Here is a 71,249-nt window from a genome sequence, read left to right as displayed (position 1 = left end):
TAATACAATTATTCATTCAGGCAGATTTACAGTCTCTCTCCAGTATTTCTGAGGCACGTTCCATTTCCCACAGTAGCCAGTGGCATCAGTGTAATTGGCATTGATTTCCTGTTTACGAATCAGTGGTGCCACCTCCAGTCATGATCCTGACTAGTTGAAGTCACCTCGCTTTAAATGACCACTCTTCACCACAGGGTCAAAACTGATTGCTTCATTACATTTTCACATTACAGATACCAGTAATCACATGTTTTACTGTACACTTGACTGTTATTCAAATCCTCCCCTGTTATGTACCTTGCTTGGGATAAATGTGTCTGCTGAATGAATACATGATTAATATAGTTACATTATCAGATCAACCTGTTTTAGTCTGTCCTGGTGAGCAGGATGACTGGATACCAGTCTGTGTCTCTTGCTGACTGGATACCAGTCTGTGTCTCTTGCTGACTGGATACCAGTCTGTGTCTCTTGCTGACTGGATACCATTCTATGTGTCTCTTGCTGACTGGATACCAGTCTGTGTCTCTTGCTGACTGGATACCAGTCTGTGTCTCTTGCTGACTGGATACCATTCTATGTGTCTCTTGCTGACTGGATACCAGTCTATGTGTCTCTTGCTGACTGGATACCAGTCTATGTGTCTCTTGCTGACTGGATACCAGTCTGTGTGTCTCTTGCTGACTGGATACCAGTCTATGTGTCTTTTGCTGACTGGATACCAGTCTGTGTTTCTTGCTGACTGGTTAACTGACTGTCCCTCATCCCCCTGTTGCTCCATCTGGTGTGAGGTCATCATTGAAAATACAGGTAATGAACAAAGTTTACACTAAAGAATGTTTAAATACAGATATCACTCCTATGATTTGAACTTGTTTAGTGTCCCTTGAATGACTTTGAAGTTCTGCTGTGACTATATGGGAAGGTTCATATAAAAACAATGTAATTTGCGTGTGGAGAACAACACGGGAGACCCGCGCAAGATGTTTGGTGCGGAAACGGTTACCTTTTCTCCCCATGCAGCACGTAGGAACTCCTGAAGAATCCCAGGAGCTCATTTTCAATCTGTGCCTCAAAAGTGATGTTGACTTTGTATGTTCTCATTGGCTTCAGTTCCCGGTGCAGTGCTACAACGTAAAGTTGGTTAGACGGATAATGAAACTGACGGTGAATCCTCATGACGCCCGGTTTTTTATTATCCGAGTACACAGTCACGCGCTCTATTTCGAGTCTGTCCGTATGTAACACGATGAACTTGGTGGAATTCACACACTCAAATTCGATGTTTACCTCACCGGAAAACGTAAAGTTGTCCATGTACACTGACAGCCTCAGGTCGTAGTGGCGGGGTCGCAAAGCCGTCGGCAACCGTAAATGTCGCCACGGTTGGGCTTCCTCGTCTTTGTGAGAGGGATTCCCATCCCGGGACTGGTTAAACTTGGCATTGGAGCCGTTGCCTGCACGCGAGCTGCTCTCTCCGGCGCACTCTTCAAACCGGACGCTCAACAGAACGGCCACTGCCGTTACAATGATGAGCGTGAGGATGGAGATTGCGAAGCCGAGCACCAGCCGTTTATGTACTGTGATGTGTCGTTCGGTGGTCCTGGGCCGGACCACGACGCTGTCGGCCCACTGGTCCGAGAGGCCTCTCCCGTTCCGCATGCTGTTCTCTTCTATTCCCATTGGGCTGAACGATAAGCTTTTACCGCGTTTATTCTCCAAAGACATCTGATGGATAGGGAGTTTGGTTAGGGCGCAACAGGGAGACGAAATGTACACAGCTGAGTTTCATCAGATCCGAATGTAGAAGCTGAAACAGTCGTAAATGTGCACCGGAGACGCAGCCGTCTGATGCCCCGAACAGTCCGGTAACAATTGCGTCACGAAATACTGAAAGTGGCAGAATCAACTTTCTCAAAGATTAGTCTAAAACGTGATATCAAAGACAATTGTTAACGGATAACCTTCTTATCAAACCTATTAGCAGCTCTCTTCATTGTTTTAATTCTTCAGGGCTCCGTCTCCGAAAGCACAAAGTGCTGTTTAGAGCCCGAGCCATCCCCGGTGCTGATGCTGATGCTGCCGCCCTCGGTCCTCTTCCTCCAAGCGGTGCGCGCATATTGAGAAACGCTCTCACTGCCAAAGCGACGGGTGTGCCGCGCAGCGCAGGATAAACGTGCTCTTTCAAACAGCGTCGTTAAGATCCCAGCCCACTCTTGAACAGAAACTCTCAACGGATCTCATCCTGCAAAGAAAGAAACAGAGATAAAGAGAGAGAGAGAGAGAGAGAGAGAGAGAGAGAGAGAGAGAGAGAGAGAGCGCGAGAGAGAGAGAGAGAGAGCGCGAGAGAGAGAGAGAGAGAGAGAGAGAGAGAGAGAGAGAGAGAGAGAGAGAGAGAGAGAGAGAGAGAGAGAGAGAGAGAGAGAGAGGGAGAGAGAGGGAGAGAGAGAAATTGGATCATTCGCGACAGCGAGCCAATGAGTTTCTTAGCCTTTTCGAGCTGCCTCAGAATAAATTGATGGAAATCGTTCAGAGATGCGCAGTAGAACAGCGGGGGTTCTTGTTCATTTTAGAACACAGGCAGGCTGACGTCCTTCTCACCGGTAAAGTACTGTTTGTAGGGAAACACAACCGCACGATATCTAGTCAACATTGATGCGTAAGACGGGAACAGTAGGCTATAGGACACCAGCTTTGTAATACGCATTTTGTTATATGTTGATGTGTGGTAGAATTTGTCAGGCTGCCTGCAACCAATGATTTCCCTAATAGGGCACGACGCTTCTATACTCCCACACGCGACCTCCTTTCCACTGACTTCACGTTGCCTACCCTACGGAACCTCCATAAGCATAATTCTATAAGGGAGACTTTAAGGTAGTGCACGTGACTGGTTGTTAAGGGACTGCTTAGTGATTGACCCGCAAGACAATCCTATCTTCCATATTTAAAATAGAGTATTTCTTTGATTTGAGAGTTTTAAGTCAGTTCAAATCGCACAAGCACTGTCGGGACAGTGTGTTGCAGTCAGTGCAAAACATATTGTCTATTAACGGCACCGCGGGTAATTGCGCTGGAAAGATATCAATAGGGTTTTGATGCACAACAGTGCGCAACATCCACAGTCGTTTATCCTCGCCACCTTGTGGACAGTGGAGGAGGCTCTGCGGCGTCACAATCACAGAAAGCCTCAAGAGTTAGGATGCCTGATGCAGTATCTGTTTTAAACCAACTAGGCAGAAACAGTATTATAATACTGCAGGCAGTGGAGTCCATCTGGCGTGGGGGGCCGCAAAGAGATGCATTAACAGCAGGCTATTAACTGCGATCTGCAGGCTACTCCAGCTGGCCAAAAAAACTGCAAGGGTTTCAAGTTTATTTGCCATTTGTAACAAGTAGGCCTACAGGTACATTGGAATAATTTGGTCCTGATCCTTCGGTATTGGGGTGTACAGTATTTGAAAGCCAGTGTACAAATATATTATAAAACCTAGTTCTGGTCGAAGCCTCTCACATTAATAATACACATTAATAATATCACTTTTATTACCACTCTAATTCTGATCTCTTTAAAAAAAAAAAAAGAGTATCTTCATGTCAACCATTACAAACGAGGCCCGTGCATGCAGCAGTTGTGTGGCAGGTGTGGAACCAGGCCTGCTCACGTGCTGGAGGACTGGCCAGGCTGGCCACGCCAGAATAGGGGAGCGATGACCGGGTAGCATATGCTAGCACTGCTGGTGAGCGGTGATTAACACTGGCACTCATGGTGTTGTACCATGGAGAGCTCGCCTCAGGCCAACACAGCAGCCCTAACCCTAAGTTACCCTTACACTTCTCAGAGAAAGAGAGGAAGGAAGGAAGCAGAGAAGAAAGGCATAAATAGATAGAGACGTAGTGAAGGAGAAAATGCTAACAAGAGAGAAGGAAGAGAAAGGGAGCCAGGGGAGGAAAGAGAGGAGGGGGAGGAGGCAGGCGGAGAAAAAGTGTAAAGGAGAAAGGGGGTCTAGGGAGGATAGAACACCAACCGTAATTAAGATGTTGAATAGAACAGTGGTCCTATGCTGCTAATCAATACAAGTGCTTAAGAAGCACATATGGAGTGTATGTGTGTGCTTGTGTTTTTTTTTATGTTTGCGCACATTTGTGTGTGAGTGTGTTTCTTTGTGTGTGTGTTTGTCGGTGTTCAACAGTGTGCTGTCGTTGTGGCAGGGGTAGAAGGGAGGCTGTAATTCTGTAGCAGGGATCTAGCTTCCCTTTCATCCAAACAGCATCACAATGGTCCTGGTTGTGTGTGTGCGTGTCACAGAGTTCTTCTTGGTTCTATTGTGTTTACTGTTCCTGAATATTTGCATGTTGGGCCTCTGAACGTGCACGTCACAGACCGTACTATTCCAAAGAGAAGTGGACATGTCCCCTGTCCAATAATGAATGATGGATGCTACTGTAAGTACATGGCTTTCAAGGAATATTAAATATTTATAGCATAGTTGTGTGTGTTAGTGTGTTTGGCGATAGTAAGTGAAAGAGAGATGGACTGGGGTAGATTCGGGGAGAAGCTTTTAGCATGACCTTATTTTTTCTTCGTGGACAGGCTAACTGACCACTTTCTATTTCTGTACACAATGATGCAAACAGGTCGCCTATGCTCCTTTGAGTGTGTGAGTGGGTGGGTGTGTTGGGGTTTGTGTTCTGAAACAATTTATGAATCAGGTTATCACCATCTGCTGGTCTATGTGTACAATCCTCAGAACTCAGGTGGAAGCTGTGTTTGTGTGTTTATAAGACACTTTCTCCCTGCCTTTTGTGATCAGTGCTCCAGAGTTCAGAATTCCCTCCCTGGCTTACACACCCTCTCCTCCCCATTCCTTTACACCTCTTCCCCCTCTCTTCTCTTCAACCTCCCCCTTCCTCTCCTCACCACAGTCAGCCACAGTCTGCCAGCCAGGGACTCTAATTGCCCAAGCAGTGTCAGATTGGCAGGGTGTGGGTAGAGAAATGTGTGTGTAAAGGTGTCAGAGTGTGTTAAAACATGGTGGAGCTTTTCCACTGGTCAGTGGAGCAAAAGGAGGATTGCAGTCGCGTGATGTGTAGACATATTGTGCCTGTTGAAATGTTCTTAACACACACACACACACACACACACACACCCACACACCGCTGTGGTACTGAACCTTTAGCTCACATCTCTCAGGAAAAGTACCCTCTAACCACAGATTCCAAACCCACATCGTTTCATCTAAGCCTCAGCTTAACCATTTACAGGAGAAAACACTCTATCAGAGACTGAGGGATAAACATTTCCCTCCTCCGCTCCAGCCCTTAGTTATGTATCTGCTTCTCAGATCCAGCCAGGGATCAGCAGACTGCCTGTGGGGCACTCCCACCACAGAGAAGAGCTTCCGGGGGAAAGGGGAAACGACCACAGGCTACACCCCACGGCCTACCCCACGACCACCACTTCCTATCCAGGCACACGTCGCGTACCACAAAGAGAGCAGTGAGAGAAACTATTGGTTGGTTTAATGACACGGTTGACTCGTCTGTCTGAATACTGAGGGTCATCAGTATGTTCCTGTGACCACGTGTCAGAATAGAAATGCAGTCAGCTGTTGACATGACATATCTATTAGACCTTATACCCTCACACAGCTCCACACACACACACAGTCCCCATGAAGTATAAATGGTTCTGCATCTCAACCCTTCCTTTTTGCCTAGAAATAATATCAAATAAAATGTATGTAGACACACATCCTGATGACCCTCAACATTGAAGTCTTTTCTCTCCATCTTCCTTTCTGTTCATCACTCTGTTCCACCTGACCCCATACTCCTCCTCCAGGGTGTGAGCTAATGATTGAGAGATGTGGAAATGAGTCAGAGCAGAGCATGGCTGTGGAGTCTCCGCTTGAGGCTCTGAAGGACATATTTCCTTCTTCCTCGCCACCCATCCTGACCCCCTGCACATAAACCAATAGCTCGCTGGTAGAGCAGCCCAGGGGATGGTGTGCCTGTCTGTGAGTGTGTGTGTGTGTGTCTCTGTGTGTGTGTCTGTGTGTGTGTTTGTGAACAGGACCCCCCCCCCCCCTCCTCCACACAATGATGGGAATTGAGTAAAGACAGCAGAACATCAATGTACGTTGTGGGCCAGCAAGCTGCTGGTCAGAGCATAGGCTGCGTGTGCGTGTGTGTGCGTGCGTGTGTGTGCGTGTGTGTGTGAAAGAGAGAGTTTCTGGGGAATGAGCCTGTGTCAACGGACCACCTCAGTCTACAAGGAGTAACGTTGTGATGAGAGAACAGCACCAGCTGTGGACCACCAGATGAAAGTCTGGTTCTGGGTCGTCCTGTGGCCAAGACACACTCCCTCCTGGGTCGCCTGTGTGTCTGTGTGTGTGCGTATGTTTGTCCTTAATCGGAAAAACAATTTCATCAGAGAACAGGACTTTACAGCAAATCTTTTATATGATTGTGTGTGTGTGTGTGGGCCCAGAGGAATTGGGGACAAGCAGTCACATGGACCAACAACAGACGGTTGCTACAGACCATTGGCTTTACCCCACCCAGGGAGGCAGCCGTAGCCAACTGTGTGTGTGTTTGTGTGTGCGTGTGTGTGTGTGTGTGTGTGTGTTGGTGTGTGTTTGTGTAAGGGGGGTGACACCTCGGTCATTACAAAGAGATATAGTTCTTCTTCTGCCAAGACTAATATGTCTTCTAGCCCAGGGGTTCGCAAACCTTTTGGGGCCAGTTACCCCTTACAGAGGAAACCATTTTCCAAGGACCCCCCCCATAATCGTAAAATCCTTTCAACATACCCTTTGTGCTCTTAAACACTATTCTTGTATTATTGGTGCAAACAGTCCCCAGCTGTAGATTATTATATATTTGTTCACTTTTTAATGATACAGCACAATTGAACATTTTTATGATTTATGGCTAATTATTTTGTGGACCCCCTGGCTATAGTTTGGGGACCCCTGGGGGTCTGGGGAACCCACTTTGAGAAGCACTGCTCTAGCCTACCCCCCCTTCTCTTTCTCCTTCTCTTCTACCACCTCATGAAAACCTGATGAGGAGGGATATTGTTTCTGATTCGGTGGTGCTGACCCAGGACAGACCCACTGAGACGCATGACAGAAGGACAACCAGGCTCCACACTCAACTCCAATCCAGTCAGAAGTCTAAAATCTGTGAATCTGCTCTCCAGAATTCATCCAGGCACTCCTCTCTCCAGTGTCCTGAGTAGCCAGAGACCAAGACGGAGACCCAGTCTTGTGTGCCTCTCCTGGCTCTCTTGCCACCCACCTAGCCTAGTGCCCCACAGCTGGGAAGTACTTTATGCTGTTCAAGTTCATTATGATGACTTACAGGACTTACATTATTATGTGGGTGTAATTACACACAGATGGGGAAAGTATTTAACCAATGCACCATAAAAATGGTGCTGGCGTGACAAATATGTCCTGTCTACCCGAATCACCTGGCTAACATAAGCTGTGTCCAACTGTTTAGAGCCATTATGCTAATGAGCTAGCCTCGACACGCTAATGAGGATGTGACCTCACCGTACCCTTGACTCTCCTTCTTATGGAAGCTGGTCTATCGTTATTGTTATTGTTGCTTGTGTTGCTATTATAAACCCCCCCGGGACTGGTCCAATCAGAGAGCTTTCACATCTTATCAGCATCAGCGAGACTTGCAGGTTAGTCGCATTAGCATGTGAATGCCAAGGAGGATATGAGCTCGCTCAAACAGGATGTGACACAGGGGGAAACTACTTCACGTTTGATTTGGAGTCCCCACCTTGACGTGTGGCCTGTTGGGCTGTGGACTATTTATATCACGCTGATATTGATGAATGAGAGGAAAATGTTGTAGACAAATAACAGACAGAGGACAGGAGGCAGGAGGGAAGAAAGGGAATCAGTGGGTGTGGGAGAGATGGAGAAGAAGGAGGAGGAAGAGAGTTGAAAAAGAAATAGAGAGAGAGACAGAGTAAGAGAGAGAGAGAGAGAGAGAGAGAGAGAGGGGGGGGGGGGGGGGGGGGGAGTCACAGGGGAAGCAATGTACAGTGAGTGTGGGAAAAAAATTGAAGGAAAATAGAGAGAGAAAAGGTGAACTCATTTAGGTTTCATTTCTTTTGTGTGTCTTTTTATGTGGTTACATTGATCCATTTTTGCCAGTAACATTCAATCCTGTCTGTGGAACGAAGCCCCTTCTGACTGGGTTTCACACTCACAAACCACTCTGACATCTCCAGAGGACATGCTCAAGTCTGATTGTATCCTTTACACACACACACACACACAAACACACACACACACACACACAGCCATATCATTCCATCATACTGTGAGAGGCTGTGTGTGACCATAACTATCTATGTCTCTCTAAACATTGTCTGGGTGAATGGCAGACAATAAATACACACCTGCTTTGGCCAGATTTCAGAATGTACACACACACACATATACACAAACACATGCACACAATATCACTACTAACGCACACACTCAGGCACAAAGTTTGACAGTCAATCTCAAGGGAGGTGTTTATATTCGATTAATAAAACACCCTCATGTCTTATTCAGAGCAACTGTGAGGTCTCCCCTGATGTCTTAATGGAGGAAAGGGGGAGGGGGGCAGACAAAGATGGAGGGAGGAAGGGGGAGGGAGGAACATCACAGAGTGGTAGTAGAGAACTAGGATGACACATTAAGGGATGATTTTCCCTGGAGCAGGTGCCACATAGCAGCAGCTCTATCACAACCAGAGAGAGAAGGAGAAGACAATAGAAAGCAAGAGAGCAAGAAAGAGAGGGAGCGAAACAGTGACAGAGGGAGAGAGAGAGAGAGAGAGAGAGAGAGAGAGAGAGAGAGAGAGAGAGAGAGAGAGAGAGAGAGAGAGGCAGGGTAAGAAGAGAGAGATACATCACGGCCATCATGCATCAGAGATGAGAGCTGGATAACAGGACAACAGGAAGTGGTTCAGGAAGTCTATAAATAAACCTATCAGTGGTGGTTGAGGGGACACCTTGTTCCGTTTCTCTGCTTTGAAGACCTCCCAAGCTTCAATCGAGAAAGAGAGAGAGAGAGAGAGAGAGAGAGAGAGAGAGAGAGAGAGAGAGAGAGAGAGAGAGAGAGAGAGAGGACACATGATAAAGTGAGTGTCAAAGACTGAGAGAGGGAGGTGAGAGGTTCTGACAACTATCTAAAAGCAGTGGCCTTCATCCAGCGTCTCCTGACTCAGGGTTCTTGTTCTGTGTCACCATGAGACACCTTCCTCTGCTCTGCTGTAGAATGAGGGCAGATAAGAGGGATCCCAGGTCAGATCTTAGTTCTCTATGTATCCTGTCTGTCATAGCAGAAGAGAAAGGAGGATGTGGAGCGCTCCTCAGAGGAAGTACGCTCCAGCTTGTTTGTGTGTGTGCGTGTGTGTGTGTGTGTGCATACAGGAGGGAGAGAAAGGAGAGAAATGCAACTATAAAGTGTCTCCCTGGCTGACGTAGTAGCATCGTGACTGACACACACTGTTAAACATGCTGTTTGTTCAGTTCACTCAGCCATTTTCATGGGAATCAGGGCTGCTCAGTGTGCGTTTGTGTGTGTGTGTGTGTGTGTGTGTGTGTGTGTGTGTGTGTGTGTGTGTGTGTGTGTGTGTGTGTGTGTGTGTGTGTGTGTGTGTGTGCGTGCGTGTGTGTGTCCCCGTGCGTGTCAGTGTTTGGTGTGTGTCTGTACCTGAGTGTTAAACAGAGGAGAAATTATGGTGTGTGTCAGATGCACCACAGTGAGAAGGTGACTGGCTCTCTCTAGGTTTGTGGATATCAATATTCACGCCACTTGACTAGCTGATTGTCTGTCAGCCCGCCCCATTAGGACTGAGTAGGAGGGCTTGTTAGGCTGATTTGTTGTGGAGTGACTGAGGATGGGTGTCTAAGAAGATTTTTTCTATATTTTCATTGGAGCTTTTGCCACATCACTTGTGTTTCAAAGACTTGGTTCCAAAGACAAGCCTGAAATTGAAACAATGCTGGCTGAAACCTTTTCAACCAACATGGAGCGAGTTATGTTTCGGTCTGCCAACTAATTTTAAACTGATTGGAGTATTTCAACCACAAATAAATGGCTCCATGACCCGAAAAATTGGTTCCCAACTGGAACCAAAAAATAGCAGGTTTTCCTTGACCTGAAGTGTGAACCGTGACAACATCAGTTGGACATTATCTACAGGTTGGAAAGTAAGAAATAATCGGAAAACATTTGGGATGAACCAGTGTGAGGTTCAGGCAGGATGAACCAGTGAGGTTCAGGCAGGATGAACCAGTGAGGTTCAGGCAGAATGAACCAGTGTGGTTCAGGCAGAATGAACCAGTGAGGTTCAGGCAGAATGAACCAGTGAGGTTCAGGCAGGATGAACCAGTGAGGTTCAGGCAGAATGAATCAGTGTGGTTCAGGCAGAATAAATCAGTGTGGTTCAGGCAGAATGAACCAGTGAGGTTCAGGCAGGATGAACCAGTGAGGTTCAGGCAGAATGAACCAGTGAGGTTCAGGCAGAATGAACCAGTGAGGTTCAGGCAGAATGAACCAGTGAGGTACAGGCAGGATGAACCAGTGTGAGGTTCGGGCAGAATGAAGCAGTGAGGTTCGGGCAGGATGAACTAGTGTGAGGTTCGGGCAGGACGAACCAGTGAGAGGTTCAGGCAGCTGTGAGAGGTTGTGACCCTAAATCTCAGTGGGGATGATGCTGTGCCGTGCTGTACTGCTGTGTGCCTGTGCGCCTGTCTAAACACAGCCTGTAGACACACTCAGAACGGCAGGGCCCGTTAAAGATGATGAATTATACAGGCTTGTGTTAAAGACACATACACACACGCATGTTGGTTTGGAGAGAGTGTCAAGTGAAGGTCATGGTCTATCTGGATGATATGCACGGATAAATCAGCCATCAGGCTTAAATAACATTCAAAAAGATTTGTCTTTATAAATGTAAATTTTTGGGGGGTGGAAATACAACACACGGAAGTGTGCCACTACATGCGCATGTACACTCACACTCATCGATCCACTCATACACACACAGAAGCATGCAAACACGTGCACACACACACAAACACAGTTAAGAGTTGACAGCCAGCCAGGTGTGAAGGTGCCCTGGTCCATGCTGAGGCCGGCTGGGTGTCAGAGACTCAGAGCCGGACCTCATGCAGGTCATCTTCTCCAGGCTGGAGAGCAAGACAGGAGGGCCTACTTAACCAGAAATGATGGATGACAGACCTTCTTCCATTCCCTCCTTCCCTCTGACCCTACATCCCTCCATGGCTTCATTCATCCATCTTTATCCATGTGTTCATTATTGCATTATCCTATTCATTCTCTCTGCTTCTACAAACCCATGGCTCTCCATCCTCTGGAGGGGTGTTTGTTGTGGTTCTGTGGGATACTGCATCATGTATGCTGCCCCCAGTGGTGCTGTGGTGGTACAGGAGCTGGAGAAAGAAATACAGGCTATTGATTATCCTGCATGAGATTCGGGAGAGTCAGGACTGGTGAAAAATGTGAAAATGAAAAGTGAGGAGATGAGGGTAGGGGTGCGGCCAGGAGATGAGGAGAGGTGTTTTGAGGCAGTATTGGATTTCTCCAGTCTTTCTATTCAGATGGGATCACTCTTGTAAACAGCCAGACCATAATGAAAAAGCTAGCACACTCTGCAGCTGTGCAGGCACGGGGCACAGTCGCTAGGCGCCCAGATACAGGCATTAGGACGTATTGGTTTCTCTCGGCTATTCCTCATTTCAATTGAACTCTCATCCATTTTTATGGAGGGATCTCAAATCCAAGGGAGTGGACAGCGGGAAAAGTCAATTTGTTCATGCAGAATTCAATTTGTCTTGATAACTGAGAACGGCTGGGTAACATGAGGTAACGTTATTAGCGTAGCAGTGTGCTTTACAGTTGTGAATCAGCAAGGTTTACTCGAGTTTAGCCACTTTGAAGATCGGTTGAGTATGTGGTAAGAGCTACAAAAGGAAAAAGCAGATAGGGAAAGATGAAAGATGATATTTTAGTATTTTGAGGTGCGACAAGCGTAAATGTCCTGTTAATGCTAATGCAAACAACCTGAGGTTTCACACAATATATATAGACAGACATGTAATTTCCACTACTGCACAGAAATCACCATCATCACTCTTTTCACTGGAGATGGAGACCTTTTACCAAACAGTCCCTAGCTACTGCTTGGAATGTATCCCTGGTTTGTCCCACACCTCAAGCATCTACTGTTGGACCAACGTACCTCCTGACATGCAGATTGTAAGTGTCAGGGCAGATTACCTTACAGTCACAAACCACCAAGCTACTTGTCCGATATATATATAATGGAACAGAGTCCCTGTGTATGCGCCAGCAGGGTTGACTAGGAGTGGCAGTGTGTGTGCCGTGGGGGTAAACAGAGAGAGGTGGGTGGCAGAGGAGAGGGTCTGAGGTTGCTTTATGCTAATGAGACTCTCTCCTTCCAAGTCTCAGCTCAGCAGACTGACAGTGGGAATGATGAATGGTCTCATGCAGCAGAAAACAAACTGGGAAAGTCACAGCATTAGCATCAGAGACCCTTAAGAGAGATGCGGGCAGGGGGAGAGTTGGAAAGCAGAGGGAAGGGGCGAGAGAGGGGGAAAGAGGGAGGGGAGAGAGAGAGATGAATGAAGATGGATGAAGGAGAGAGGCGGGGACGAGGAGAGATAGCGGGTAATAGTGAGCTAATCCACATTTATTTGTTTAATTCCTGACGTATACAAATGTGTCTCTGGTAAAACAGAATGAGATCTTTCCTGAGCGTACCAAATGGAGAATGACTCAAGAGTTGTGCAAGAGAGTGAGTGTGACTCAGTGTGTAGGTGTGCAAAGACTGTGTGTTTGTGTGGGTATGTTTGTGTGTGTTGTGTGCATGTGCAACCATTGATCAAGCAGTGACAGAGACTTATTACCCAGTGTGTGATGGTGACCTTTCCTGACCCCCCCCGCGCGTTCCAACGTCAACGCTGGACGTTAATGACCTGCCAGTCGGCCAGCGACGCCAATTTGACATTTCCAGCACGGTGGTCGCATTTCTACTCCGCGACACAAACGGACGCTGCACGCAGTGAGGAATGGCCAAGCCTGAACAAACCAGCTCTAACGACCTGAGGTCCAGAGAGGACTGTTGGAATGACGTGTGTTCTGTGGAAACTTCTGGGTTTGTGAAGACTGGAAGTCTACAATACTGACTTGTTTGAAATTGGAGACTGTCGGGATAGCTTTGTGTTGGAGGGATTTGAGTTGAATGTAAGGCTGACTGTATTAGGCAACCATTGCATATATGCTGTAACATCTGCTAGGACTATCAGAACTATTACATGAGAGCAGACAAGACTAGACGCTGGGATGGGACATGGAATAGTCTAGAAGCATCATAACATATTTATTATAATAAACTACAAGTAATCTGCTCTGTGAGTAGGCAACCAGTAATTAGGATCACAGATCCACCAGTCCTCTCTCGGCCCTTTAGACTGACGGTCCTAAAGGATCAATTATAGATCCCAAAGGGATCTCTGTGATCTCCTAGTCCCCTTCATCAGTTACCCGTCGAGCTAGCTGACCCTCAGCCCAGCTCCTAACAGACCTGACATATACAGCAGCAGCATTTTTTATGAGGTTAGGATGAACACACATGCACACTCAATCATCAAGCAGATTGTAGATTGAATAAGTGCACATGGTGCACTCAGAAAATATCCTTTTGTATGTTAAGTCTTACCACTGTGATGTTAGAAATGCCAAAGTAAGTGTCAAATCTCTGTTTGGAGAGGGGATGGTTCTGCAGTTGTCGACAATGGTTAAATGCATATTAAATTCCAGAAATTGGGTTTGAGGTTGCGAGACCTGATTTGGTCTCGACTCCCCTTTTGGTATGTTAAGAGGACAAGGATACCTGATTACAGAAAGCTGGTTCTCTTTATCTGTGAAAGTGTAGAGTCTGACAGATCAACGAGGGTGTTGAAAATATCCACTCCAGAACAATACACAATGAATCACACACTTTTTATCACACACTGTCGGAGAGCGAGCTTTAGAAATGTGAATTGTCTGTTCAGAAATGCAGTAAGACGCTTGAAAGTAATGCAAAAATTAAAAAAAGTTATTTAAAGCACCTGGAACATGTATAGCCTTGGGCAGTGCACACACACACACACACGCACACACGCACACACAGACACACCTTCACAGACCTACACTCATCATGTGGTGAATGGGGAGCCCAGCCAAGGCTGTGTGTGTGTGTGGGGGAGGGGGGGACCATGAAAGAGCCTTCCATGTGGATATCAAATCACAAGCAAACAGAGTGAATGGTCCTTCATCACACTGGTCTATTCAACAGCCGGGAAAATACCACTTTCATTCGCTTTCATTGTGTTCTCATTGCCATCCTCCGTTTCTCTCTTTGTCTCACACACATTCACTTGCTCAAACACACACACACACACACACACACACACACACACACACACACTGATTTTAGACATGAAATGCTTCTCTCTCTCAGAGAACTAACCGACTGGGAGGAGGCTCATCAGAGTTGACAGAGTTGCCCCTCCTCTCTTCTAACTAGTGGTCATCTATCCATCACTAGCTCCTCCCACAACAGCTCTTTGTCTCTGTCCCTCCCTCTTCTTAGTCTCTCCTTCCTTCACTGGTAAATGTCTTGGTTCATGAACAGAGATGGTCCAGACCCAGTCCAATCTTGGTTAAACTCTCCATCTAATCGCACAGTGGTGGTTAAGACTGGCGTCTGCCCTAACAAGATGATCCTACCAGTTCTCACGAGTCTGCTCTAACGACATTGTCCTACCAAGAGTGTTCCAATGAGTCTGTTCAATAAGTCTGTTTCAACGAGTCTATCTATGAGTATATCCTGAAATGATTGTTCTAATGAGTATCCTAACCAGTCAAACCTAGTGAGTGTGTTCTAATGAATCTGTATCTTGTGATCTTTCGAGTCTCCTCTAACAAGACTGTTCTAACGAATCTGTCCTAGCGAGACAGTTTTAATGAGACTAACGTGTCTGTCCTGACACATTCCAACCCTCAGAGCTCACAGAGCTGTGTTCAGTCCTCCAGAACAAAGCCCACCACAGATTATCCTAGGACGTGTATACATAAACTCATGCATCACGCCGACTCCTGTGTCCACCTCATCAATGCGACCGTTGCTCTCCTCCTTGAGCAGCAAGAAGAATGGGGCAGCCATATGAACTGTTCTGCATGTTTTTTTGTATTTTTTCATGTCTTTCAAGAAAAGGTTTGTTGAAAAACGGATTACTTGTAAAATATTTATTTGAGTAAACATGGACAATGGTTCCCAAAGACTCAAACACCACACAAAGGTTAATCGAACATCATTGCATTAGACAAAAGACAAAAACATGCAGAATATAATCTGTATTGTTTTGTCCTTTGTATGTTAATAGTAGTAAAAATGCTCACCTCTGACCGCATTCCCCCCATAGGATCTGCTATCAAGCCCAGATTGGAAAGGTTTCACTCCTCTCACCCTCCATCAAATCCACATTCATTAGGCAGGAGCTGAGAAGTGAATCTGGTGTGTATTTGAGTGAATACAAATTGCTATTCTATTTTCTGTTCCTTCTTCGTCCGCTAAATCATTAATGTCTCATGTATCTCCTAAAAATCACAGGACTAAGGGTCAATCGATCCCCTGTCTCCTTTCGTCACAGTGTGTGTGTGTCTGTCTGTGTGTGTGTGTGTGTGCCTAGACTGCACCTGTGTCTGTGTGAGGACTTAACGGGGGTATGGGGTTAACATAGTTTTAATCAGTTTCATTCAAGGCTAAATGTTGGAGAAGGTAACTCAGAACATTAGTCATTCAGCACCATGGAGCTCCGAGGAGCTCCCTGGCAGCTCTGTGACAGTCTCTTGGCTGCCCACTGTGACCCGGCCAGTCATGAAGGGGCCCCTGCTGGCTCTGAACTATGGAGCTGATTGGCTCAAGTCTCTGTTAAAGGCTTCACCACTACTACCATGAGAGAAGTAGGGACAGAGAGAGAGAGAGAGAGAGAGAGAGAGAGAGAGAGAGAGAGAGAGAGAGAGAGAGAGAGAGAGAGAGAGAGAGAGAATAGAGAATGATGCATGACACACGGATGGAGAGAGCGATGGAGAGAGCGATGGAGAGTGATGGACAGTGATGGAGAAAGCGATGGAGAGAGCGATGGAGAAAGCGATGGAGAGAGCGATGGAGAAAGCGATGGAGAGAGCGATGGAGAGAGAGCTGGGTAAAGAAAGGACCTGAGGGACGGTGATCCAGGTTAGAGCAGAGAAGCGGATACACCTCCACCTGACTCTCCATGCACACCTGAGCCTTGCTCCCCAGGCCACAGACACACACACACAAAGGACCTCGCAAAGCAGTCATGCACAAAGTACATGGCTGATTATCAAGGCATGACCCTGAGCGCCATGAGTGCAGTGGTGTGTGTGTTAGTATTCTGCCTCAATCCTGCCGAAATACCTGGTCTCCTATGCCAGCAGTTTGAGGCTGACAAATTTCCAACGTATGATGCTATTCATTAAAAGATGTTGCAGACAAAACGTATGTAGGCCATGGCTGCGTGTGTGCATGTATGTGTGTGAGAGAGAGGTTGCATTCCCATGCAATTATGCTGAACCAATACCCGCCAGTCCTGGCCTAATATGTGGAGTCTGCCATCTGGGCTACACACACACACATACTCAAGCACACACACACATGCTCTCACACACAGCACCAATTGTTTTTAAAGCCTCATGACAAACGACTCTGATCCAACATGAAGTATTTCACATCTCTTAATTCATTGGTGAAATCTCTTTTTGTTTTTTTGGTTTTCTTTGGTTTTTCTCTCTCCCCCTTTCTCTCTCTCTTTCTTTCTCTTCTCTGTCAGACAAAATGGATTACAGATATACTCAATAAAGCCTATCTAATCAGTCATTCATTATAAAAATGATAAAAGATTACTTTCATGCTTCCAATAAGGATTAAAATGTCTGGTTGACAATGTTTTCAATGAACAACTGGGACGTTATAGGATGCTCAGTGTGAAGAAAAGAAGAAGTCAGATGGTATGACAAGATGGTTTGAAAGACTCAACCACAACCACACACACACACCATCAGAAAGTCTTTTGAGGGGCTGACAGTAAGGCTGGTCCGTGGTCCTGTCTCCCTCCCTCTGCCTCCCCCTGTCTCCCTCCTGCGTCTCTCTGCCTCCCCCTGTCTCCCTCCCTCTCCCTCCCTCTTCCTCCCCCTGCCTCCCCCTGTCTCCCTCCCTCTGCCTCCCCCTGTCTCCCTCCCTCCCTCTCCCTCCCTCCCTCTGCCTCCCCCTGCCTCCCCCTGTCTCCCTCCCTCTGCCTCCCCCTGTCTCCCTCCCTCTGCCTCCCTCCCACTGCCTCCCTCCGCCTCCCGCACCATCATCCCTCCCTCCCTTCCTCGTCATCACAGGACACATGACAGATCCTCCAATGACGCCCTGCTTCGGCAGCCTTTGAAGCGTCACCACGCTGAGAGAGCGGCCCCCTCTGACATTCTCCTCCCCGCAGACGCCGCCCACCTCCCCCCAGGGCCACGCCCCCACGCCGCCCGCAGCCCTGCTGTTCTGGCAGAGAGAGAGAGATATTGACAAAGTTGAGCAGACACAGAGAGCTACTCAGGGTTTCTGCAGTCAGTCAGTCACCGTGGTAGGTCGAGGAGAGACGGAGGATGTTCCCAGGGGACTGATGATCCGAACAGGTTGCCTCGGTTTTGTCGTCTCACGATCTCTGTGTGAGTTTGTGTGTGTGTTGAGGTGACAAAGCTCTCCAAGCAGACATCAGATGTGACCCTGGTAAATTCAGACAGCTTGTCATCAACCACACACAATACTGCTAGTTCAGCTTGCTATTCTGTGCATTGAGTGTTAAATAGAATGGTGTGTGTACGTGTGGTGTCAGCGTTCTCAAAGTTTTGGTTCAACTTTTATTTTCTTTCTTTTGGAAGTGTGATTGCTATTGATACTGTGACAGGTAAGACACATTATTAGAAAACATATAACTCCTCTACGTAGCTTCAGCATCAACCTTCCTTCACTGCATGGCCAGCCAACAATCCTCTCTGGCCCTGTATAACAGAGGGGCAACAAGGTGCCCGCTCATCGATGGAGGAGAGCCCGATTATCCGACCAGCCCTCAGCCTTCAGACAGGAAAGCAGTGTTCTTCCAGTCGATAGCCTGGTCTCCAAGTAGACAGGGCTAACAGCATTAACATTTAACCACCAGGAAGTCCAATTACCAGAGGGCAAAGGTCATTGGCTGTGCATGCTGGGAATGAAGAAGGCAGTTAAATAAGCTCTAATGAAGAGGGGGTCGTTCATTTGTTCATTAATTTATACTTCAATTGAAGAGGGGACGGTCATTTTGCTGTCACGGTGAATCTAACACTCCACCTCAGCCTCTCCCACCTCCTCCACTTCCCTCCCTCCACTCCTTGTTCTTACTGCACCTCTTTTGAAGACATGCTTTTCTCTGATCATAGTTCACATTTCATCTTCCCCCATCACCAGACCCTGCTCCTTGTACTTCAACCCCCAAGCACCCTTACCCACCCTGCATCTTCTCCTCCCTGCTTCACCTGCTCCCCCCTCCCCCTCCTCTATTCATTTTCCCTGCTTCCTTCCCAGCCTGTATACTGTTCCAGCTCCTGGCACCTAACACAGTTTCTACATTACACCTCTGTATAATTGATAGTGTGAGAGTTAGCAAGGATCTTCATCCTGGCAAACTCTGGGTAGTTCAGTTGTTCACCAGCTCTGGACAGCGTCACGGCCAAATGCTACGTGACAGGGACTAAGACACTCAACAGTAGCTGAAAGTTTTACTTTTGCTTTTTTGAGAAAGTGGACAATATTGTCTTAGGCCACAGTGAAGGGCTGGGACTGGGGACGAATGTAAAGTATACAACAAGACATCCTCTGAGTGAGCAGATTATGAACCGTTCTATCTGCTCGATGGCTCCACCCGTGGGCGGTTAAGCTCCACCCACCGGCTGTGAAGCTCCACCCACATTGCCCTGTCTCCCCATGCTCCCTCCTTCTCTCTGTTACCCCGGCCATCAGGGGAGTAGAGAGGGACCCACATGAAAGATTTCAAATAGGGGTGACCCCACACCCCCATCCCCTACCCTCCACCCGCCCTCACACACACACACACCTCAGTTGCAGCTTCACACACTTCTCACACACTTCTCCAGAGGGCCCCTAGATGAAGGAGGAGGGGAGGGGGGGAGGCTAAAGGGAGAGGGGAGAGGCGAGAGGGGGGAGGGGAGAAGCGAGAGGGAGAGGGGGGAGGGAAGGGGAGAGGCAGGGGGATGAAGGACATGCAGAGGAATGGCTGTAGGGCCAACCAAATTAAACATTTTAAAAAGGAAACTAATACAATTGAGCATAGAGATAAGCTATAGGTCCAGAGACATGCCAGCACATCTGCTACACAAAGCCTAAACGCTGTCTACTGACCTTATACACACACAGTTAGACAGTTAAACATAGCTAGTGTTAGACAAACACACACAAACAGGCTGAGGTGTCTGGATGTGATCCCCTCTGACAGTTTGCTGCTGCTGTGAATGTGTTTCTGCTGTTGCCATGGCCTCTGCACCCTGGCCCTTTTAGCAAAGCGCAAGTTCAAAAGCTTATAAATGTGTCAACCGCTCCCGGCATGCATACACACATCTAAACACAAACATGTATGCACACACACACCAAGCACTAACACAAACCACACACTCAAATTCACACAAACCTCTCCAATGTTAGGCAACATCTCTTGAGCATTTGGCCCAATGTATGTTGACGGCCAAAGCCTCTCTGTCACTGTCAGGCTTTGAGTCAGTCCATGCACACATGCTTCACTCACCAACATCCACAGGAGAGAGAAAAAAGGTTAGAGCACATTTAGAGACAGTGTGACGTACTACATTTAACAGACACTCTTATCCAGAGCGACTTACAGTAAGTACATGGACCGTTCCCAGAGGGCAGTTGGGTGAAGTGCCTTGCCCAAGGACACAACGTCATTTGGAACGGCCGGGATTCGAACCGGCAACCCTCAGATGAATAGCCCGGTTCCCTAACTGCTCAGCCATCAGACGTAAGGGCCGTGAGTAGTGTGTGTGTGTGTGAGCGGTGCTGCTCCGCCTCCCAGCAAGATGGAGGGCTTTGTCCCCAGATACAGAGGCTGGGGTTCTGCCAACACCGTCAGCCCAGCTGACTCATTCATGTAGACACTGTCTGCACATGGACGTCTGTCTATACCCAGAGGGTACCACATCACACCGGAACTCACTAGAACACCAACACTGAGAAAGGGGATGTTTGGGGGTAACTTTCTACGGTAGTTTAATGTTGACATGTCCTCCAAGCAGACATAATCTGTCTGTCTGCCAATCCTGTGTGTTTCTGCCATGAAACTTAATGTGTGTTTCATCCGCTCCTCATTCCACTGACATGGAAACAACCCTGACTCAGCCCCTAAAAACACATGTACAGAACTACAGATACACAAAGAGTGACCCTGAGCGAGAGAGAGAGAGAGAGAGAGAGAGAGAGAGAGAGAGAGAGAGAGAGAGAAGGGGGGGGGGGAGAAGTGTCGCCAAATCAAATGTTAGATGTGAATGTGTGTGTGTGTGTGTACCTCAGTGTGTTTGTGTGTGTGTACATGTGCCTCTGTGTTTGGCTGTGTATGTGTGTTCACATGGGAAGTTTTGTGTCTGGTGACACAGCAGTCCCTCTGGCTTTAGACTAAAGGCTTTGTTGACAGCCCTAATCCCAGTCCAAATTCTAACCCTAATCCCAGTCCAAATCCTAACCCTAATCCCAGTCCAAATCCTAACCCTAATCCCAGTTCAAATTCCCCTTCCAGATGGAGCCTTGATCTTACCCCAGGCCAGGAGAGCCAGTTAGCCCTGCACAGTGAGAGCAGCATCAAGGCACTGACTGGAAAACATCAATGTGTTTCTTCAACTAAAGCTTAAGTGTATCCATTTTATGAACTGTTGGCTTATTATGAATTTTATGAATAAAAAAGGCCAGTGCATGTGGTGAGTCTATTGCTAAGGAACTGTGTGGCAATCATAATATGACTAGCTTTCTCATTCGCAAACACATACACACAGTATGTCAGCTCCCTGATGAGGTTTGTGAAGGTTAACAAGGAGAGGGGGGGAGGGGAGTGAGGTTGAAAAGCACTGTACAACTTGAAAAGTTACATTTACTCAAATGGTTTGATGAAGTGAAATGCCAAGAGCCATTTGAGTTGAAGAACGGGATCAATTGAGTAAAGTACTGTACACCTTAATACACAAGTGTACAACTTACTCAATTGATCCAGTTCTTCAACCCAAATGGCTCCAAGCGATTCATTTCATCAAACCATTTGAGTAAAGGTAACTTGTCAGGCTTTACAGTGTGAAGTAAGAGAAAAATGGAGGTCAAATGAGGGTTGGAGCGGGGGAAGGAGAGACTGACCTGTGTGTGAGAGGTTTTTAGAGAAGTGATTTACCTTACTGAGTGTCTGGTTAAGACGGGCTATTTTGTTGATGCAACCTGCACTGTAATACCTGAAAGGTTAAGTTAACTCAACTTATTTGATTAAATGAATGACCATTCGAGTTGAAGACTCGAATGGCTCACTGACCGGCTCACTGACCGGCTTACTGACCGGCTCAATAAGATTCAGGCTGAGTGAAGGAGTTACTGACTTGACTTGAATAGTTGACAGGCTGACCGACTGGTGGACTGGCTGACAGACAGTGACTAACTGACTGACTGATAGTGTCCCCAGGACTGGGTTTTCAACTCCAATAAGGCACACACGTGTCCAGGGCTGATTTCCCTGCAGCCAAAGAGGGAAGAAGGGAGAGGGAGAACATGATCATTCCATGAAAACATAGTTATCTGTGGAGCCTTAAGGCCCTTGTTACCTAGGAGTGTTCTGTTTGTCTCCTTAGAGAGAAGAAGGGAGAAGACAGTAATGGAGGGAGTAGAAGAGGACTTCAACTTGATAATTTGTTTCCTTTCTTTTCGCTGCCAAAACATTTACCTCACACCCTTCCTCCCCTACGGCTCTCTACCTAGATCACTCTGTTCTTCCATTTCTCCTACAGCATTAACAGACTGTTATGATACAAAAAGTGTTTTGGGTCCTCTCAGATTCCATTGATTACCAAGTACAGAGAGAGATGACTGCTTCTGTATATTCAACTCTCCCTTCTTATCTCACCGAGTTAAGAGATGTGAAAGTCATCGGTGGTTTCTAAATATCCTAAAGGATGAAGAATCTCTGTAATGGAATTTAAGAGTTAAGTGATGGTGCAAATACTATCACTAAAAATACCTGATTTCATTGGGATTTTCCATTCAATTCAATTTTTTGATGTCTCAAATTGCAGTGTTTTCAAGGTAATACAAGACTTCATAAACCAACATTGATTGTTTTTATCAACAGCCAATGAAAAGGCAGAGACAAATAGACTCACAGTCAGGAATATGAAGACATCTAACGAGTCCATTTGGAGCTAAATAAATCATCACACACAAACACACATGCCCAGAGAACCTTTCAAGCAGAAGTCATTTAACCAGACCAATGACAAACTGTCTTGTTCAGCCATAATTTGTTCTCTCTAGTTGATTTGTTTTAAATGTGATGAGATGATAAATTTCACAGAATTAGATTCTCCAGTTCTGTTGAGGGCTCAAGAATTACCTAAGCAACCAGTCAACTCCTCATACACATACAAACACATATCATTCTGCAACCCCTGTTGAATAATGCATGAACATATCAGTAGTGGGTAATGTCTTGTGTAGGATCCAATGCACGCATAGCAGCCCTGAGGATATTCTCTCCCAAATTCTCTCCCACAAATTTGAATCTCTGCTCTCCACATAATCAAAGCATTGAGACGTGGCAATGTCATACTGTAAGAAATGGTAAATCCGATGCCTAAGACAGTGTGTGAAACAAATGGGCTTGCTTGTTTATGGTGAATTAATTTGTTCTTCTCCAAGGGGTTTTCAACATAACTCGTGTTATTTCGATTCCTGGTCTCTCCAAAGCTCTCTGCAGTCCTAGTCCTCAACCCGTTCAGGGTGAGAACGGAAGCACACACACGCCAGAATGCATTCACAGCAACCCCCACACACTGGGAGAGCGCTGCACACCCATCTGCCAATCTGATTGGCTCCAGTGAGACTGTACTGAGAGCTTTCTCTGCAGGGAGAACCTCTTCACACCTCTATCTTCACACACGCCCCAGTCTAACCTCTACTCACAGTCTTTACCATAGGGATGCCAAACTATGGAGCAGACATTGTCTACCCCTTACACAAGAACAAGAAGAAAGAAGCAGTGTAGCAGTTTATATTTGTCTTTTTGTTGTGCATTTGTGCATGATTCAGTGAGTGTGTGTATGTGTGAGAAGAGGTAAGTGTTTAAGGCAGGGTAGCGCTCAGATACGAACAATGCATCTGAAGGTAGGACACACATAACCTCTGGGAAAAGAAAACGTTGAGGTAAGATAAAGAGATGAGAATGGAGAGACCAAGGTAGAAAAGACCCAGATGATTCCAGGGTTTGGCAGCGGACATAAGTGCCTCCATTCCCATGGGTGCTCTCGTTCCTGACATTTCTGACTGAATGGTGTTCTCTGGAAAATAATGAGAGAAGCGGGAAAGAGAGGGAAGGAAGGAGGGAGAGGAGGGGGGAAGAGAGGGAAGGAAGGAAGGAAGGAGAGGAGGGGGGAAGAGAGGGAAGGAAGGAAGGAAAGGAGAGAAGAAGAGAGGGAAGGAAGGAAATGATAAAGAGAGGGAAGGAGAGGGGATAAAAGGAGGAGAAGAGAGGATACGACATGTATACAGGTGCTAGGAAGGATATCAGTAGGTGGTCTAATCTAAAGCAGCTGATCAGTTCATTAGAGCACATACCAACGGAAAGATTTCGCCACAGGACTGGCATGATTGACTTGCATGCATTGCCATTTATCTAGATGCACACACACACTTGCACACACCTACCAGATCTACCTGGGCAATTACAGATGCCAGGTAAGGAGATGTCAGCTCTTGCTGAGAACTGGACACACACATAATGAGGCCTGACTCAGTAAAGCATCTGTTTGTGTATCAGTGTGTGTGTGGGCTAGTGTGTGGGTAGCTGAGGCTGTATAAAGGCCTGTATATTTGTGACAGTTCCTCGCTGACTACAGCTGCCTGCCGATTGGAACAGTGACAGTATAACGAGACAAACAAAGCGCAAATTGATCTCAGTTTGGTGGAGCACTGAAATACGTAGAAGACCACTACACAGAATACAGACTTATACAGACAAACCTATGGAGAAGCCAGAAGATATGTCTCCCCTCATCTGTGGTCAGAAAGAAAGTCTTGATAAGAGGCCAAGATGTCCTTGTCTAACAGCCTGTATCTGACTCTGCCATCAGATCCCTTGTTTCTAGCTCTCAGTAGCACCCAGTCCAGACCATTCATTCTTACAGCACCTCTATCTACTGCCAGCTGAGCTGATACCTGCAGCTAGATCAGGATTCACAGTTAACTGTGTGTGTGTGTGTGTGTGTGTGTGTGTGTGTGTAAGGAGGCCAGCAAGAGGGATGTGTTTCGGGATGCCTTAGGCCTCCAGCAGAGTGTGATTCTCTTCAGTCAGTCTCTAGCAGCTCTGATGTGTCTGTGTGTGTGTGTGTGTGTGTGTGTGTGTGTGTGTGTGTGTGTGTGTATGGCTGTGTGCGTGTGTATGTCTGTGTGCGTGTGTGTGCACGTCATGATTGCGCCATGTTACATCACTGCTGTGTGTTTTTGATGGACACAGACTAACCTTGCTGAGGATTCTCTCAAAGACTTGGGTTTCCTGAAAAGACAGGACTTCACCAGTCAAGGCTGGCCTCCGCTGGTATTAAACATGGACAGACAGCACTATGATACCACCAATCCTCACACTTAAGAGGACTCACAGATAGAACATTCTTTATATGTAATTAGCTTTGCAGTCAGTTCTATCCGCTCTCTTTTAATGTGATGTCTTCATACCATACTCAGAACATGTTGAATGCTATAAAGAATTTCATATGTTTGAGGAATTATGATTTTTTTTACACCCCTAATCATCTAAAAACTCCCGCAGGCAAAATAAATAAAAGCACGAAGGAGCCTAATAAATAATTAATACATGTCAAAAGTGTCACCAGATGGTTCTATATGGCAGAAGGGGTGTGTGTGTGTGTGTGCGTGTATCTGTGCGCATGCAAGTGAGCCCGTCTAAATCCACGCCTGCCTTCGTCTATGTAAGGCCCTCAAAAGTCAGATGAAACGGTGCTAAAATTAACCTAGGCATTGACACTGAGAAGAGCGATAACAAGATACTATTCTTCCTCGTTTCCCTTCCATCCGCTAAGACTGACAGAACCATTACAATACTTCAGCCTTCGCCTGCTGAGGTTATAGTATCTTACCACAAAAAAAAAGTCGACAAGGAATATTAATCAATTTACCTTGCACAGAAAAATAGGAAGCCATACAATACGGTGCTCTAGTAGGCCTATATGGGGATGTGTCAGAGAAAAAAAAGGATGGTGCAAAGGCCTTTTTAAATTTATGAAGATTTAAACTCCTCTCACTAGTCATTGTAAAACACTGTCAACAACAGAACCCATTACAATCTCTAGAGCCAGCCGCATGTGAAAGCCATTATATTCGAGGTAAGATCACACGAGCATGTGACACATTTGAATGGCAACCAATCACTCGTCTTCAATTCCCTGCCACTCGCCACAAAACACCCGGCAACTGTGACACACTCCTCAGTGGCGGTAAATACGTTTGCCAAGCGCATATTTTTGCATCAGTGTACACGCATACTTAAGTTAGCCTCCCCTCACTCACAGCAACATAACTAGGTCTACAGTATATTCCCCAATTTCATATCAATCACATCATAGATTCGTAGATGTCTGGAAAAATGCCTTCGCTCCGCTGGGCCTCAATGTGCTGTCAAACTGAAAACACCAGACTGTATGAAGCTCCGGTTTAAATACTGTATGCTTACTACTTTTGAAATTAATGAAATTAAGGAAGGCTATAATTAAAACTGTAAGCTACAAATTATAAGGTTTCTAAGAACGTTGTTCCCTTCTCGAGGTCATGCTGCCGCTGCCCAGCGGAAGATAAGCCCCACTGACGTTTTGGATTAGACGGGTTTAGCGTTTTAGTTTTAACATCCGAGAAGAATAGTCGATTTTTGTAATTGCTTTAAATATCCTTCGTCATCTCATTCAACGTTGTGAACCATTCTTTTTTTTTTTTTTTACATTTTACTTAAAACATAATCAATTCCGAATGTTACCAAACAGCCCGTTGATTTCAGATTGGCGAATACACATATTTGTTGATGCAAAAAAACGAATTTATGACCGAACTGCCTATTTTGTGCTACCAAATGAAAAAGATTTCCCCAGCTGGGACCTGCTGAATAGATAGAGCACTAGCTGCCACACTGGAAAACAGTGCATATTGCGTAATACTTTTTATATATTATAAAAATATATTAGATATTACCATTGACAATTCTATATTTTTGTTTGCCCCAGTGCTTGCCACTGATTTAAAATATAAAGGCTTATTGTATGAAGTAGGCCTACGCAGCTTGACTGGCAGGTGTCATGGTCTTTCATATCTTCTAAATACCTCTGACATTAGTACAGACAGGATACACACCAAGTGTTTCCCTCTACAGACCTGTAGGGTTTACAGAAACTGAGTCTGACGGAGGTAGATGTAATTGCGCTGAGCTTCACTGTGTTGTTAGCTGTTGATCTCGGCATCTCTTTTGACAGATTGGTGTCAGTTCTGTTCTTCTAAAACAAGGCTGTCTGCCTGCTGCCTGCTGCCTCTTGTGTTTATGCGAAGGAGGAAAACATACCTGTTCAATGAACCAAGATAGAACACTGGCCATTAAACTAATAGAGATTGTACCATTCCAGGCTATCATGGGGTGGGTAATATTCAGCCTAGGTATCATCCATCACATGGAATCTGGGAAGGGAAATCACATTACCATGTCTGGTCTCGACAGGAACCTGGCCATAGGGTATGTTTGGTTTTGGCCCCAGTCAAAGATCAGACTCTCTTCCATCATCTGTTGCTGCTGAGCCAGAAACACACAGGGTGAGCTGAAGGACATGTCTGGGGAGGTTGGAAGAGACGCACAGAGGTGGGTGAGGACTCAGAGGGAGGGAGGGAGGGAGGGAGGGGGCCAGAGGGAGTATGGGCTGGAGGGCTGGGACTGTAGCCACCTCTCTCCTCCACCTGGAGTTGAGGGATACACACGAAGCATATGAGCCATTACTGCATGGACAACAACAGCTACAGGCTGCCGTTGTGTATGCTACAATACCTCTCCTGCCTAATGCAGCTTAATAGAACCCCCCCGGCTAGCTGTTCCACTCAGGACACTACACACACCACTACACACACCTGCCTGCCTGGCTGGCTGGCTGAGACACAGCTCAAGGGCTTCACTGAATGTGTTGGTGTGGGTGTATGGGTGTGTGTTAGTCAGTGCAATGCTTTTTGTAAACGGAAAATTGATTCAGTCTAGATGTACCCAGGCTAAATGGGTTGGCCAAACACAATGACATGGTAGGTATTGTATTCCTTATTTAATACATTTGTATTTTAGAAAAACACTATGGTATGAACAGCTGTTCTTTTGAGGGGAACAATTTAGGAATCTCAAAATAAAACATTTACAATATATCCACGTACCGTACAATATATCTACCTATTATTTGCAAAGACTAGAAATATAAATATATTTGTGAATATAAAAGCATTTTTCCATACAAAGAGATGAAACAGCATTATTTTTCAGACTTAAGTCACACACGCATATACACACATGCACACAAATGTATTCTAGGTGACGACATTCTTAAGGATGTGTGTATCACAAACAGATGTGAAAAATATCTGTAGGTACAGAACATGGACAAAAGTACACTCGATTGGTTGGGGATGTTTTTTCCAATCAAGACTGAAAGAGGGAAGGACAAAACAGACAGCACACCACTCAGGCGGACTGACAAGACACGATAATGCTGAGCACACAGTCCTGTCACATATCGCTTTTCAAACCCTAGGAGACAGAGTCTCAAGAAATTGCACTCATCATTTCACAAGGAGTCCCTGAGATTATAGCAGAGTAATCATAAGGCTATACAACCAAACCCCTATACACACACACAACTAACCAATCAATCATTACCCACATTCTCCTTTACCTTTCAGATAAATCACACACAAACACATGCACTTGGGCCATTTTGGAGCATAACACGTGACTAAAAAGTTTTTCTACCAATGGGGAGTTGAAGTCTAACTGCCCACTGACAGAATCTCTGGATGGCTAGCTGAATGGATGACTGACAGGACATTACCACCAATCAGAATCTTCTAATAATAAATCTGAACAGTGAAAAGATATTCCTCTTCTTGGCAACCCACGGCACCAGTCTCTGTCTGGGAGAGTAAGGAGGTGTGCTGGAGGACGGTGCTATGATATGTAGGCTAGTTTGTAGATGTCGCTTCCCGCCTCGCGGAGAGGAGTGCTGCTTTCCGGGGTGCGGTCAGCGACCGGATCCTGTTGCTATGTGGATCGTTCTGGAAAGCCCAGTTCTGTGGACTGAGAAGGTTCTGGAACCTCTTGCCCGCCTGTCCCTGGTGTCTGTGCTTCAGGGGGCCTTGGTGTCTGGACTTGTTCTGTTGATTCTGGTTCTTTGTCCAAACCCAGGATCTCCACCACTGAGATGTCCTATAACATTTACATATGTTCATTTAGCAAACGACATAATAGTGCAGATAATCAAGAACAAAGCTTGTAAGCCGTTCAGCAGTGGTCAGGTGTCTAAGTCCTGGATGTTGTTCCTGGATCCTCCATACCTCACAGGAGCTGAGCTGCTCATAGAAGACCTCGGCCCTGGCCAAAACCACCTCCAAGTCCAGCTTCATTGCCAGGTCATTGATGTGCTGAACACAAACATACATCATTAAAAAGCTAGTCATATTCTACACTGTACATATAGGGAACAACATACTGTATACCCTGTTAAGACCATCTCCTCCTGATACAAGTCACCAGACCGCTGAAATGAATGAATGAGATTGTGGGAGCGCTCTTACGTTCAGTTCTTGGAACATATGCCACATCACCAAAGTGATGATTAATCATCACTTTTTATCTGGGCTCAACTCAGTATGAAGTCTCACTTTTTCTACAAAATATTCTCTTGTCTCCTTTTTTCCTTCTCTTTCTCACCCATGCTTCCTACCATCATAATCTATCCCTCAATTAGAAGGCCTGAACAATAACCATGGTAACAGCCTACACACACACACTTCTACCTTGAGGATGTCATTGAAGCCATATCCTTCGTTCATGATGGTGTGCTTCTCTGCATCCAGTATGGCACAACACACCAGCAAGTGAAAGTTCTGGCAAGGCAGGCCTGTCCACATGACCTGACACACACAAACACACAATCGTAATTATAATATATATATAATATATATATATATATATATATATATATATATATATATATATATATATATATATATATATTATATATATATACACACACAGTATATTAATTTGTCTGTACATGAGAGAGTGTGTGTGTTTTGTCTTAAGACTCATCAGTCATTATTCCTAACCAAACAGTTTGTCTGTTGCGTCTAGACAAAACCTTGATGCCATGAATCCTACTGGCCATTCCATCAAACAGACAGACAGAAAAAGACAGACAAAGAGCGAGAAAGAGAGAGACGGCCAGACAGAGAAAGAGATGACAGGCGTGTGAAAGAATCTGATTTAAAGTGGCGGTAGCAGTCTAGCAGATGGAGTGGAGGAGCCCTCACCAGGACATCCACACAGACACGTTTGGAGAGCGGAAGTTCATCTGATCTATAGTTCAGATCAGTATTTTCAGGGGCTGCCCATTGGCTGTCTGTCTGTTTCAATGAATGATTACATGATCGATTGCTCGATTGATTGGTTGGACTGTCTGCGGATCAGTCGTTATATAGCGGTGATTGATCGCTAAGCCTGGTCTCACCTCCCAAAGTCGCAGCACGTCCTGGAAGATGAACTCTCTCTTGAAGCGAATCAGCAGCCAGCGGAAACAGAAGTACAGGTACCCAGAGTCCTCTGCCCCTGTCCAATCGTAACACAGGGTGATCAGCATGACAAACTGTCCAATAGGAATACAGACAAAGGCAACAGTAATACTGTGGAGCTAAAGCTTTAGCTAACAGGGACCACAGAGCAACATGGAGGCTGTGTGTAGAAGACTCTCTTTCAACTTAAACTAAGTGTTTAGTGCGTTGAACTCTTAAAAGTTGAGTGAGTTTGTCTCAGAGTTAGAGTTTATCCTGGTCAGAGAAGGTCAATAATTTGAAAAGGGTCATAAATTAAACGACCAATCGGGAGCAAGACAGCTCCACTAACTCTTCCTCCGCCCGTCATCCTCCTCTCTTCCTCTCCTACATCTAACCTTTCCTGCTCAAATTAAAGCCATAAATAACAGCATTTTCATTTACATATTATTGGATTTACTTGTTTATTGTTCTTAGGAAGCTCTCTAAATTCCTGGGCTGTTGTTATTCAGCAAATGCAGATAAGTTTGTCGTGGAGAGCAACGGGCCGGGAGGAAAATTAATCATGAAAAGTAATGACTCTAAACTGCCCAGTAATAAATCACTGTCATCCAATCAGAGGACTGTGTTTGGAGCAGCCTAATTTTGCAGGTCTTATCAGTGTTGCAAGGCAGGGGGTTTGAGAAAGAGCGAGACAAAGAGAGATGCAGATGAACTCCTGACCTGCACCATGGAAACCCTCTCAGGAAACAGACCATAATACTCAGTCCTTCATTAGTGACACTCAGTCACGCAGAGCTCCAATCTTCTCTCACTGTTTTCCACACTTGATGATTCTCTATAACTTATTTTCCTCATCCACCCTCTCTTCAACCCTCTCTCTCTCCCTCTTTCCATCTCCCTGCTCCCAAAGACGGCCATAATTCCTTGGCTGTGTCTAAGGGTTTATCTGCCCCAGCGTTGATAGAGATGGATGTTTGGATGCTAATGCTACAATTCAGATAAATACAGCATCAGTCTTTGAGAATGCTATGCTATCTGAAAGGTGGGAGGCCAAGGTTACGATGTGTGTGTGTGTGTGTGTCTGACTATGCATGTGAAAAAGTCTTTATTTATTAAAAGCTTCTAAGGATAAAAGTGTCTGCCCAACAACTACCATTTAAATGTTCAAGGTCCTTGTAGCAGTTGGAGGAGGACTAATCAAAACAATGAAAGCCTTAACTTGACTAAGTTCTGAGACGCCTGAAGGCTGATTGGGTGACTGGTGTTCCACCTACCCAGGTAGTTCCAGAATGTGGGGTCTAATAACCGTAGCAACGTGCCAAGCTGGCTTAGCTGAGTCTTCATGCCGTGCATTTGCTCTTCAAAGTTGTGGTGCTGACACACACAAACACACACACAAAAACACACACAGTAAAAGTTAAGACCTTGCTCCCCTTCCACTTACCACAACACCATGAAATCACCTCTCTCATCCCTATTTCCAAACAGAGACATGAAGGTCACCTCTCCCTCTCTCATCTCGTCATCTTCGAGGGACCTTCACACGGTTAACCCCTGACACGCACCTCTCTCTTCTCTCCCCTCCCCCTCCTTCTCTCTCCTCAATCCTACAACAGACTGACAGTGTCATCCATCTCCCTCCCTCCCTCCCTCCCTCCCTCCCTCCCTCCCTCCCTCCCTCCCTCCCTCCCTCCCTCCCTCCCTCCCTCCCTCCCTCCCTCCCTCCCTCCCTCCCTCCCTCCCTCCCTCCCTCCCTCCCTCCCTCCCTCCCTCCCTCCCTCCCTCCCTCCCTCCCTCCCTCCCTCCCTCCCTCCCTCCCTCCCTCCCTCACTCACTCACCAGCTGCTGCATGTAGGAGGTGAAGCACCAGAAGGCCTCCACCTCATTCTCCATCACGTAGAGGATAGGGGATAACAGGTCACTCATGCCCTGCACGTACCCTGGTCACACACAGACAACACACAAAGGTTCACAGGAGACAGTACCACCTGTACGTGTGTGAGCGTGTGTCGGAGAAATTAAGAATGTGATGTTTTATACTGAATAATACAGATGTTTAGCATTCTTTGTCAGCAGATAACAGAGCCCCCAAACTAGACTCTAGTCTAACTTATCACCCTGGAAAGGGTGAGCATTTGTTAAAGACTAGAATATGTTGGGGGTTTGTTTGTTTTAATGAGATGCTTTGTGACAAGGACTAAGGTGGAGACGCAAGGTCTGGAGACCATCTTTGCGATCAGACTTTGTCTTCTTGCTGGCAAGCATTAGACCATTGTACTTTCTTTGAATCCGACGACTCTGTGCATTACTTGAGGAATTATCCTAACAGTGTGTGTGTGTGTGTGTGTGTGTGCGCGCGTGTGTGCGTGCGTGTAGTGCGGAGGGGAGATGTGAGGATGAGTAAGTGACAGGTATGCGTGTGTTCGGGTGTGTCTCACATGTGCTGTAGCAGGTCAAAAAGGTGAGTGTGTGAGTTGAATGATCCAGTGAGTGCGTGTGGGGGTCTTACCCAGGTCAAAGTCGTACATGCAGTGGGTCATGAGGATGTCGTGCAGCAGGATGAGGCCTGGGTTCTCCTGGTCCCCCTCGTAGAAACGGTTAGTTCTATCTGTTCTGTTCACATCCTTTTCTGCCCAAAGGAACAACATGCAACAAATGCATGCATTATAGAACATTTATTTGAATAAACATATACATTTAGAAATTATTTGATTATTACTTTATAAGAATAATCTACCTATTTGTATATCTATCCGCCAAGTGTGAATTAGAAACCCTACAAAGTACCCAGTCTTTAGACACAACAGCGTACCACACTAACTAGCTTTGTCCTTAAAGTGCCCCATTGTGCAACCATTACCCTGTTGAACTCCAAAAGCTGTCTAATTAATTGGGAGATCCAGACAAATGGTTCCTGAACCCTTTGCTGTGTGTGTCTCAGGGATAAAGAACAGAGCGTCATCTCTAAATGGACCCAAACAGCTCTTCAATGGTACTGTCTGCTCTGCGGTGCTCCCAGCCCGGCTGGCATCTCCATACCCATTCCACATGACATTTACAGAAAGCCAGTGGTGGGGGGGAGGCGGTCAGGGAGCACATACACCCAGAGACCAGCTCCTCTACAGGGGCTAATGCTCCCTCTGAGTGGGGGGCAAGAGAAAATGTCAGAGCCGACTCAGAGCGAGGCAACTAGAACATTCTTCAAGAGATACAGGTGGGACTGGGAGAGAGTGGGTGGAGAAAACGTGGTGCATTTGAGCCACACTGATCTCAAGGCAGGGGCATAACATGCCCGTGCTGAGTATCTGATACCTGGTTTGTCTGTGGGCAACATCTCAAGTCAGGCCTTTTTTTGGTGTGTGTTATGTACCTATCTGATTTCCATGGTCTCTCAGCCTGGTGTTGCGTCTCTGCTGCTCCTTACTCACTGACCTCCACTGCAGCTTCATCCTAAAGTACTCATCCCTGAGAGAGAGAAGGAGGGAGGGCAGGAAAGAGAGAGAGAGATGACGAGAGATATAGGGTTCAGAAAAGGACAACAGAATCTTTGGAGTAGAACTGTTTGCAATTGTAAAATTCTGCTGCTTGTTAATAGCAGTTGAGTTTGGAGAGAGATGGACAGGGGAGGGAAAAAGACAGATATATAGAGATGGAAAGGGGGTTAGAGAGACATATATCAATAGAGGGAAATGTGTGTGTGTGAGTAATGTAAACCATGTCAGTTGTGCCATGTTGTTGCGTCTTGCTAATGAGTGGCTGTGTGATTTAATGGTAGCAGTAATCCTCCACAGAGGACTGGAACAAGGACATAAACCTCACTGAACAGAGCTGCACCCTGCTATCTCTCTCTTGTGTCTCACACACACACACACACACACACACACACTTTACCCATCTTTTCCTCCCTTTTCTCACACACTCACTTTACTCTTTTCCCTCCCTTCTCTCTCTCCGCCTCAACTCATCCCCCCTCCCCACCTCTCTCTCTCTCTCTCTCTCTCTCTCTAAGAAATGATGAAGTTGAGACCATGATTATTTCCGATGGCTGATGCACTTCCCTCATATTTGCGACCTGCATTCCAGGAGAGCTTTGCATGCATTAAATCATTTTAACAGTGGCAATAAACCTGGCGAGGTACAAACGTTATTAACATTTCATGGTGTTGTAGGTTTGGTGCCGTTGGGAGAAGTTTGCGGGAGGACCAGCCTGTTTGTGTTGGTGTGTGTGTGCGCGAGTGAATGTTCCTCAGTGTGTTGTGTGTGTGTTTACCAATAACAATCACAACAACTTTTCTGGACAAGAGATGGAAGTGTGAGAGAGAGAGAAAGAGGGAGAGAGACAGAGAAAGAGACAGAAAATAAAAGAGAGGTAGATATACAAAAAAAAACAAAGTAACACAGAGACAGAGAGATAGAGAAACAGAGAGACAGAGAGAGAGCTACAGAGAGAGAGAGAGAGAGAGAGACAGAGAGAGAGCTACAGAGAGCTGAGACAGGGCGGAGTGCACAGGGAGCAGCAGGGGAAAGGATCCCTTTATGGGAAAGACAGATGGGCAGGATAGAAACAGCAGCAGCCTCATCACCAGTCCCAGTTAGGGACATGTTTAGCCCCTGGCTCGCTCCTCCTATTGGCTCATCAGTCTTCCTGCACCGCTAGAGAGAGGGACACCGCACTTCTGTGCACAGGTGTCTCTTCTCTGATCCAGCCAGACACACATGCACCATGCACTTTCTAACCAGGATTCTTTGTCTTTAATATTGAGTTGGAAAACTGTGTGCGAGTCTTACGTCTTCCTCCTGGTTAAGCTGGTTCTCTCCTCCAGAGTGCTGTCCCAGGGGAAGTACCCCAGCAGAAATCTCCAACCCTCCTTCCTCATGCCAGGGCTCAGGCCCTGTACACAAACACACACACACACACACACACACAATGTAATACCAGGATCTAGTGGAGGTGTGAACGATATCAAAGGCAGGAAGTGCAGTGTGAAGTGTTCCGGAGGCTTTGCTTCACAGCGGGCTCTGCTGCAAACCTCTGCCCTCCACTATCAGTGTGTTTGGGCAAGCTGTGTTTGCTGGAGGCTGCAGGATACCCAGCATAGCTTGTTGAGAGCCAGGAAAGAAGGAGAGACAGCACCGCTACACGTTTGACCACACAGGCAAACACGCACGCACGCACGCACGGACGCAGCTCTTACCCCTCTGAAGATGGCGTGTTTCAGTTTGTTGACGTCAGTGAGTCGTCCCTGCTGGTCCATGTAGCCGCTCCACTCCTCCTCCGTCACCGGGTCCCTCCTCAGCACCCGGGGCCTGGAACCCAGGTCCACCTGGCACAGCAGCACAGCTGGCATCAACACAGTTACCCCGCATGGGAGCAAACACATACCACCCAGAGGAAGACAGCAGTCCAGAGCATTGGTAACACAGGCAGCCATAAAGCCAACACAAGTCCCATCAGAAAAACATACAGCTATTGTGGTTCACCAGGGATACAATATCTACCCGGCTTTAACATTGTATAGAGTGCTTGGAAACCATGCAGGGATATACGAGACATGATGCTGTCACAGACTATAGGAGATAATTGAAGTTCAGCTTTCCACAAGGCTGCTCGCACCAGACATGGGGAGTGGATGGAATAGGGAGAAACATCAATAGCAATGCATGGTGCAGCATGAATACATGTCAAGGAGCTAGGCCAAACTTGCAATGTGTGCGAGTGTGTGTTTGTGAGAGATGTTTAAGGTCTATGTAAAGATCATAATCTCACTCTGGGCAACCACATCGGTTTAAAAAAGCAATGTACAGCAATTACATGTTGTAGATTAAAAGGTTTGTGTGTGTTAGAGATCCAAACAGGAAACTAGTGAAAGGCTAAGCTGGAAGTGAGAAGGTGCAGTAGACTGGCAACCAACATGAGCACAGTATGAGTATCGTGTTGAATACCAGCATGGGATCCTGTGTGTTTGTGAGTGTGTGCTTGTGATTGTGTGTGTGTAAATGTGTTACCCTGGGAGATTCGTTTCCATGGGGACTGGGCCTGATAAGGGAGAGAACCGGGGACTAAAGAGGACTCAATAATTCATGAGGAGAGTGATAAGTACTGACGCCAACCCAGGGCACACTGCAGGAGTAGCAACACACGCGCCAAAATAACAAGCGTAGCCTAGATTTTTTTTAACTTTCTGCACACAATAGTACACGTTTCCATTCATGGATGTTGTCCACGAACCAGAACCTAGAGAGCTCTCACAATCAGTATTCTGCAACCAGGATTCCAACTTGTTTTTAACAGACCATTATAAAGTCTGGTAACATCTTTTTAAGCTAATTCATAGAGGTCTCTGTAAAGGTAAAGTAGGATATTTGCAATATTGATCTCATTTCTAGCTCTCCTTTTTAATGATTTCCACCCGGTAATAAAGTTGTGAGCCAAGAGGTTAATGCAATCGAAATCAAATTACAGATCTGGTGCCCTGCGTCGCACTTGAGCTGTGAGAGCGGTACAAGCAGTGATTCTCAACTCCTCATGGTTCTTTCACAGCTACCTTCAAGGCTGTTTTTGTGTGTGTGTGTGTGTGTGTGTGTGTGTGTGTAGGTGTGTACTGAGTGAGTAGTCTATGTTTAGTCAAGTTGTTGCTCACACATCATCACATCACACATATCACAACTGTGGCCATTTTCTCGCTCCCTGTCAAGGTTACCAAGGCAACGCTCAGTGCCAGGGGTCAACTCCAATTAACAAAAACAATTCACCCAAAGGAATTCTTTGAGTGGCCATAAAATCCACTCCACGATACAGTTCTGCTCCAACCTGTATTGTGTATTTTCTGGGCAAAGCCAAACTAACCCTGGTGATGACCTCGAAGCCTGGCTCTTCCTGTTGGTTAAAGTCCAGAGCTGGGAGGTGATCACTCAGCAGGTCTGATGACCCTCTGGCAGGCCCCTGCTGCAGCTCTGCATCGAGGCCCTGGAATAGTTCCTCAGCAGGCCCTTCGTGGAGCTCCATGTCTGGGCCTTTGAAGGCATCAAAGAGGTAGTGGGTGACTTTGGAAAGGCCTCCCATTGTTGCAGTTATTGGGTCGTCTTTAAATTTCTGTAAAGCACACAAGGTGAGAGGGATGAATGGCTGGAATAGTATTATTGGTGAGATGAAAATAAGACACATCAAGAAGGAAAACAGAAGTTCTGGTCATGAACCATCATGGTAGCAAACACACAGCAGACCCAGTCTTGGTCTGTTTTCATGGTTCAGTCTTGGTCTATAAGTCTTGGTCTGTTGTTCTCCCAGCCTGCTCTGCCACGCTGTGAGGAAGGCCTCCATGAGCCTGTGTTTCTTCACCATACTGTCACATAATCAGGTGTGAAATGCCCACATGGTGGGAACGTGCCCAGCGCACTGGCACGCACTGTAGCCTGCTGCTTTAGAGATGTCTTATCCTGACGTAGGCAACGCTGGCTCAAATAATAAGTCACGGCAGTGCAGGCTTCTGAATACTTCTGCCAGGCGTTGACACCGTGCTAATATGAAAGCACAGAAGGTGGGATGTGTGGATTTTATCTGACAGTCCGAAAAAAAGACTTTTCAAGAATTTAATGGTAGACAACATTACAAACACAGCACCATCGTTCCTGTCCTCAGGGCAGCCATCTTAACAAATGCACACAGTCAGGCCTAACTCCTGATATGAACTGAGCCTCGACATCCACACACCCTAGCTTCCAAGACCCCCTCGTTTTTTACCCCCGTACTACAACAGACCCATAAAATCAAAGCCGTTACACAAAGAGCCAATCTATTTCCTCCTCGCTTTGGTTAACAGGAAGTCTGACGCGCTCATTCATCTCTGCAATTGGATTTCTGAAGTCGCATTAGAAAACAATATTCCAACGGCGCTGACCTCGGCGGAGGGAAGGCCACCCGGCGTTATTATCCAGTCAGGCCTCATTAACCTCTCCACAGATCCACGGCTACGCTAAACGCCAGTGTAATAGCCTAGCCTTGTCTACAGTAGCATGCTAGCTTAGCACTCGTCTCCTCCACACGTTGCCCTAATGAGAGGCTAGGGTGAGGTAAACTTTTAGCGCTTAAAAAGCTCATGTGTACAGCAACAATGCTAACAATGTTCGATAGTCAGATCAAAATAACGTGGAGGCTATTATCGTGCCCAGAATGCATTGGGGACGCTATTAGGAAAGTGTGGGTTTATTTATGCAGGAATTAGTTAGTAATAGAGAGTTGGCTTACAGCTCGTTGGACTCGTAAAGCTTTTATACTTACAAAGTCAAATGTCTCAGACGGACAACAAATGAATGGTGAAATATTGATGTCTCAGTGTGCCATGAGCGCGGTACTACACACAAAAATGACACCCGCAACCATATCCACACATATTCAGACACACACGCGTGCACCCCCCCCCCCCCCCCAAATAAACCTACACAGCCCAGTCATATACTGTGTTGATGGGATACACTCCCCCTGCCTTCCCTGCCCAGACACTGCGAGGCCTTCAGGGAGACCTCATAAAAACCCAGCAACAGAATTTGCTCTCATTAACAAACTCATTACAGACAACACAGGAGCCCCTAGCACACTGAGAAATGGCAGAGGATGTTTATGGAGTCAGCACAAAGGTCCAGTGTGTGTGTGTGTGAGTGTGTGTCTTTTACAGTCTGATACGTGCACCGTCCACTGTGCGTGTCCATGCAGTGTGCATGCTTGTGTTGCAGAGCAGACCTGGAGGAGTCCCAAAGTGGCGTCGTCCAGCAGGTTCTCAAAGGACTGGGCCATAGCAGCTCCATGGGACTTGACCTGGAGACGAGACGCATCACTGGGACACCTGGGGGGGGGGGGGGGGGGGGGCGGGGGGGAGCAGAGAAAGAGAGAAAGACAGAGAGAGAAGAAGGCAGTGTGTGAAATGACGTGAGATGGAGACAGACACAAGAATGAAGAGGGTGAGAGATTGGAGAAAAAACAGATAGGAAGACACATTCTTACAGATTTGACCCGTGCAGTGTACCGTTTGTGCAGCAACACCAAGGTACTGCAGATGAATGCAGCATTCAATAGAGCAATCCCACAAACAAAACTCACAAACCACCCCCGTTCCACAGCTGTCAAACTTTGTGGTTCTGGGATTTCCCCCACCAGTGTCTACACATACAAACCAGCTCATCTCCGAACTAGCACCTAATCTGGAACGTTCCACCAAAGGGGGCCTGTGAGGTGCACGGCCACACTGAAACACTCTGATAATTGGTCATGCAGCCATATGGTGCATAATGTAGCATATCCTCCTCGCTATCCTTCGCTGCTACAGCCCAGGCCTGTGTTGTGACAGGTGTTGGCTGAGGCACTCTGAGCTGCGTTCACAGGCAGTGGAGGTCAGAGGAGTTAACTATGTGTTGTTAGTGTTTGTGATCCGCTAACTGCTGCCCAGTGTTTGTGAGTAAGACTAGCCCCCTCCAGTACCCAGCCGGGCATGAATTATTGAGGAGGAAAAATCAATTTTGGCCTGGAAATTGAATTGGGCTCTGGGGCTCCAAAGAAAGAGACTGGAACAGATAAAACACAGAAGGACAGCAGGGCATGGTAAAGATACAGCATCTTCTCATTCACAAAGATGGAGTAATCCACCCAGCCTTGGCTGTTGTTCTCCAGAGACAGGAAAAAAAGAGAGATAGGGAGAGCGTTCAGGTAAGATCACATTACAGAGACTGGGGGGGGGGGGGGGGGGGTTGTAAGGAGGATAGAGGGGACTGTACCCCAACTAGTGGTACTGGTGTCTGCACAATGAGGTAGCGTAGGATTTGGTCAAACACTGTCAGCCTGGACTGGAATATAGATCTTTTCCACTTCAGTAACACTGGGTAGGTGTAATTAAAGTTCTAACATATCTTAAAGTAAGTTCAAACAGAGACTGCCATGCAAAGTTAATTAACCTTGTTTGAATAGACTTCTAGCCTCCCATCTTATACCAACAAAGCAGTTGTTCTGGGGCAGCAGCTTATTATTGAACCTCTGACTGCTATAATATGCAGCTGTATGAGCAATTTTAATATTCCTATCTTGCTCCAAATGAACTTCTCTCCATTCTTAGGGGTTTCAAATGGAGTCAAGCTGAACATGACTGAACATAAGCCCCTAGTTCCATGCTAGAAAGAGGAAAAGAAAAGAGAGAAGGATGGAGTGAAAAAGGAACTATCTACTGTACATCTATCACCTATAGATCACATAATCCATATACCATGGTCATAACTGGTATTTAAGTAAATGTTAATTGCAGGGGAAGGGGTCTTTAATGGGTTATAATCAGCCAATAAAAATGCATGGTTAGGATGGACGGTGTGCTTGGGACCAACTCATTATTCTAAATGAGTGACATCCAAGTCACATATGGCTGTCAGCCAGCCTGCAAAATCGTTGGGCAGAGTCAGCTAAAGCCAGCCGGCGAGTCAGTCAGTCAACCGAACAGAGAAACATTTGAGGTTAGAGGCTACTAACCAGCCAGGCAGCCAGCCAGGTATAAGTCACTACAATGGTCAGAGATAAGGGTAAATAGACCAATGTGTTTAGCTGTCTCCCTATCTCTCTCTCTACCTACGTCTCTCTCTCTCTCTCTCTCTCTCTCTCTCTCTCTCTCTCTCCACATTTCTCTTTCTTAGTCACCTTATTTTTCTTCTCCCTCCTTCCATTCCTGGCTTTCTCGCTATACATCAACCATGAGTCCAGTCCATCATTTTCACCACCACATTCATATACTGGCAGGGACACACTGCGTGTATGACTGGGAGAAATGAAACATTAGCATAGAAATGGCCTTAAATCATGAGTGAAGCCTGAGGAGAAAGGAGCAGGTCATTAATAACCGCGTCACATCACCAGGTGGCATATCCTTAAAGAAGAACCTGATGGCAAGCCCTGCCTTGGATCCTTCCGCTGTCTGACAGGCTGGCATGCTGCTATTATGACAGGCTGGCATGCTGCTATTACCAGAGGAGGGAGACAGCTGGTCAGGATCCACGGAGAGAGAAAAATGGGGGCAAGGAGGCCAAGGTAAAGAGATATGGGTGTGAGTGTGTGGAGGGGAGAGTTCATGAATAGGTGTGTGTCTGGGTAAACCAGGGGGAGGGTTGAAAAGGCCTATAGGGCCTAGAGATGAGTAGGATAGTGGTCCACACAGGCTTTCTTGCTTTGTTTATCTTTGGTTGCCATTCTGTGAACATAGTAGGAAAGTGGGAAAAAAAAGTATCCTGTTCTATAGGATTCCACAAAGCAAGACTACAGAATTTCCTGCGGTCCTATAGCTCCATCTGCTGGTGGATGTTTGAACTGCTACAAAGATTGTCCACATTGGGGCAAGGTTAGGTAAAAAAGCATTGCCTTCCTATTCTGAGGCACAACTGAGTATTGTACATATACATACGGAATGAGTGCTACATATCTCCTCAGGGTATCCAGGAAGGCCTGGCATCCTCCTTGGTGAAAGTGGAGGGTATGAGTCTGGGAACTGTGGTTCTTCAGGGCTGTTTTGTTGTAGTCCTTCAGGGTGAGTTCAAGGTAGGACCAGCCCTCTTCTTTTACTCTGATAGAGTCCAGGACACTCAGACTAAAACAAAAAGCCTGCTTGGGCACACCTGGAGGGGAGTAAGACAGAGAAAGGTGGGGAACACACACATACACAAAAATGAAACACGGAGCTTGCATTATGATACATCTGATTTGGGACACCTGGATTGTAAATGAGGAAGACAAAAAACAAGGGGTGGGCATGCACACACAAACACACACATACACAGAAAAGGACTGCAAGGAATTGGTATTGTACAGTTTCATATGTTGCCAATGTTAAACATCTGTTTGAAGGGAGGGATGAACACAGCCGTGTTAAGGAAAACTGGAACTGGACTTGATTTATCTTCTCTAGTCTCAAAATGAATCCGTGCAACTACCCTGTCTATAGAGCAATGGAGGGAAACTGAGAAGGGAGCTAACAGAGAGAGAGAAGGAGAGAGAGAGAGAGAGAGAGAGAGAGAGAGAGAGAGAGAGAGAGAGAGAGAGAGAGAGAGAGGGGTAGAGAGAAAGAGAGAATTGAGAGGGGAATGTTGCCCTTTTCACCTTGTTTGTCTTGCTAGGACTTATTTGGAATTCAGAGCAGCCAGGATGTTGGACTGGAACAAGTTAGTCTACTGATTACAGAACACATAAAGGGAGGGGGGAAATGGGATGGATAGACGACTGTAAAAACGACCAAGGAAGTGCCAACCTGTTTCAGTGCTGTAGGGCTCTGGGCTCTTCCTATAGTGGACAGCATTGAGCAGATCCCACTCTGCCTCACAGCTCAGCTGAGTCTCAAGCTTCCTGCTGGAGGGGGTACAGTCTTCCTCTGGATTTAACTCCACCACCACTTCCCCACTCTAGAGAAGGGACAGATTTACAGGTATCTTAACTTCAACTACCAGTGTGCCATTATGGATGTAACTGTGTGACTTTTGTCATTTGAACCTATCAACTGCATTAAGACTGTAAAGTGTATTTCCTAGGCTTGGATGTGGATTGATGTTATACAAGTGAATGTGTTGCCTCCCCCCTCTTACTTTATCAATGACTTGCAGACACCCAGATGTAAGGGAGTCCTGTCCATCGATTATCTCCGGGTCCGTGTGCATAAACACGCCTTCCTTTTCAAAAACCACCTGCGGAGGGTAACGTTAATGAACACAAAGCAATTTTGAGGAAAGGAAGTAGAACTCTAACCATTCCCGATTGAGAACAATGGGGGGTGAGGGTGTGAATCACAGTCAAATATGCCAGGTTAGCTATATAGCAAATAGTATTTGCTATTACTATTTGCTATTGAGTAGGTAACTATGATCTGTATGGGCACAATACCTGGCCAAGCTAGCAAACATACTGTACTGTTAGGCTTTAGCGACACTTCCTTGACCAGTCTAAATTGTATGCAACAGCTTTAACTGGCATTTAGCTACAATTGACGAACAATCGCAGGATCACAACACGCTCCCATGAAGTTTGGCCACCGTCTCACTTTTCTAAACTATGGGGTTGACTAGCGTATGTTGAAAAAGTATTTTCAAAGTTTACCGACCTTAAAGTTCGCTGAAGTCGCCATGTCACCTGATGTCGAATTTGTGTTTACAATGACGCGCACTGAACATCCCACCACGTGACACATGGTCATGTTTTGTTAAAGTTTTTTTGTAAAGGGATCGCCCCCACCATTGATCTTAGTACTAGACAGTTTTGTATTTTACCGATAGAGATCGGTCACAAGTATACGTTCCGAATTGATTCGGTATGATTTATTATTTTGACTAACCGTTTCAGAAATAGCAGCTATTTACTTATTAGAAATCAATGTTTCCTTCATGGTTTCAAAGCAGGTGAATGTACGTACAGCACCTCGTTGCCACTTCATGGCAGAGGAAAGCTGGAATTGTTCAATTTACAGACAAGTCATGAACCAGGAAACAATCTTTGTTTTGACTAGGAATCCATTAGGAGGTGAGAGATGACTGCGGTTTGTTTCTCCAGGGGGACCGTGGGAGGCTCTGGCGGTCTGATGTATAACTCTCTAAAGCGTTCAGCCTCACTGGACACAATCTGTTCTCAATTCTCACAAGTAGAAAGTGCTAAAAGCCTAAATAAGTGGTTCCTGTTAAGTGAAGAACAGAAAGGTGTAAACTGCTAAATTCAAAAAAGAAAGACAAATGTGTCACTGTAAAACTGACTGCATAGCTATTCGCACAGGTCAGTGATGCCTCAAGCCCAAATATGTTGGTCTCAGGTTGATATCTCGCCACCCAGTGGCCAAACACCACATTGAAGCTGGTGCAGACAAGTTTTGCAAAGCTAGCTATTTTAGCTTCTATTCCAAACCCCCTCCCTTCAAAGCCACTCCCACAAAACACATAAACACGGAAATCGACACTAAGGCCTGCCATGAAATGTTCTCCACTCACATACATGTCTTCCCTTTTACATTCAACATTGCCTACCCCATCTTTGAAGTCAGTATGGCTGTGCAGCCCAGCAGCTGTGCATATGTTATTCACCTGGCTTGGTTTACTACTCCCATGTATGATAAGGGTATATGATGTATGATGATATCAAATATATTACAATATCTACTATAATCCACCCTGGAACTGGATTCTAGATATAGACCGCTACATAATTTGCTTTGCTTGCACCAAACACCTGATTGTCCCCATCCCCAAGAGGACAGTGACCCAGTGTCCAGTCTCTCTGTGTGAATACGATCAGTAAACTTAGCTTCCGGTGGCTGCCAAGTGAATGTAGCATCATTAGCATTCTGCACCAATGCCTCAGCCCTGACTGAATCCGGTGCTCAGTCCTTGAAAAGGCAGATCTCTTCACTACAAACCTTCAGAGCAGCACATATTTTCACAGTCTGTATCAATTGCAGGCAGAGGGCATGACTGACACTATGACACTATACATGTACGGGGATGAAAATCCTCTTCAGATATAGTATCGTGCATCAGCTCCATCATAGGAATCTAATCATTTCCTCATCCACAAGGGGACTGACTGCAGACAGCTTGGCACGCTGACTGTAGATCCAGACAGCAACATATTCTGTAGTCAGAGAAAAACTGAGACTGTCAAGCTAATCAACATGAAACAAGTAGGAACTGCTGTAAGTTAATGGATATTGTCTGCAACGTTACTGATAGTTTGAATCTGTAGAACACTTCGGTAGAACGTTCAGCAAAACTCTTGAAGGATTCTGCACTAATAAAATTGGTTTCAAATTTAAATAATGACAATGTTTTTGACACCTATGCGTTGTAAATTATTATAATTGTTCTATTACAAAACACTTGACACTAGCAGTTAAAAAATTACAATTCCGAAAAAATGTGCTTTCACTCACAACTGTTATCTTAATTTTACAATCATCAACAAGACTTCTGTACACTCGTCTACACCTGCGCACGTTTCCCCACAGCCTGGAAAGCAGATCAAATATTATGTTTTACACAATGTTCTTTTCTTTTTTTTGTCGTTTTTTTTTGTCGTTTAACAGAACGACTCAGCAAAGAGAGAGAAGTACAGTATTATACCAAAAGCATTGAGTGTGACGGGCCAGTGCAAAACTGCATTAATCAAAGACACCTTTTTTAGGTCAAAGAGAGAGAAAGAGAGAGATAGAGAGAGACCAAGACAGAGCTGTCAAAAGAGCTTACTGCAAAAGTAGTACAAAGGAGATTTGGACATGTACAGATTTCCATACGACATGTGCACTTTAAGTTATTAAATAATAAAGATTTTATATTTTTATTCTAAAGTAAAACAAATGAAGCATTTACATAAATCAAACTGACATGCACATTATTTTTGTCAAGAAATGTCATAGAAATCAGCGTATGACAGTGTGAGGGTGTATAGTGTGTTTGTGTGTACAGTATGTGTGTATCGTAAGTGTGTGTGTGTGTCTGGGAGACATGTTCAGGGGAGGCCAGAGTTAGAAGAAGTCCTGTAGCATGTGGTGGGGAGAAGGAGGAAATCCATTTCTCTTTTACTTTCCAAGACAGCAGTCAGATGTCCCTTACTGTATAGGGGTGTGGAGCAGGAAGAAGAGGTACTGAGCACCCTTTCAGACAGAGAGGAGTAGGACAGAGGCTTGAGCGCACATGAAGAACAGCAGTCTTTATGGACACACGGAGAGGACTGGGGCTAGGGGCCGAGGGCTGGGGGGAGGTCACAGTCCTGGGTGTCTTGGGGACATGGATGCGGAGCTAGTAGAGAAAAGGGGGGGAAGGGAGGGGGTCCAGGAGGGCTATAGTGGGTTAACCGGAGGAGCAGCAACCCCCTGCAGCGGAGGCCTGGGGCTCGTCATCCACGATCTGTACCCCCCTCCGCGATGTGGAGGAGTGGCTGGCACCGTTCCCCTTTGCCCTCTCCTCTGCCTGGGCGGTCTCCATCATCCCTGAGGATGGAGGGGGGGGGGGGGGGGGGAGGAAGAGAGCCACACACAAATATTTCCACCATGAGGAGAAGTCTTCAAACCTCACGCATCATCCCATTCAAAACTCTCCAATCTGTGTCATTAACTTGAAAATTCTGGGTACTGAATAGGAGCTTACTTTTACACAGGTCGAGGAATAGCTCTTCGATTCCTTTGTTTAGTTTGGCTGACGTGTGATAGTGTTTTGCCCCGACTGACTCTGCGTACCTGAGAAGAGGGGTACATGTGGGTTAGCTCTACACAACTCCAAGTTAACAGTGTTAGGACACAGGCGATCTGCCGGTACTCACCCCTCTGCCTCCTCCACTGACACATGCCTGTCCTTCTCCAGGTCGATTTTGTTTCCTAAAACCAAACGAGAAAAAAAAAAAGAAAAAAAGGGGGAGGAAGATTGAGTTCAGTGGTAACACCCTCGACATTCAGAGCCAACAGCCTCGCATGGATCTGGCCAGCTGTTGATGACCTGATGGTCGGGGTTGAAGGGTCTCCAGAGGAGGTCAGAGGGCTCACACGGACACAAGAGGAGTCTGTTTATCCCTGCCCCTCAACCTCTCTTTATGCATCATCAAACCTCCGGCCATCCACAGCAGATAACACAGTTAGCATAACTGGTGAAATATCAACAACCCCATGCGCTAATGTTGTTACTGATGGCTACTATGGTAATGTCAATACAAATTCTCAGATGCACATTTACCCTGGTAATCTGGTGTTTGGTCTCTGCATGTTGTGTGTATCAGGGATGGAGTGTTTGATAAGTAAAACTATACACTAGTTTTCAACTTTGTGAAGTTACAAAAAAAAACTGTATCTATGTATCCAAATGGACTGAATTGTATTTACATGTAATGCAATAATTTAAGAATTGTGGAAAAAACTCACCTACTATACATAAACAAATTTCATTCCCCAACATTTTCCTTAGCTCTTTGACCCAGTTTTTCACCTGAAAAAAGCAACAACAAAAAAAGATCAACAACATGATATTAGGCTATAACATCATGACCCTATATAATACAAATGAGGATGCAGGCCGAGGCTGTAGGTAATCCTATAGGGCTGGTCCTGGTGTAGGACAAAGCCTTGGGAGTATTCAGTATTCCTGGCCTGCTGGGATTGGGCCTACAGAGTTTGACGACGGTTTTGAGACTAGTTTTAGTCCAGGGTTTACCTTCTGGAAGGAATCCTCGTCTGTGATGTCATAGACTAGTATGGCTCCATTGGAGTCTCTGTAGTAGATGGGTCCTAAGGCGTGGAACCTCTCCTGACCGGCAGTGTCCTGGAGAGGAGAGGAGAGGGAGGGAGGCATATCTAGGTCACCAAGAAAAGTCTGCTGAAAACACACCCCATTAGTCAATAACTCATTTTCCCTCCCGAGGGTGGGCACCCGTGTGCGTGCATGCGTCTATCACGAGGCCTCAGCACCAGTTGTAAACGTTATGGCAGAGGCATCAATGAAGAGCTGGAGTAGCTCTACAATTTTACGCTGAATCACCATGAAGAGTTGTCTGGACTATGAAGCTTCGGAGAGCATGCTAGACTTACCCAGATGGCCAGGTTTACCCTTTTCCCTGTGATGTTCAGCTTCTTTGTGAGGAACGATGCCTGGAAGAAAGGAGGAGGAGAGGAGACTGATAAGTGCCGGGCTTTTTATCTCCTTAAGGCTTTAAGCACCTTGTCGTCGTCATGCTATCCCACTCTCATTTCGCATGCTGCCACGCCCGCAGCATCGCCACCATTATGTGGATCATAAAGAGCCATCAGGGGAGAGAGAGAGACAGAGAGAGAGGATGTTGTCTAACTATAACAGCCTCACATTACGCGATGGAAACGATGGAGATCACTATGTGGAACAAAAAAAAAACAAGATTGCAACCATATGCTTACGCTATTAAGATCAAGACAGATTGGTCAGCCAGCCATGAATGTTCCAGGAGCCCAGTACCACATGACAACCACCATCACATCAACTGACCCAGAGATTTCTAGAATGTCAAAGCTGCAGGGGGTTTGTAAACAGTAGCCGTCCAGTATTAAAACCTTAACTAAATAGCTTTGTCTGACTGACAGGGTCATTTCTAGACTAAGGCCGAATCCCAATACTCCCCCTTACCCCTTCCCCTTACCCCTTACCCTTCGTTTTGCGCGTTCCCGTGAGAGCTAGTGGTGTCCCAATACTCTTTTTGAGCTAGGGGAAGGGCTAAGACAGTGCGTGTCCACTGCAGCGACGCGAATCGCTTGCCATCGCTTGCCTTCCCACAGTTCACCACGCTCGGGGGCGTTTCAAACAGATTAATGTAGAATGTAGTTCTCTAAAGTCACTGTTGTAGTTGTCATGGCCAAGTGTGCAGACTTGGGTTTACGTAGTTGCAACATCGATCAAAATACAACTTGTTTACAAAATATAAAACTGTTTAATACTGTAGACATACACGTTGACATATGTAAAAAAAAACGTTTTACTCTATATTCCTCAATCTCTGCTAATCTGCCGATACGATAGGGAGTTTCAGCCCGGCTAGCTAACTAGTTAAGACAGAACGAAGTTACGTAATGTGACTAAACTGAATTTGAAAGTACAAGCACCCACAACTTCGGCAAACCTTGCGCCATGCATCGTTTTTTTGTATTAACATCTCTGTACGAATACAGATATGTATCGTACAGGACTGGGTAAGCAGCCACACAAACAATTAGTTTCTCCTCCAGTTTGAAACCTAGAAAGCTAGAAATGTTTACCATGGTTTCTACGTTACGAGAAACAAGAAAACACTCCGATTGGCCATCGCTAGCGAAAATCGCTCCTCATTAGCATAAAGTTGAGAAAATCTCAACTCGAATCGCTTGAATCGCGTCGCGTCGCTACCCACAATGCACCACGCAAGCGATTCGCCTGACTCCATAGAAAATGAATGGAAAACTTGTTGTCGCTCGCATCGCGTCGCTGCAGTGGACACGCACTGTAAGGGGTATACACCCCTTAAAACCAAGTGAGGTCGGGAGCTTACTTGAAACCGAGGGCTATGTGAAAACCGGCAACAATGGCGGCCAGATCATCCAGAGAGTCCGCTAAATATAATATTTTCGGCTTAATTAATTGATAAAAAAATTATGACAGTCTTGTTTTGTGTTATATGCAGTCATGAACATATATATTTGCAACCATTTTCCTAATTGAAACGTTTCTAAAAATCGCTAGTTTGGTACGCTAATATTACAGTGCTGAATTGCACAACAGTCCCGCATTTCTTTGACTAGCATGTCTACAGTTTAAAGTAAACTCCATTAGCAGCGAATTTCGTTTAAATCAGTGCATAACACTACTTGCTTTGGAGATATCGATACGTGCTAGATGACGTACCTGTAACCAAGTGGTGTCCCATTTCTTAGGGCTATGTAGCCCTTACCCCTTAGTTTCGAGGGCCAAGGGCTAGGGGTAAATTAAGGGGAAGGGGTAAGGGGAAGGGGGAGTATTGGGATTCGGCCTAAGGTCACCTACTGTCAAGTAGGTATCCCCTCCAGCCATCTAGGGAGTGATTGGTCATTGGGGACCATGTGATGTGTGTGGGGTGTGGCTAGGCCTGGGTGCCGGGCTACACGAGAGCACAGCGGGCTGGAGGAGGAACTCCTGACCACGACTCATGTGAGCAGCAGAGATCAGGGGAACACCATGGAGGGGGCATGAGCACCAGAAGGGATTGTGATGGAAAGTCATGAAAGGGAGAATGGAGGAGGTGGATGAGGGGAGAAACGCATGAGGGAGAGCTGAGCTGACTGCGCTTCTTGACATCAGAATGTAGCGCGTGTGTGTGTGTGTGTGTGTGTGTGTGTGTGTGTGTGTGTGCGTAATGGCAGCTGTCCAGCCTGGGGTGTCTGCTCAGACTCAGAACAGCTGGAGAAAGCTGGGTAATCTCAGGTGAGGGGTCAAAACCCAAACAGCTCTGCCTTTACTCTACACAACCTCCCTCTCTCACACAATCTCACACACACAACCGCATGTAACCAAGCGCAAGCAACCACACAAAACAACACACATCCACTTCCATTCAAGTGACTATTATGCTAAGGAAACCTATTTGGAGAGGTAATTAGATAGGTTCCAAGTCATCCTTCATCCTCAGAGCAGTACACCTCTACACTGAACCGGGCCTGGAAGGGTTCCACAGACACCACTGGGACTCAATTACCCAGGCAGCACACTCACACACAAGATGCTGGTTGATTACAGATGGAGTTTCGAAAACATTTGAATATTGACATTTGAAATAGCACCTTTGACAAGAAGTATTGTTTTGAAGTCAAGGTGAAGCTGTGTTTGAAGAGTGTGCAACTGCAGGTATGTGTTTCACCAGCCTTGTTTCACACCATGTCGTCTGGGAGCCCTGTGTCTCTTAATTACAGAGTCTTGATCTGCAGCTGTGCTCCAATATTCACAGGAGAATACCTCCCTGAGTCACAAACGAGCTTCATCTGAACAGGGTCGTTCTGAGGAAGTCAGTCTGCAGTCTTGGTGGCATGAAATCAGTGTAATCTGTGAGTGAGAAAACAACCCCATGATTTTTTGGAATGGCTGCCGCTGGATTCCCATCGCTGATCCCGATTCATAACAGCATCCCCTTAACATTCCGCGCTGTGGAACATGCCAGCGAGAATCCTGCAACAGAATCCTAGCTTTCACAACCAACCACGTCCTCACGTGAGATGAGATTACAGGCATAAACCCGGAGGCCCCACGCTCAGACCATCCTTCTTCAACTCCAGGAGGTCTGATAGTCGCTCCATGCCAGACAGCCGTGTGTGTGTGTCTAACCAGGTAATGCTTCCACACTCTGCTTCAGTCACAGTCAGCTGATGGGTGTGGCAAAAACACGTGGCTGCAGTAGGAGAGAGACACACGAGGGAACCTAGTTCCATGCCCTGACTTGGGTTTCAGCATGACTGGGTGGACTTCACTTGTGACTCACTTGGCTGCGCTTCATAAACTCAACCCAAACTTAACAATTGTCCGATGAGAGAAACCCATCTGCTTGCCTGTTTTACCCCCTTCCCTGACACTGTGCAGTGGACCTGTGTAGAATGGCTTTCCTAACAAGCTTCCAGTCTATGACTATTCATCTCTTAATATGTCATCTTAAGTTTGTGAATTTTCTGTATCGCAATCAATAACAAACTGCAAAGAAGGTGAGAGGAACGGCTAGAAAGTGATAGTCAAGTGTTCTTCTCAGACATACATTTCAACTTCTTTGAACAGGCATCACTAAACTAGTGTGGAACCGAGTAATCTGACAAACTTGAGCAGGCAATCATACACATAGTGGCTTACATCATACTGCTTCAGTATTGCATTCAACACCTGTTGCAGCTTCTGAGAAAACCAGGCTTGATAGGTGAACCCCCATAAGTATATGTGTGTGTGTGACACAAACATGAAACCAGGATGACAGTGGTATTTCACCGCCTAAAGCACTACCCAAACTCAGTTTCACATCAAACCATCTGTTTTGATGAAGAACAAATAAAATGAAAAATGAAGACTGTCAATCACACCAACTATAAAGAGCAGTTGCATGGATTTACAGGTGCTTTACCATAACTAGGCATGCAGCCTACTAGACAGTTGGCTGACGAGTTAAAGTCATATGCTGTGATGTACTGCTACTACTGGCATCGAGGCTACATGTAGCCTATTAGGCACTGCGGTTCCAAGATTATTGTACTGGTGTTGGTCAGAGGGTGTGTGAGAAGCTAGCTGCTAAGACCCTCCATCACTGAATGGACTAGCCCAGGGCTCGAAATTAACGTTTTTTCCCCAACCTTTAGAAACTTTTACTACAGCCACAGCAATCATTGTGTTGCAAATGCAAAAAAAAAAAAAAAAGAATTTACAATTTTGGAACAGGTCCAGTTCATTTTGCACTTTGGGACGGTACTGGGACAGTGAGGGAAACAAGTTGGTTGCCATCCCTGGACTAGCCCTTCACAAATTGCTGAACTCAAAAACATTCATAGGCTAGATGTCAGATAGTGACCACTGACCAAGGTACAGCCACAGTTAGACTTCCAATTTTAGACTTGCAGCTGAGGTTAGAGGACTACAGCTCTAGACTTTACCCTCCTGTAATACCAAATTGCAATCAGACGGCTGACGGCTATTTACAAAAGGATACAAAACAGTAAACATACCACTACTGCTGATACTGAGTAAAGATCTGATTCAACAGGCCTTAGGTTTTAGATACACTTGGTGAGGCCTTTCTATGCTGTCCAAACCTTGCCATTCATCTGCCATGTCATAATTGCCTTTTGCAATAAACACCTAACTGTGATTTAGGGGGTTACATTTACATTTAGTCGTTTAGCAGACGCTCTTATCCAGAGCGACTTACAGTAAGTACAGGGACATTCCTCCCGAGGCAAGTAGGGTGAAGTGCCTTGCCCAAGGACACAACGTCATTTGGCACAGCAGGGAATGATCCGGCAACCTTCTGATTACAAGCCCGACTCCTTCACCGCTCAGCCATACGACTCCCTAAAATAGTGTTAATAGGGTTAAATAGTCTCTCTGGATCAGGCTATCAGGGAGCTGTATTATAGGTATCTTTATTCTGTTCACCAACCTTTAGAAACCTAAAAAGGTATCTAAACCTTTAGCCCAGTCAACACAAGCTGACATACAACACTTCCCAAGTTCATACAGATGGTAATCTATATCATGTTTTGACCAGGATTTATCAATCTTGAGGTCAAGTGTGCCAGTTGGTGGAACATTATGCAATCTTCACAATAACGGAAAGAATCTAGTAATATGGCAAAGTAGACGTTGGTAGTGTACTGACTAGGCCTCCAACATCTGTCCATTAAGAGTGAAGGTGACGGATCGCTGAACACGGTCACGGTAAAACAAACGAGATTATGAAACTCACAACAGTTGCGTTGTTTCCTGGTAATAGGAGTACTGACCGCTTTACCTGATAAAACACGGCGTGTGGAGAACCTAACCTCTCCCACACACGCCTCTGGTCCCGGGAAGTATAAATGCTGTGTCATACCGCCCTGTTCACGATCCCTAAACGTCATGCCAAATATGATGGCAAGCTAGGAAAACTTAACTGTGGTCGCTTTTTGTTTATATTGCCTTGAATGCTATGAAAGGAAGTGTTGCTACAGTTGTGTATCAAGTGATTTAGCTAGCTTTACAGTGTATAGGCTAACGTTGTTGGATGCTTCATCGACCTGAATTGGCTGGTCAGTTAAAGACAATTCCACCGTATCCAATAACCTTGAAGTAAATCGTGGTTGTTGTATATGGCTGTCAGGATAAATAGGTCACCGAAAGAAGCTGTGAGACAGCAGCAATTAAACGAAACAAAACTGTGTACAGACAGTCAGTATGAGATTTAGAGCTAGCTAGCTGGTCACCGTGTGAAGCTAGTACTGTAGCTAACTAACTAGCCTAGCTAACTGGCTGTTTAGTTAGCTGGCTGAATTGACTGTACCAATAATAACTCAATAATGTCAGAGAACAGATTGTGACTGACATTCACGAACACACCGTGAGACAATTTGCGTGGGCATGACGATTCGAGTATCTAGCTAGCCATTTTGACTGGCTGTTAGCTAGCTAGTAGCCAACCAGCTAAATCTGTATCAATTCCAGTCACAAACAACACATTAACCATTGACTGCCCGGTGAAGATCATGAGGCAAATAGCCAGGACCTGACGCTGTAGGACACGTACCTGAAGAGTGGTAATGTGTTTGTCGTTGAATTTATTTTCACAGTATCTTAACACAAGTGAGGTCTTGCCGACGCAGCCCTCTCCCAACAAAACCACCTTGAAAGAGTAGGTTTTGTTTCCTCCAGCTCCACCAGACGCCATGGTAGCGAAGAAATCCTTCCTATATGAATATAAGTAGCCCCGTACAAGTGCCTTCCGCCAGTCACATTAGATAACTGTCTCCGAGCAAAATCAAGAAAAGGAATTAACCTCAGGAGTGTATCGATTAATGGTAAATGCTAAACCTAGACAAGACTCTAAATGACAGCCAGCCTGCTTTCACCCAGCCTTCGATCGCTTTTCTCTCACCCTACTAATGGCGTCTCTGTGCTTCCTCTCTACGTCATGCCATGGAAAGATCATATGATGAACCGAGCGCTAAACAGTCACATCCGAAAGTGGCTTTAATGTGGTGACATTGATCTCACTTTCCAAAAATGTTAGCCATGTTAGACACGACATTATTACAATTTCGACAATATTACATGTTGCTTGCTTGCTTAGTGATTAAGTGAACATGAACATATTATGTTATATCTGAATATTCTGTTGTCACTCGTTGTTGAAAATACATCACAAATAATAATTTTCCATATGGTACTCATATTTTATTAATAATTCCGATTTTGGCCCGTCTGTTCCATCTATTCTGAGCAGTGCTTGCTAAAGTGTGCATGCAAATGTATTTTCTTTACATTCTTTTTTGACACCAACATTCAACATTGACCAAAAGTTTTAAGCAGCAAAATAATTTAGGTTAATGCAACCTATTTTAGATAAGATCCAGTGCAAATAGCATACAGAACGCAGACTTGAATAGAGAGCAACAACTTGACCAGAGGCTGTGTATAAGACTCCAACATATAAAGGGAAAATAGCAGCAAACATTTACCTAAAACACAATACTAATATGTGTCTCTTGTACTCAAGGCAGAAAAGGTGTGTAACCGAGAATAAGGCAAAACCCAGTACATGGATGTATTAATAGCTAACTATTTGACTCTGCAGATTGCACACATGGAAATGGTTCCCATAAAACACCAACTGACAGATGACAACATGCCTAGACTTGTCAGTGCAATTAATACTGCACCCTGAATTATAGAGGACACCAATGTTAAGTTATCCTGTTCAAGCACTTGTTTTAGCCCGAAACTCTTATAATGACGGAAAACTGCACATGATTGCCCAGCAGGGCCCACTACACATTAATCTCACAGGTTATTTAGAATTTTCTTTTCCGTCCAGGGTGGGTCTGGATAGTGGGGATGATGGCTGCCTGCAAACAGATAGGAAAGATGATGTGATTTATGCTTAATTTAGTTTCTCTCCCTAGCTCTCTGTCCCTTTAACCCTCTCCTATCCACACACACATCAACATTATTAGCATTAAAATATTTGATCTTACATGCTTTTGGTGGCTTTCTTAATCAGCTGCCGGGTGCATGGCGACATCATGCTGTCTGTGGGGCTCCGTATTTCAGACCTAGTCCACGGGGGGGGGGGGGGGACAGAACCATTTAGTCAACTAACGAGGAAACAGGTCAAAAGGACTGATGGCTTAGTCAACTAACGAGGAAACAGGTCAAAAGGACTGATGGCTTACATGTTAATAATGATTTATGTAATGTTTCTTTGTGCAGTTTTGTATTCTGAATTAACCTCAGAAAATATATTCTCACTTTTCTTGAATCTTCTTCCTTTTGGCCAAGCTCGGGGTCGGTGGTTGGTTGCATTTAACTTCTGTAACCTGCAATACTTTTCCAGTATTCATCTTTCTGTAACAAGGATAAGAATGTAGAAGCAAACGATGAACTTTGTCTTGCGTTAGTATCACTTTTGTCCGCTCAAAAATGGGGAATATGCATAAGTAGGTTAAGCTATGTCACGTTGCAAATCTTATTTTATCACCAAAGCAATCAATAATATATTGTTATACTCACTTTAAAAACACGTATCCGTACCCGATAAGTGATTCTCACAGATGTATCGTTCAGGTCTGACTGCTGACAGTAATAACTAGCGCGTAGCTGTTATGTTATGAACCTGGATATTTCGAAGGTGGCGCTCTTTGACGTATTTCGAACACTGGCATTTCATTGGTAGTTTCTGCGGCACACGCCTAGGCTACATTTCTAACATTCTAACCCCAATCCCACGAACTGGATCCACATAATGTGTATTCTTTGTGGTCTGAGTTTTCAAAAATAAACCGTTCACATAACACATCTTTCCAATAAGGGTTCTGTATTATTCAAATCGTGTGTTTCATCATTCCGTGGAATTATATATTATACTTTTTTTTATTAATTATGATACTATTTTATCATATATTATATATTATTATAATATGAATGTTTGCCGGGAACTGTAGAGAACACCCACAAATTCTCCCTGGTTGTCCCTGGTTTGTCCACATTTGAACTCATACCAAACTAATCATGTAGTCTAGATCAGTTTAACATTAATAGGGTTAACGGACGAAATGAGGAGTAGGCCTAGGCTACTGCATATTCGACATGACAAACACATTTTCAATGCGAAATGTCATGGAGATCACATTGGCGATGTGAATGATCAATTGTTTAGTCACGGATTTACTATTTACGTAGGTGCCATAACACAAAAACTGTCGCCCAACGTGGGGCTCGAACCCACGACCCTGAGATTAAGAGTCTCATGCTCTACCGACTGAGCTAGCCGGGCGTACCATTGATTGACTCGCTACTTCATAACTCCTTGGAATGTGAACTCTGACCTTTTCTAAGAACAGGTTGTTGCCTAAGACGGCGATCACACTATTCATGCTTCAAGGCACATGGAATGTTGCTTTTAACAAGCCAGGAATTGATGTTTTTGAGGATTTCTTACACCTGTATTCCAATCTTGAAAGAAATGTCCTCGAATGCATCCCTAATTTCTCCTCAAAGGCTACCTGCAACTGTTTAAGGCACACTGGGGGAACGTCTGTCTGGAATAGAACACACTGAGTTTCTTTGGCATAGCCGTCTGGTTCTGCTGTGTATGCAAATGATGATGGCTGGTAAACTTAAGCATTCTAAAACTGGTTGTTCCCATACTTGATTGTGATTGGCTATATCGCGTTCCATGCCGTTGTAAAATCTAGCATAACCTTATAAATTGTCTTCATAACATTCTTTAACATTCCATATTACTGCTCATCGAATAGGCCTATTTCAAATTTAAAAACACAGCAAAGGAGTCCATCTGGCTGTTGCGTGGCAACGATTTATGTAGGAACTATACTTTGAAGTGGCGGAAGAATGATGGTTTATTATTAAACTAATTTGTATCTAATTTTTTTGTTTTTTTATGAAACCCTATCAAATATTTGTAACAGTTTAAGAAAAGCAATAAGCCCCGCGAGTCCGTGTTTTGCGCTGATTTTAGAACAGATAAGGGGAGTTATAGGCACGACGCGAAGCGGCGCCGCTGGACACCTTTGCAGTGTTTTTTACTTGAAATATTTGATGCGCAGTAATATGGAATGTTAAAAAATGTTACGATCAGACAACCTGTAAGGTTATGATGGATTTTACAACGGCATGGAACGCGATATAACCAATCACAATCAAGGATGGCTGGGAACAACCAGGTTTAGAATTAATAGGCCTATACTCCGCTTCGCGTCGTGCCTAACAACTCCCCATACCTGTTCTAAAATCAGCGCAAACCACGACCTCTTGGGGCTTATTGCTTAACTTTGCATGCTGACTCCAAACCCTTGCACCCTGGTTTCCAAGAACCCAAAACTGGTACTGTTCATATAATGGAACAAGGTCGAAATCTAGGAAGCATTTTATTCCTGTTGTGCTTCATACAAACCCTGAATGCTTTCAAGTTCTTAGTTTCAATTACAAATACGTAAATTTGATCACGGGTTCTAGCAGTGTCACATCACAACAATCACTTGCCATGTCTATCTCCAGGACAACGTCACAATCACACACAAATTAACAATGGGTGAGTAGAGCCTCTCAGGGATACAGGATTTAAGCCATTCTAAAGATGACTAACCTGGCAACAAAGCATGATGCCTTTTGCGCCTGTGTTTTTGTCATTGAAGGTGAGCAACAGCACGTTTAAGGATGTACATCATGTAAAACATAATCATCGTGTCATACTAAAGGTCAAGTTAGCAAGGCATGATGCATTATGCTCTCCCATGTTTTTTGACATTGCAACAAAAAAATAAAATAATTAAAAAACAAGTCAGCGCACCTGATTGTCTTCCAAGTGTACAAAACGTGCATTAAAGATCATGGCCTCTTGGATCCCTCCTCAAAGTAAATATGTTGCTTTAGTTAGAAAACGTTAACTCACTTGAAGTTAAATTCACTGAGATTTTAAACTGGGGAGTCGGTATAGCTAAATTAACTCTCACTTTTCGTTGTATTTGTTTCAGAAACATTGATCAAACCTAAGATACTCACAAAAGGCTCAAAACAATGAACACCCTTTTCCCCCTACATCCTTGTATAAAACTGAAAGTCCTGAAGACTGAAGCCCCTATCGAGGCCAGAGAGGCCATGCCAGGCTGGGTAGCATGAGGGCAATGAGGATGGAGGAGAACAGGTTGACACCGTTGTTGTCCAAGATAGGCTTCCCACAAATCCTTTGAGTTGTGACAGACTCATGATTCACCACCTTCCCTGTTGTTGCATCAATACCTGCAGATAAGGGGTGCGGGGGGTGGTGGTGTAGAAAGAGAGAGACATGGTAACAGGTAAGTTCTCCAACAGTCTTCAAGTTCAAATTAAGCTAGTCTAGATATAGTGATCCAGTACTAATCCACAAGGAGATGAATGGAAGCATGTACATCATCGTATTTATATCAAACACCCATAGCCACATGCCTACCTGAATACTGCATGTGGGCCCCCAAGAAAGAGTCCAGAAGGGAGCCTATCAACCCGGCCACACCCCCATACACAATGAGTGGCCACTGAGGATCTGCCAGGTGCAGGTCTTTGACAAATAGAAGCTGAGATATAAAATAAGCGACTCCCACTGCCAGTCCACCCAGGAAGCTGGCCACTAAACCCACAGTGGTAACGCCCCCGTTCGTCCCTGAGAGGAGAAGACACAACACGTGAATAAACCACTTCAAAAAACGTCCTTGTATGTCCTAGAGATAGGAACAGAGAAATAAATCCCACTCTGTCTGAAAACCTAGTATTTTGCAGTGTCACCCGAGCCTTGCCACTGATTGCCCATTTGGTTGGTTACCTGCCGGGACTTCCTTCCAGGTAGTGATAAGCCTGGGCTGTGATTGGCTGAGGACGGGGCCCACCTCTGAGGCCCATGTGTCCCCAGTGCTGCAGGCCAGGGCCCCCAGAAGAGACAGGCACATCCATGAAGCAGTGTACTGCTTCCCAAAGTCCACAGGGATCTCCCCCGGCCCCACCTCTATCATGTAGAGCAGAGCCAGCTCTGTGGGAACCCCCCCGTTACAGAACACCTGTATCCAGTTCCTCTGGCCACCTGAAGGAGAAAAACACACACACACACACACACACACACACACTTCAAAACATTGACACAGAGTCGACACTGGCCAAGCCTTTGTCTTGAGTGATTCTCATTGATAATGCACTCATCCATCTACCTTCTTTGTAGTCGGCGTCGATCTTCTTCTTGACCTCTCCCTTCCAACGGGTCAGCTTGGAGCAGGTGACAAAAAAGCACAGCAGAGTGCAGAAGAAGCTGAAGTTGGCCATGGTCAGAATAAAGCCAACCAGCAGGGCTGAAACAAAACAAAAATAAACATGCACAGACATCCACACTCAAATCAAAATCTGGTGTTTCACTACAGTCCACTGCTTCAAATACCATGGTTACAATAGGCTTCATTAGAAGGCCCAGTTTTGACAGGCTTTCAGTAGGAAAACTGGTCCTCAACCACATGCCTAGGGCACATGATCCTGCATGCTGTCCACGACACATGGTGCAAAACAAAGCTGGTGACCAATCAATTCCCCTGAGTTGGAATCTTCAATCTAGCTAGCGGCAGGGCTAGCATGATGTCCCAATATTCTTAACCGTTTCACTGTGGCAAGGAACAAAGGGAAGCTGTTGTACATTTGGGGGGAGTATTATGAAGGTAATGCATTGTCAGATAACTGTACCAAAACACGTCAGGCCTGGTGATAGTCAGAAAAAGTTATGCTCCAAAGTTTGATCAAAGGGGTGAGTTGTTTGCCAGTGCTTCTGACTTTAATATGAGACATAATTTGCATGATCAAATTTACTGAATCAAGTATGGTTCATTTCAACTCCCTTCCACATTTATATATCAAATGGCAGTAGATCTTGATAAGGAGAGAGATATTTGGCTCCAACCAATAGTGGTCAGTTCCCCATTTGGTAACATTAATAAAATTCATTTGAAGTAGGTTTACATTTAAAACAACAGAAAATAGGCCCAGCGATTGTGGCTCATAAATAAGTTGATGAAATACTGAAAGTACCCAAATGATTTATCTCATTTTTAATCAAACCTTTATCACATGCAATGTTTTAGCTCTATTAACGGTGGTCATTCTCCTAAACATATCAAGGTTCCTCCTCAGATTAACTGGATTGGCTATACAGATCCCTGAAACTGAACTCAGTAAATGTATTTTGTTAACTGTAGGAATCCCAACAAGTGCATGGTGTCTCTGTATGAGATCAAGCCTTCCCCGTCACAGGGAAACCCTGACACCACAGATCACGGACAGACATTTAACAAGTCTCTCTTAACTAATCCTGGGCATTACACTAACAAGCTTGGTAAATAAGTGTGTCTGAGCTAGGCAGCGAGAGGGTGCCAAACAGAACACATATTGGGTATACCTCCAAGCCATCCACTGCGGTCCAGGTTCTTCCTCTTCAGAGCTCTGGTGGAGATCCCCAAGGGAATCAGGATGGAGAACAACCATCGCCATGGAGACACCGGCTGCAACGTGCCTGTTAATGTCAGAACAGAGGGGAAGATACAGAGGGCTTGACGTCTGAGGTTGCCTAAACACTGCACGCTTTAGTGAGGTAGATCAGCGGTCTTGAAAGTAAGGGCGACGAACACAATTTACCCATTTATTGAGCTAAAATAAACCTCGTTGATCAAGAAACATTAGTCCTATTGATATAATCCCGTGTTTCTCGGTAGGTCAACTTCATTAGTGTTTGTGTGAAAGGCCTCACCATAATACGTGCTCCCTACGATGGATATGACCCAGAAGGAGAGAGAGAGGGCAAGTGTGCCACACAACACTATCATATCAGTCATCATATTGAAGTATTCTTTCATCAGCAGATCATCTTCATGGTACACAGCAGATGACATGGCGAGACCCTGTGGATTACAATGACATGCAGTCTAAAGTTCATGAGAGCCATGATGAGAAGCAAAACAAGCAGTCATATTCTGTCATCAACAATAGTTAGATTAGCTACTAGTATAAACTGGATAAAGCGTTAGAGACGAAGTAGACAATTGTGCACCTGCAAAAACCTGACTTAGGGCCATGACGAGTCCAGTGTCTTCCATTTTGAAAAAACTGATACTGTAAACAAATCACCTGCTAATAACAAAATTCTAACCAAATACTTCTAAATCAATAGCTTGGGGTGTCCCCCGAATCGCTAGCTGGCTACCAATATGGCTAGCTCGCTGAAAGCATTATCCGCTTCCAACCACGGTCAAAGCCAACTTCCGCTGTCGAATCGAGGAAGATCATTTAAAGGCACAGTATCGAAAGTATGTTGGTTTTGACAACGAAATGTCTGAACTATTTTAAAAAGCGTTTTGACTGTTGCAATCAATATACTATTACCGAACTGTCAATTACTTTATTCTACCTCATGACTGAATGTGGAGAAATATGTTAGGCTACATTTCACACAGAGTTTCTGTAAAAAAATAAAAAAAAACATTACAAAAAAGATTCTAAATATAATGCATTTAAATTGCATCTTAAAATAACACTTTTGTACTTCTAGAATTTAAAGAACGTAACACAACATTTACTTGTTCAAAATAAATGAATGCACTTTTACCCCCAAGTACAAACGAAATGATTTGTCACATGACACTATCACCGAAACCCCTTGTTACCTACCTAAACGTGAATGAGAGGTTAGGACCAGATGGATTGTTCTCTGCATAGCATGTTGGAAGCTGGATCTGTGAAGTCTTTTAAAGCAGCCACCACAGAAGATGGAAAGCATCACCCGAAATGAAAGCATGTCCAATAGATGAACCATCACATGACTTAGGATCTCAGACTGAGGGCCTTTTGATGGCCTGATATCAGACACATCTCAGCTGCCCGACACACTGATGAACAAACACTGCTTTATATAACTTATTGGACACGGTGGGACACACACACACACACACACACACACACACACTCAGACACACACACACACACACACACACACAGAACCAGCCAATAACACAGAAAAGGAGCTCTTAAAAGCGATGTTCTAGTCTCATAGATCTACTCAGCACATGTTCTCTGACTGCATGTGCCCCCTTCCAGGAATCTTACTGAATGCTCTTTGGTTATCCTTGTCTATCAACGCATGGCAATACCCTGGAACTTCCAGATGAACGGAAACCACAAGTCTTAGCTTACTGCGTCATAGCACTGATGGATGATTGTCTAGTGTCTGTGTGTTTTTAGAATACAGTATAAGATATGTGCAATATGAATACATTATGTCTGGAGATAGAGTTAGACTTGAAGGTTGCTTAAATTCAACCTTCAAGAATGTTAATTGTTTGTCACTTGATATCCACCCTTTCTGGAGCTCCCTTGGCAGTTACATATTAAAGCCACAAGAGGGCACCCTATGTCAACTTTCTCGACTTGCACTGCCATAGACTTCAAACAGCTTCAGTCACCTCGGTCCCCCTGCTAAATACATTTCTCTCCAAGTATGTAAATGTTGCATGGGAGCATAAATGTACTGTAAACACAGTTGACTTGAAACTGGGACTGAAATTGTTTGTGGAGCTGGGTTTCAGGCTCTGAATAAGTGGCCTGTAGGTGAGTGGTGATGATTACTGATTAGCCACGGCATAACTAGATGTGGTTCTGGTGTTCGTGGGCCTGACTGTAAACTACAGGTGGAGTGTGACCAATTAGAATGCTTTCATCAAACACCTCTGTCTGCATGGAAGAACATGTAGTACTCTGCTACCTGAAAGAGGTGATGTCATTGTGTGTGTGTGTGTGTGTGTGTGTGTGTGTGTGTGTGTGTGTGTGTTGTCTTCGTGGCTCCTTATAGTCTGGGTGGGAGAAGAATGGTCTGGAGTCTTTTTGTGCTGCACCAACCTGGCACCACCCCTCTGATAATACCCTCCCTTGGGGTTCCCAGACAAAAAACTATGTGTGTTAGAGAGTGTGTGGGTGTGGTTATGTGTGTGTGTGTAGCACTTTGTCTTGAAGATATAATAAAGGAAAGTAAGGTGATCCTCAAAAAACCTCAAAGATATAGTTCTTTTAAATATGGATTGTTTTTGTGTGTGTCTTAGATAGAGAGGGAGAAAGAGACAGACAAACACACACACACACATACACAGACAGACAGGCAGACATACAGACATACAGACATACAGACATACAGACATACAGACATACAGACAGACAGACAGACAGACAGACAGACAGACAGACAGACAGACAGACAAACAGTGCAGACAGACAGACAGACAGACAGACAGACAGACAGACAGACAGAGTGAGCAGACAAACAGTACAGACAGACAGACAGACAGACAGACAGACAGACAGACAGACAGAAAGACAGAGTGAGCAGACAAACAGTGCAGACAGAAAGACAGACAGACAGACAGACAGACAGAGTGAGCAGACAAACAGTGCAGACAGACAAACAGTGCAGACAGACAGACAGACAGACAAACAGTGCAGACAGACAGACAGACAGATAGCAGTGTTGGAACAAGTCTGGCTGAGTTATGTCAGCTATGGCTGCCTTAAATAAACTACGGCTGATACACTTAGCACTTAGGGAGCTGGCGGAAAGTGAGATGTTGTTTCCAACACTCTCGGACATGCTCGGTGAAAGTTATGGCGTGCTCAGCGCCATTAATCACGGCAAGATGAAGCGTGGCACAGCGTTTTGATTCCACATCACAAAAGCCCTAATGTACACGCTGGTCTGGACCTGAGTGTGTGGGGACGAGAGGGAACGGCGAGTGAGGATGTCTAATGTGTGGGTGTTGGGGTGTGTGTGTGTGTGTGTGTGTGTGTGTGTGTGTGTGCATGAAATGAGTTGCGTAAGTCAGTAGAGCTCTAGCAGTTACTTTAATATTCCATTAGGACATGGAAAGTCCCATGCTGATATGCTCCAGCCTGCTCTGCCTTCGTAGAGTTCTGGTAGAGCCTTTACAGAATAGGGACGTCTGTCATGTGCTTCATGTGACAATGCTCCTGTTTAAAATAGTGGTCTCATTGCACCTGCTAGCCGTGTGAAGACAGAGAAGGTGAAAGAGAGAGAGGGAGAGAGAGAGAGAGAGAGAGAGAGAGAGAGAGAGAGAGAGGTGGAATTGCAGGTGAAAAAAAGAAAGAGAGAGTGAGAGAGAGAGAGAGAGAGAGAGAGAGAGAGAGAGAGAGAGAGAGAGAAGGAGAGAGAGAAAGAGAGAGAGAGATCGGTCTTTGTGGTCTGGCTCTCTCTCCGGCGTCTGTCAGCCCCTCACCAGCCAGCCTGTCATTCCCAACACTATAATTTTCACATGCTAAACCAAATGTGTCAGAGGCTCTTGTCATGCACAGCCCACAATGTTTCCCCTGGGTGGCTGTCTGTCCACACGCGTTGACTCTGCCAGGACATGATGCTTCTACAAGAGGACTGAGAATCTCCCAGCGCACAGAACATAGGATCCAACTGCTGGGCCGAAACCAAGCTGAGCAATCCAGCCTACTGGATTGCTTTGTGGATGCATCCACAACTTCTTGAGGAGGGCACGTAGAAATGGAATTCCTGGGTTCCTCTGCGTGTTTCAAGGTTTCAGTTCAGATGAGACCTGCAAGGTTCGCCCACAAAGCCTCATCAGGGTTCTCCATTTACTGTTGATTTGGCTTCAGGTGTCTCCAGAGCAGAACAAGCAGGAATAGGGCATAAAACATGTTTTTACCTGTCATTGCTACTTCCTGGCTATAAACAGAATCTCCTCCATGACCAGATCAAAAAGCAACGTTTCTCAAATTGTTTGATTTGGTTTCATTTCTGGGAGGACTGCAGTTAACTCTCTTTGTTCTTGTGCCAAGGTGCAGTTTGTCTGTGAGCCAACCCAGGAAAAACAATAGCCGTGTGTGTGAGCCAGAGCAGCAGGTATCTGAGGAGGGATGGAGCAATTGAAATCACCTCAGATTTCCCAACAGCCCTCCCTCCCGATCTACCCCCCCCCCCCTTCCCCCCGTCTGTCTGCGCACTTTAAAAAGATCACCGCCCCCCACCCTTACTGTGTATGTATTTGTGTGTGTGACTGTGCCTGTGTGTAGCCTATGTGTGTCTAAGGAACATACTGAGAGCTCTAAATCAAGCTGCACTTGTTGGTTACAGCAGTGGAGCTACACACACGTACACACACTTTACACCCAAGTCATTCCCTGCCGCTGCCTCGACCTGTGAATAGAGCCATTACAGTAAGGTAACTCTATCCCTTCTCAAGTGGAAGAGATAGAAGAGTAAATGGCACCACTTAAGTCCTGCTGGTCTCCTCTATTCAGAGGAAACCACAATAGTTGAACAGCATAGCAGAGCAACACAAACACACCCTGGGTCCCTGCCCAGCCACCCCAGACCCCCAAGCCCCTAAGCCTCTCAGGCCCCCAGACACACACCCCAGTTCAGGAACGGCCTTGGGCCCGGATACTGACGACTGTGGAGAGGCAACTCAACCCCTGTGTGGCTCAACAGTTAACATACACACACACACATACATTCCCACTCACGAGCACACATGCACCAACAGCCGGAGGTGCATCCGAGGAGAAGAACAAAAACGAAGTGTTCCCCCCAAAAGGTCTCTGCCCGCAGGGCTGAAAATGATCCAATTAGCTGTCCTCTGATCTCACAGTCATCTATCAAGCCGGTAACAATGTACTTTAACTGTCACACATACACACTCATGCACACACAAACACACAGTCACACAAAACCCAGTAAGCAGATCCCTAGACCAACCATGTGGACCTTGGGGCTATCCTGTGAGGTCATAGCATGAGGTCATCAGGTAAACAGGATGTAGTTACAACCCTTTGTTTATCTTCCTCTAATGTGGGCTCTCAAAAATATGCCTCTTTAACCTCAAACTCGAGAAACACACTGCTCTATGGTCTGCGGTTGGAACACTCAAACATCCAGCCAAACTTGTCTGTAACAAATCAGGTGGAGTTCTCCCACTGCCCAACCTGAAGCATCTACCTTCAGAGCAAGCCAACCCCCCGTGGTGTGCGCAAAACAGCCAGCTACCCCTCCAACAAGAGGAGAACCCAAACCACCTCCACTACACAGACACAGAAATCCAACCACGGTCTCCACAGGCCAGGCCAGGTCAAATTGTTCCCACCTCTGAATTTGACTTTGGCATTGAACAAAGGACACATTGACAGTCTATATCACACCCTTTTCGACTGTTGATATCTAGGGACGAATAAACCATGTGTGTGTGTGTCAGAGAGAGAGAGAGAGAGACAGTTTGCAATGCATTGGCACAATAACATTGCCGCTTTGCCAGCGAATGAGCAACTTCAGCCCTTGAGGCCCACTGACCAAATGAACCCAGTATTGATGACTGAATGTGGCACGGTGCAAAGGGAACACAAACACTGACGCACACACACACACACACACACACACACGTTTTACTCATGGAAACATAAACTCACCTACACATAAAATCTTTGTTAGTCATGCCAATTAGGGGAATCACTGAGCATACTCATCAGGTGTATTTTGGCCAGTCCTTTAACAGTTTGAGAGCAGTATCAACCCAGGGTGGTGGCATCAAGAGAAATGTGCTGTGGTGAGGATGAGAGAGCAGGCTTGAGAGAGAGCAGGATTGAGAGAGAGCAGGCTTGAGAGAGAGCAGGCTTGAGAGAGAGCAGGCTTGATCTTCTGTCAGTCTCACGTGTGTTTACAGGAAATCTCTCCTCTCTCCAGAAGACAGGTTCCCCTGGCTCAAAATGAACAGTCTTAGGGTGCCTTCCCTCAAACTCTTGTCACTCCAGGGGCTTTGCGGTGTGTTTGTGTGTGTGTGTGTGAAAATCTGTATATGTGTGACTGAGTGTATCTATTTGAAGTGGTGTTAGGTGCGCGAGACAGTGAAGGACATGTCCTGAGGAGACACTTCTTTAAACTGATACTGATGAACTACCCTTCTGTGGCCACAACACTGACCCAATCACCTGATCCCTCTCTCTCGCCATCTCTTTTTCTCTATCTCTCAATTTCTCTCTCTCCCTCTCTTTGTCTCTTTCTATCTCTTTTCTTCTATCTCTCTAATTCTCTCTCATCTGCTGAAGACTCTCAATCGAACCAAATCACATCTGAACTGCACCGTTAAATCCAATCACCTTTCAATTCAGCAAGATTTTATTTGCATCGTCCTGACTGTATCCAGTAACAAATAGGCTCTTGTGTGAGAGGAATGGTGGGTCAGGAGTGTTTGTTGAGAGAGAGGCAGTATTCCACACACACATGAACCCCTCGCTGACCACAGAAATGTGCTGGAGTGTGGCTCATCTCATCCCTCTCTGTCTGGGCGGTCAAGACAATTATACACTATTGGTCTCGGTCTTAGTCTTTCTCTCGTCTTTCTCTTCCTTTCTTCCTTGTGCTCCCTCCTTCCCTCTCTCATCTGTTGTCCAGATGCTGGAGCCGATAAGCTGGATGTAGCAGGAGGAAAAGGGAGGGGTGGAGGGTTGGAGGGTCGGAGAGCGATGGAAGAGTGTTCAAGCTCCTAGCCTCCTGTGGTGTCTTCAAACGCTCCTCTGAGAGAAGGTGGAGAGACATCCTTGCTATGTGAGGGAAGATGTGGACAGGTGAAGCACTTGTCACTTTACAAACTATATGAGAACTTTAGATATTTGGCTCCCTCCCTCTCTCTTTCTCTCCCTCCTCTATGCCTTTCTTCTCTGTCTGTCTCTCTTGATCGCTGTTTTTTTATCTGTCACTCTCTGACTGTCCGTCTCTCTCTACTCTGTGCTGTGTCAAGGGAAGGAGGATTATATTGAGGACTATTAAAATGATGAAGGTTTCCTGTCCAAGCATCAGGAGTCTGTCCTTCAGCGCAGGATAATCTGGAGTCTGGACCCAGTAGAGACCTCACATTCCACCTAGCTGGTTCCATTCTGATCACCGTCCACACACACACACACACACACACACACACACAGCCTGCTTACTGTCCGATCTCAGCTGTGACTGCAGTCTTTGATCCTGAGATTTCAGCTGACTGGAAGCAGAGTGATTTGTGGCTGCATCAGCAGGAACAAGAACTTTGGGTTTATGGGGAAGTTTGAAGTATTTTGTAACATTTGATATTAAAAGAGCAGCTTGTTTCCATTTTGCACGTTGTTGCAACACAACACAATGATGAGACACCAAAAGCAGGTTGTGGTATAAATTGTAGACAGGATTGATTTATAGACATGTTCCAATTATGTGTTTGAAAAGCCTCTTTGAATGTGGTTGTGGTTAAAATTGTAATCATTGTGTTTGAGGAGAAGAGTGAGAGGAAAGGAGATGAGAGTGGAGGAGAGGACTTGGACTCTTGCTGGGAAAGATTTGTTTTCCTATTTCCTCTTTTTTTCACCACTGCTTGGCGCTTTACTTTTCCTATGTGTGTGTGTGTGTGTGTGTGTGTGTGTGTGTGTCTGAGTATGTAGTTCTGTATGTGAATGCATTTGAATGTGTATGTGTGTTTATGTGTGTGTCAAATGTCCTGGAGAATACTACAACAAAACTTGTTCTCTAGAATGACAGGAATGAAACCTGCTCTCTGTCGAAAACAGACCTGCCACTCACATGTCTGACAGGGTTTACATGAGATATTTCATTCATCTGGAGCAACAAACACAGACAAACAATAACTAGGACCTGAACCAGAACCAGAACCAGAATCAGGACCTGGACCAGAACAAGTGAAATATATGAATAAAGTGAAAACAGTTAGTGTCCACCTGATTAACGCACATTCTTCCTTCCTTTCTTTCCTCCTCCTCTCTTTTTCTACTCCCTTGCCCCCCCCCCCCCTTCATACTCTTCTCCTTTTCAAGCCCTCTGGTCTGGAGAAATGAGATTTAATCTCTCTCATAATATACACAAATAATTATCAGCCTAGCTTGGTGTGTAAGAGCCTGTGTTGGCTGTGTGTCAGACCTCCCAGAACGAATAGGCTCAGGCCTGGAGCAACTCCAAACACACACATACACACACGCACACACACACGCACACACACACACACCAAACACACGCTCACACACACACTAAACACACACACATTCTGGCCCATTGGTGCTGTAATTCAATTACTTCAATCTTGATTTAAATGAACTATTTAAGTTTAGGATCAGTGTCACTGTGACTACTGTTTAAATTGTTCTTAATACACTGGCTTAAAAATATACCCCAATGAGCGTGTGTCTGAAATGTTTTTCCCTTGGTTCAATTTCCAGACGGTTTTAGGAGATGAGGTCAATCGTGTAGACTGTGTCTGTGTCACTCTGATGAATCCATAAGCCCTGGAAGTGAAGTCACTTCCGCTGGGATTCCAGAGGTGATGCTAGGACACAAACATGACTCGGGTGACTCAGACAGGAGGTCTGAGATGATCTCAACTCCCAGTGAAGCACCCAGCTCAGATTAGACTCATTTGATTATTTTAGGCCTGATATGCAAGCACACAGACACACATGCAGAGACACACACACACACATAAAGAGATAAAGAGATGCTGTCTGACGCATACTTCAGACAGGTGTGCTCTATATCGTTCTATATGCTGACTGTAAACTTTAAGCTGTGAAAATTAATTAAACTCCCTGTGTTTGTCAGTAACTGGAGTGTCTGACTCCAATAACAAAGGCTGGATACTTTGACTTGTCTTGTTCCCTGACTCTGCAGTGTATGTGTGTGTGTGTGTGAGAGAGAGAGAGAGAGAGAGAGAGTGAGTGTGTGTGTGTGTGTGTGGGGGGGTGTTTATGTGATTGATGTCTGTTTGTGAGTCTGCATGTGTGTGTGTTCCGGCGCAAGACTGTGTGTGAAGTGTGAAGACATTATTGGTCTAATCTTGCGTCGTCCAGAGATAGGCCTGTTTACAGACACGGCACGCACAGATCAGGAAGGGTATTTATTAGCTGCTTTGAAGCTCCAACACACTGTCTCTAATGTAGCCCCACCTCCACCTATTCAAACCAGCTGGAGGTTACAGGGTCAATCCCTGGTCCCACACCAGACTGTAGAGTGGCCAGCCAGCCAATGAGGTGCCTCAGCTGTTACCTTTGACCCTTATGGAGCAGAAGGAGTATATGGCTAAGATAGCGAGCTAATGGTGAGTCATCTGAAGAATGTGTTGGTATCAAGGATCAACGCTCCATCACCGCTCCATAGCTTCATAAAAACACATAATGTAAACCAGGTGGGAGAGACTTTTTAGGGTTATGAGTTGACACTTCAGGGGAAAAAAGGCAGTGTGTTTGTGTGTGTGTGTGTGTATGTGTGAGTCTGTTAGAATGTGTGACTGACTGAGTGACCAAGTTAAAACTCCCTTACAGAATATCCAATTCTGGATTATTCAATTGTAAAAATAACATTACATTATTAAAAATCTAAGCCAAATATTTCATCATTTTTTTTATTACACCCTTACCGCAAAGAGACTGAATAAGGGATTAGTTTACAACAGACATGAAACAAGGCAAAGGCTTTTACATTCCCAGTCTAATTTAAATAAGATGACAAAGGACTGGCATGGACACACACACACACACACACACACACACACACACACACACACAGGAGCGCACACAAACACACTTGTTCCCTGGGTTTGGATCATTGGAGAGGGTTAATTAAACCTCTTGGAACAAGAGAGTCATTCAAACTCATACGAGCAGACATCAAAAGA

General features: G+C 45.4%; 4 protein-coding genes and 1 non-coding gene across 6 annotated transcripts in view; all 5 read right to left on the bottom strand.

Moving 5' to 3' along the window:
* LOC146276446 (thyrotropin-releasing hormone-degrading ectoenzyme-like) overlaps positions 1–1,683 on the bottom strand; it is an 87,478-nt gene extending 85,795 nt beyond the window's left edge. Inside the window, exon 1 of the mRNA XM_084702010.1 lies at positions 1,007–1,683. Within this exon, the coding sequence (XP_084558136.1) occupies positions 1,007–1,683 (677 nt within the window). The remainder of the gene's footprint in view (positions 1–1,006) is intronic.
* Positions 1,684–27,776: 26,093 nt separating this feature from the next.
* LOC146276445 (TBC1 domain family member 15-like) lies at positions 27,777–43,473 on the bottom strand. Of its 2 annotated transcripts, XM_084701718.1 has the most exons (16): positions 43,398–43,473; positions 42,886–42,984; positions 42,555–42,705; positions 41,715–41,925; positions 39,026–39,128; positions 37,136–37,381; positions 35,484–35,612; positions 35,077–35,180; positions 33,659–33,753; positions 32,798–32,917; positions 32,128–32,228; positions 31,563–31,662; positions 30,246–30,343; positions 29,533–29,649; positions 29,071–29,157; positions 27,777–28,942 (listed from the first exon to the last, which is right to left on the bottom strand). In XM_084701718.1, the coding sequence occupies exons 1-16, from the start codon at positions 43,419–43,421 to the stop codon at positions 28,778–28,780; spliced, it is 1,950 nt and encodes a 649-aa protein (XP_084557844.1). In that variant the 5' UTR covers positions 43,422–43,473; the 3' UTR covers positions 27,777–28,777. The 2 variants fall into 2 exon arrangements, with proteins under 2 accessions (XP_084557844.1, XP_084557845.1); XM_084701719.1 differs by lacking the exons at positions 42,555–42,705; positions 42,886–42,984; positions 43,398–43,473 and adding an exon at positions 40,958–41,075 and having other exon boundaries at positions 41,715–41,853.
* A 1,644-nt stretch (positions 43,474–45,117) lies between these two features.
* rab21 (RAB21, member RAS oncogene family) lies at positions 45,118–54,423 on the bottom strand. The gene is made up of 7 exons (XM_084701454.1): positions 54,044–54,423; positions 47,850–47,909; positions 47,476–47,583; positions 47,187–47,250; positions 46,595–46,649; positions 46,423–46,511; positions 45,118–46,265 (listed from the first exon to the last, which is right to left on the bottom strand). The coding sequence occupies exons 1-7, from the start codon at positions 54,182–54,184 to the stop codon at positions 46,126–46,128; spliced, it is 657 nt and encodes a 218-aa protein (XP_084557580.1). The 5' UTR covers positions 54,185–54,423; the 3' UTR covers positions 45,118–46,125.
* Positions 54,424–56,715: 2,292 nt separating this feature from the next.
* Positions 56,716–56,788, bottom strand: trnak-cuu (transfer RNA lysine (anticodon CUU)). Its single transcript has one exon. It is a non-coding gene; the product is annotated as a tRNA-Lys (tRNA).
* Positions 56,789–57,883: 1,095 nt separating this feature from the next.
* Positions 57,884–61,850, bottom strand: tmem19 (transmembrane protein 19). The gene is made up of 7 exons (XM_084701453.1): positions 61,589–61,850; positions 61,289–61,439; positions 60,941–61,054; positions 59,712–59,849; positions 59,333–59,587; positions 58,964–59,173; positions 57,884–58,773 (listed from the first exon to the last, which is right to left on the bottom strand). Exons 2-7 carry the CDS (start codon positions 61,428–61,430, stop codon positions 58,613–58,615), a joined length of 1,020 nt encoding a protein of 339 aa, XP_084557579.1. The 5' UTR covers positions 61,431–61,439; positions 61,589–61,850; the 3' UTR covers positions 57,884–58,612.
* Positions 61,851–71,249: the final 9,399 nt, after the last annotated feature.

This window comes from Hypomesus nipponensis, chromosome 7, assembly GCF_054491055.1.
Source record: "Hypomesus nipponensis isolate SF chromosome 7, ASM5449105v1, whole genome shotgun sequence".
Taxonomy (NCBI): Eukaryota; Metazoa; Chordata; class Actinopteri; order Osmeriformes; family Osmeridae; genus Hypomesus; species Hypomesus nipponensis.
The sequence above is the reverse complement of the archived record's forward strand: the minus strand, read 5'-3'. Positions and strand labels throughout refer to the sequence as shown.

Excerpts from the sequence above, each read along its gene's own strand:
- LOC146276445 (XM_084701718.1), bottom strand. The coding sequence starts at position 43,421 with ATGGCGACTTCAGCGAACTTTAAG. Across the intron at positions 32,229-32,797 it reads CATGTACGACTTTGACCTGG|GGTACGTGCAGGGCATGAGT; the intron begins GTAAGACCCCCA and ends GTGTGTGACCAG. Across the intron at positions 29,650-30,245 it reads ACGTGCTGCGACTTTGGGAG|GTCATGTGGACAGGCCTGCC; the intron begins GTGAGACCAGGC and ends TGTGTGTGTCAG.
- rab21 (XM_084701454.1), bottom strand. The coding sequence starts at position 54,184 with ATGGCGTCTGGTGGAGCTGGAGGAAACAAAACCTACTCTTTCAAGGTG. Across the intron at positions 47,910-54,043 it reads AACACATTACCACTCTTCAG|GCATCGTTCCTCACAAAGAA; the intron begins GTACGTGTCCTA and ends CCTTTCTTCCAG. Across the intron at positions 47,584-47,849 it reads GGGTAAACCTGGCCATCTGG|GACACTGCCGGTCAGGAGAG; the intron begins GTAAGTCTAGCA and ends TCTCCTCTCCAG.
- tmem19 (XM_084701453.1), bottom strand. The coding sequence starts at position 61,430 with ATGTCATCTGCTGTGTACCATGAAGATGATCTGCTGATGAAAGAATAC. Across the intron at positions 59,174-59,332 it reads CTGGAAGGAAGTCCCGGCAG|GGACGAACGGGGGCGTTACC; the intron begins GTAACCAACCAA and ends TTCTCCTCTCAG. Across the intron at positions 58,774-58,963 it reads GGCCCACATGCAGTATTCAG|GTATTGATGCAACAACAGGG; the intron begins GTAGGCATGTGG and ends CCTTATCTGCAG.